Source organism: Corythoichthys intestinalis, chromosome 21 (genome assembly GCF_030265065.1).
Source record: "Corythoichthys intestinalis isolate RoL2023-P3 chromosome 21, ASM3026506v1, whole genome shotgun sequence".
Lineage (NCBI taxonomy): Eukaryota > Metazoa > Chordata > Actinopteri > Syngnathiformes > Syngnathidae > Corythoichthys > Corythoichthys intestinalis.
The window spans coordinates 21,200,524-21,272,612 of NC_080415.1; the positions used below are offsets into that span (position 1 = coordinate 21,200,524).

The following is a 72,089-nucleotide window of genomic DNA, read 5'->3' on the forward strand; positions in this document are numbered from 1 at the left end:
AGTAAAAGCTGTTTCATGTTGGCAATTTAACATAAAAGATTAAACCAACAAAATTGTTGATGACAATTTGCATGAAATGGCTCATCTCAAGCAGGTCCTCGTAACTTTTCTGATTCCGAAGATTTTTCAGCTTATTATAACCACAAACTTAAAAAAAGAAAAAAAAAAAAATGAATTCGATGAAAAGCTTAAGTTTTGTACACAATTGCCACACGTGTAATTCAAAACACCTGCAAAAGGTTCCTGAACCTTTAAAAAGTCAGTCTAATATATAAGATAAAAGTATAGATAGTACCCCAAAAATAAAATGGTAACTTCACACAGAACCCGTGGTTGAGGCCTTGATCTCAGAACTGTCAGCAAACATGCTAACCACTCTTACTCTGTGCCTCCCTTTTTACAAGTTATTTGGGGAAAATTCTTGATTAATTCATCTTTACAAGTGAAAAGTAAAACTCTTTTCTTGTTTCTAATCAGGCTTAATTTTGAATAATGTAAGGTAAGCACGTTGGTCAACTCCTGTGCGAGTAGGTGTATTAGAAAAATAAAATATCTAATTTTAGCATTTAAATAATTGCCACTAATCGCAAGTTTACTATTGACAGCATGCGATTAATCGCGATTTAAAAAATTTAATGGCTTGACTGCACGGTAACATAGGTTTTTCCATTCAAGCATTTACAGTAATTATGACGAGTATTTTTTTTTCCAAATTATAAATTGAGTTGCTTGTTAATTGTAGTCATTTAGGTTACATCAACCACCGTGGGACGTAACGCCACGTCAATCGGGGGTTGCCTATAAATGGAAAGTTATGCGATAAACATTTATGACCACAAGAGAGCAGCATCATACCGGCTACATATATCATTGCTTCAGTGACATGGCATTCGGGTTTTTTGTTGTTGTTGTTGTTTTTTTGGTTGTTTTGTAAGTATTTTTCCTCTCAATTCCTCTTCCATACATGTACGAAGGGGCAAACAAATAATAATCACAAATAAGATTTGCGACCTAATTAGAAAACGTACCGTATTTTTATGCCTATAAGGCGCAGTTTTTTTTCATAGTTTGGCTGGGGGTGCGACTTATACTCAGGAGTGACTTATGTGTGAAATTATTAACACATTATTATATCATTTAACATGTTATTTTGGTGTTTTGGAGTGACACTGATGGTTTGGTAAACTTGTTAACATTTTCTTCACGCTATAGTTATCTGAATAACTCTTAATAGCTATGTTACGTTGACATACCGGCCACGTTCACATTTTGTTGTTCATGCATCATGTAACATTATCATACTGTACACTTATTCAGCATGTTGTTCTATATTGTATTTTTATTTTAAATTGCCTTTCAAGTTGAAATATCTGTTCTATGTGCTGGATTTTATTAAGTACATTTTTTCCCAAAAATGCGACTTATACTCCGGTGCGACTTATATATGTTTTTTTCCTCTTCATTGGGCATTTTATGGCTGGTGCGACTTATACTCAGGTGCGACTTATAGTCCGAAATTAAAATTACAATTACAAACCTTATCAAATAATTCATGACACAAATACTTACATACTGTTTATTTATTTATTTATTTATTTTTTGTTTGTTTAGAAAACATTTTTTTCTTTTCGGTTGTGATGCAAGCATCAACACTACAATACAACATTCATAAATAATAAATAAATAAATAATAATAATGATGGAAGGACAGACTTTAAAACATTTAAAGGTATTACAGAACGTGAGCAAATTAGTGAATAGCAAGTACCTTGGCAAACCCGCATAAATCAAGTCCGAACCATCCTGAAGGAGAAATAAAGTTCCCTATTCTCATTATTTGACCATAGTTCGCAGAAACCATGAGTGTAAAATGCTCTGTCTAATAATATCTGTATATTTGAGTCAAATTCCTGTAACCGAATTTGAATGTTCCTCAGCACAGAACTAAAACCAATATGCTCTCAAAGGTTTGAAAAGCTCCCCCCCAAAAATGCACAAACGCATAACAAACGTCGATAAAAGCTGTGAAAACAAGGTCAAAATATAGACTAGATTATTGTTACTGTGGACAAAACAAAATGCTGCACTTGACTACAAATTATCTCTGTCTGCCTCTTAAATTTGCTATCTGTAAAAGTCCCTGGATATTTATAGTTGTCCTCCAATTCAACATCCTTATCAGATGATGGCACGGATTTGTAAGCAGGCTGTAAAGCAACGCAATTTATTGCACCTTGTCAATAAGGCCCCCAACACCTTGCTTGGTCAAGTCTCCTCATGGAAAACACTGTGAAATCCTGCACGCGCAATAAACTCTGTTTTTACTGTCGACTATGGAACAATAAAATCGCTGGAGGAGCCATGTTAACACAAAAATTCACATTTTAAAAAAGGAAAAACCGTGCTGGTTTTTGTGTATTGTACAGCCAAAAAAAGAACGAAAATTAAAAAACAGTACGCCATGCAGACATGCAGTATAAACAGCGGGGCAAATAAGTATTTAGTCAACCACCAATTGTGCAGGTTTTCCTACTTAAAAAGATTAGAGAGGCCTGTAATTGTCAACATGGGTAAACCTCAACCATGAGAGACAGAATGTGGAAAAAAACAAACAAACTGAAAATCACATTGATTTTTAAATAATTTATTTCCAAATTAGAGTGGAAAATAAGTATTTGGTCACCTACAAAAGATTTCTGGCTGTTAAAGAGGTCTAACTTCTTCTAACGAGGTCTAAACGAGACTCCATTCGTTACCTGTATTAATGGCATCTGTTTTAACTCATTATCGGTATAAAAGATACTTGTCCATAACCTCAGTCAGTCACACTCCAAACTCCACTATGGCCAAGACCAAAGAGCTGTGGAAGGACACCAGAGACAAAATTGTACACCTGCACCAGGCTCGGAAGACTTAATCTGTAACAGGTAAAACGCTAGGTGTAAAGAAATCAACTGTGGGAGCAATTATTAGAAAATGGAAGACAAACAAGGCCACTGATAATCTCCCTCGATTTGGGGCTCCATGCAAGATCTCACCCTGTGGCGTCAAAATGATAACAAGAACGCTGTGCAAAAATCCCAGAACCACACGAGGGGACCTAATGAAAACCTACAGAGAGCTGGGACCACAGTAACAAAGGCTACTATCAGTAACACAATGCGCCACCAGGGACTCAAATCCTGCACTGCCAGACATGTCCCCCTGCTGAAGCCAGTACACGTCCAGGCCCGTCTGCGGTTCGCTAGAGAGCATTTGGATGATCCAGAAGAGGACTGGGAGAATGTGTTATGGTCAGATGAAACCAAAATAGAACTTTTTGGTAGAAACACAGGTTCTCGTGTTTGGAGGAGAAAGTACTGTAATAATATAATACTGAATTGCATCTGAAGAACACCATACCCACTGCGAAGCATGGGGGTGGAAACATCATGCTTTGGGGATGTTTTTCTGCAAAGGGACCAGGACGACTTATCTGTGTAAAGAAAAGAGAGAATGGGGCCATGTATCGAGGGATTTTGAGTGAAAATCTCCTTCCTTCAGCAAGGGCATTGAAGATGAGACGTGGCTGGGTCTTTCAACATGACAATGATTCCAAACACACACCCAGGGCAACAAAGGAGTGGCTTTGTAAGAAGCATTTCAAGGTCTTGGAGTGGCCTAGCCAGTCTCCAGATCTCAACCCCAGAGTAAATCTGTGGAGGGAGTTGAAAGTCCGCGTTGCCCAACGACAGCCCCAAAACATCACTGCTCTAGAGGAGATCTGCATGGAGGAATGGGCCAAAATACCAGCAACAGTGTGTGAAAAGCTTGTGAAGAGTTACAGAAAATGTTTGGCCTCCGTTATTGCCAACAAAGGGTACTTAACAAAGTATTGAGATTAACTTTTGGTATTGGCCAAATACTTATTTTCCACCATAATTTGCAAATAAATTCTTTAAAAATCAAACAATGTGATTTTCTTTTTTTCCCTCACATTCTGTCTCTCATGGTTGATGTTTACCCATGTTGACAATTACAGGCTTCTCTAATATTTTCAAGTGGGAGAACTAGCACAATTAGTGGTTGACTAAATACTTATTTGCCCCACTGTATTAGTGGTTCACTCGTGACAAATTCATGAAGACCATGCACATTTAGAAAGTCGTAACTGTCAAGGTAATAGTTTACGTCAGGGATGTGCTCAGCCAGCATGGTTTGTGAGTGGAAGTTAGGGAGAGTCTTTACCAAACATAGATGTTCATTTCTGGTGCATTATTAGTTTATAAATAATATGCAAGCCATTTAGTTTTTTCATGATAATATGTTTTGAAGAATGCATGGTTTTTATGATAAAAAAAACAATAATAATAATAGTAATAAAACATTGGTCAAAACAAGTTCATTTATATAACTTAAAATCTACATATGATGCCAAACGGCTTCACAGACAGATGACATCAAAATATCAATTGAAATAATAATAATATTAATGTTAAAAAAGTAAATATTTCCTAATTAAAATCAATGACGACACGCCCTGATCTGAGCCTCTGTTAAAAAGTACATAAATAAACATATAAACATAATTTACTCCAAAAAGTTAAAAGAAAAAAAATCAAATCATTGACAATTGTCCAAATAATTGACCAAGTATGTAATACACTATATAATAAAAATGTCAAATAATGAATGTAAAATGTATGGTAACATTTTATTTGACACCATCATCATTAGACTGTCATAAGACCGTCATAATTAATGAATGTTAATGACAGATGTTATTAAGTGTCATGCGGCAAAACTCCATTTATGTCAAGTCCGCATCTTTTACATCCATTCAAAGTACCATAATTTGCCGGATGATACTTAATGACATCTGTCATAAGCATTCCTTAATGCTCATGACAGTGTCATGTCATAATTATGAGAGTCTTATGACATCGGTGTCAATAAGGTGTTACCAAATGTTTTTAGATTTGTTTTTTGATTCATTTTATTACTGCTACAATAACTGACTAGTTAATTGAATTAAAAAATGAGAAAAATAAAATAGAATAAACCTGCAAAATACCTACATAAAGTAGTTTACAATAAATCAATTCCCTGTAGTAATAATTACAAAAAACACAATGGCTAAAATAATGCAGCACATATTACAGGGCTCTCTCCAAATTTGTGTTGTTTTTAGCAGCCCTTTTAATGTTTGTCTTAGTCTAGTCATTTGGACGATAATACTTATTAGTCTTAGTCGTATTTTAGTCATCTAAAGAAAAGTGTTTGTCTTCGTTTGGTTTTTGTTGACGAAAACTCAAGATTAATTTAGTTTTATTCGACGTGTACTCAAAATGTTTTCGTCTGTCAAATTTTTAAAAATTACTCCAATAAATGAATAAATAAATAAAGGTTTCCAGCTATTTCGAATGAGCTTTTGCAGACGAGCGCATATTGTAGTGTCTCCAAGGACAACGCCAATTTGGTGATAATACACACTCGGCAGGAAAACAGTACATTATTTTCAATTAATTTTACCGACCTGGACGCCAGGAACTGTATGTAAAAAAAGTTGTACGACAGTTAAAGAGGATACTTTCCCTTAGCATTAGCCTAATGCTAACGCAAATGTTATGCTAATGCTACGGGTTACATTTAGTGTGTGATGATCACCCAGCACAGACCTTTAAAGGCTAAAGCAACATTGCATATTCTCTCTGGCAAAATAAGAAAACAAATCTTATGGTGTGTGCAAGCCCAGGGACTGGAGAGCAGCAGCACTTCACACGAGTGACACAACTAAATATTGCTACGATCCAAGCTAACTCCACATAAAATGTCACACATTGTAAACGTGTGACGGGAACTGTTGTGCATTTTCGTTTCGTTGTCGTCTCGTCAGACGAAAACTGCATTAGTCCCATTATGTTTTAATCTCGCAAAACACGTTCATAGACATTATCATTATTGATGGGTCAGCTCGGCTATGCACTGCGCAACTCTTTCAAGCAGGGGGCCGCCCACATTAAGAGGAGCTATTCACAAACACATGCACGCAGCGAACTAACAGTGGATTACGGTTCAAAAAGTATGAAAGCTGTACCACATACACACAGGAAAGATTGTCTCAGGAGTGATTTGTTCGAAGATTCAAGGTAATTATTATATTTTTCGTATCATGTGTGCATTTTAAAACTTGTGAAGAAAATGGAGAAATTAGCAACTTAAGGCACTGGCATCATAGTTCGCAATATTTACGTAAAATAAATGCTACCTGCATGTTTTTTTTTTTTTTTTGCTTTCGACAAAGAATCGAGACCCTTTTACATCCATATCTATAAAGAATTCAGGGATTTAAGCATTTATTCACAAGAATTTCAACGTAAAAAGCTCTTTATTGTGGTAAGGTGGCACCACAGTGAACTTAAAGCCGAGCCGCACATTCGACATATTTATGTAAAATAAATGCTAACTGCACGTTTTTATTTTTTTGCTTTTAACCAAAAATCAAGACTGTTTTATGTCCATATATATAAAGAACTTAGGGATTTAAGCATTTATTCACAAGAATTTCAACGTAAAAACTAAAAGCTCTTTGTTGTGGTAAGGTGTCTACATTGTGTACTTAAAGCTGAGCCGCATATTCGACATATTTACGTAAAATAAATGCTACCTGCACGTTTTTTGTTTTGTTTTTTTTGCTTTTGACCAAGAATCGAGACTGTTTTCCGTCCATATCTATAAACCATAAGAATTCAGGGATTTAAGCATTTATTCACAAGAATTTTCAACGAAAAAAGCGCTTTGTCTGTGATTCCACTCTGTCGGCTTTGACGGCCTCGACAACAATGCAGGCCCCCCTATTTATCGGCCCATGCCCCGTGTCCCGTCAATTAAATTATGAAGTCTATGGTATATTCTTTTCAGTACATAATGTTGTCCAAATACAGTACACAAGCAGTATTTCCTTATTCATCTATCTAATGTACTTCACTGTCTTAAGGGAGGCATTTACAAGCTGCACAGTTGTTTAGTAGCACAAAGCAGCCTGTTGGCACACTTGTCGATGTCACCTCATGAACACCAACCTCCGAGTCGCACTCCACCTCCCAAACTCTCTAGACATTGCCGACATTGACAGACTGGAGGTGCGTGTCACAGTGCTGGCTATGCAGTGACCCTTTCACCCCCATTCGCAGGTTCGCGCCCTCACCTCTTGCCCCTGCCAGTGCCAGGCATGACATGTGCAGATTCCTGGCAAGTAAAGAGGAGCTGACTAAAGTTAATGAAGATGGGTATGCTGCCATTGACGGCGATAGACGTCCAATCCATTTGAACTGGGAGACTGGCAAGCCTCTCCCAGTTCAATAAACATGCAAACTTTCTACTATTTTTTTTGGGAGCCCCCCTCATCCTCTCGTTAACCCTCCTCCGCCTCCTTTCACGCACACCTTTCCTGCGCTCCTCAGTCTGAGTGCGTCTCTACTTGAAAGTGCTTTAGGGTGATGCCCGCCTCCTTGCTTCTCACTTACAGCGTGGGTGTGGGTGACTCGAGTGCCGCGAGAGCTTTGAATAACAGCGCGAGGGGGGACAAATAAAAAGGAATAAGCAAAGCGCCTACGACCAGTCTTCCAGCAGCAAGGAGAAGACACAGGAATAAACCATGCCGGTCCCTGAAGGTATGCCAATGTGCAAAATATTTGCTTACATTTTTGGGTGTCTGCGATGTTCTTTGGGAAATGACTTAACTTCATCTTCAAATATTGCAGGATATTGCAGTCAACTTTTGTTTTTTTTAAGTCAGCACAATCATGATATTAAGTTTTGTAAAGTACATTTAAGTGGTTTGGAAGAAAGATGTACTGAGGTAACCTTCTGTCATAAAATGAATTGGGGTTTCCCAAACTTGGGCTTGGGGCCCAAAATGGGTCAATTTTTATGGCTGATTGTCAGGATAAATCATTGTGAGGAATTTTATGGATCAGCAAGCACACAAGCAAGCGCCTTTTGAGTGATGGTTAGTTGTTGTGAAGTCATGTCTGTTGTGTTGCTGTCGTTAGTTCGTATTTATGTTATGATGCTTTTTCGGCCGGTTTGGGAAACCCTGGCATGAAACAAGATGAGGAAGTATCCCAGTCAACTGAACAATTGATTATGAATTGTGTTTTTCTGCCTATATTTTAAATCTATTGTTGTAATATTTTAAATCAAGGCACTAACATATGAATGGTTGCTGTAAGTAGAAGACGATAATATATATTGTCTTAATTGATCATTTGCATTAACTACTTATAGCCGCTCCATGAAAACTATGGCGTTCAAATGTATCCAATGACTTTTATTTTACTTTTTACCAACAAACCGATGTTATACTAAATGTTTAAAAACGTCCGTTTAGCATATACCCTGATGTGGTTAGCGCTTAGGTATGGAAAGAATTTGCCGATATTACACATTAATTTACTGTCTAGCGAACTAATCACAATACCAGATCATTTTACGTTTGGCATAGAGGGAATCTCGCATTTCAGACACACAGGTTGATAATGTAGATATCTTACATCAAGAGTGCCTGCAGTAATACTCAACATCATTTCCTTATCCTTCTTTACCGGAACGCGGAATGATAACTTTTGACAAGCAGCAGCATGTTGCAGAAAAAAAAATGTTCCTGGCTTGAAATAATTTTATTTGTGTTGCTTGGGTCCAAACTAAATGAAAAAGTGCTACTAAAAAGGTAAAAGTTTGGTTTTGCTAAAATAGCGGCAATATTCAAAATTTCCGATTTTACGTCCTAGTTATGCAGAAAATATTTATGTTAAATGCCATTTCTTATGTTTCAGGTCAAACTAAGTCTATAAAATGAGGAGGAAAATGTACATAGTGTATATAAAAGCATTAGAAAGTACAACAGTAAAGAAAAGTGGAAAATAGAATTTCAAACTCATGACCACAAACCCAAACTTTTTGGGAGAATATTATATGTCAATGCGATGAAACAAACTAGGAAATATCACCTAGATTCTGGGAACAAAATATGTGTTACATGGCACAGTCAGCAAAAACCAGATGGCAAACCAGAAAGAAAGAGAAATCTTAATCTTAGGACTAAGGAAGAGACTGTTAAACATTTGAATAGAAAGCTACCAAGTTGCCAGATATATGCATTGCTCAATAACTCAATTTGGTATTAGTGTGTGGTTGAACAATAAACTTTGTTTATATAATGCTTTGTTACATTTTTAGTAGCTCATGCTGCTACAGTGATCCCTCGCTACTTCGTGCTTCAAACTTTGCGCCCTCAGTCCATTGCGGATTTTTTTTCAAATAGAAAAAAAAAATACAGCCAATCCCGAGCCAATCGCATGGTCTCACTCTCCCTCCCTCTCCCTGCTCTTTGTTGGTCAGGCAGTGAGTGCACTGGAGTTGCTTATTATGGTAAACGATGATTAACAGATGTTTAATGTTTGAAGTTCGATTCTCTAGCAAGATCAAAGCGCTGCATGCGTTAATCCTTGTTTAACTTGTTAAACAGCTGCTGCGGCAACTCATCGTGTGTAAGTGAGCAGCTGAGTGGATTTGAATGGAGTCTCTCAATGAAGCTTGTTTAAAAATAATTTGGTAGGACAGTAACATGTTTGAAAGTTATAATTATTACATCTGAAGTGCTTAAAAACAATGTATTAATATATACATATACATAAGTTTTTTTTAGACTCTACTCTGTGGAAAAAAAGTAAAATCATGTCATATATATAATCTTTCCAATGCTAAATCTGAATAAATACTTTAAACACACACACACACACAAAAAACAAAAGAAAATATCTTTTTTTTCTTTTGGGGGGGCGCTACATCCCTGTTTTTCAGTTATCGCGGTATGTTCTGGTCCCCATTAACCGCGAAAAACGAGGGATTACTATATATCTTAAAAAAAGACATATTCCTTGTAGATTTTGGGTCACATTACACTTTATTATTGCGTTATTTCTATCTGAAAGCATCTTAAGATGAACGCTACTTTCTCAAAACTGTCGCCCGGTGTCCTTCACCTTTTGGTGGAGACCAGCAACGCTCAGCTTTGACCCAATGAGGCTCTAAATCATTGACTATGAGAAATTGTCATGGGGAATGACTTCAGTTTTACAGGCCAAGGTTGCATTAACAATGTGGACCCCCACCCGCCTCCCTTCTAACAGCCTCCCACATCTAATCCCTCTACATCCGCTCTGCTCTGATTGGGAACATAATGGGCTTCACACATTATTTCCTCCTAGACTTTTCGGCAATCTTGAAACATTTTTTCTTATGATTATCTCAGTAGTACGTATAACTATGCGCTTATTAACCGTATAGTCAGTGAGTTTGAATTGAGCTCCTTGGACATGTGCAACACCCACCGCTCTATAAGTGAGCCAAGTTCAACTGCCAAGCTCGCAAAGAATGATCATCTAATGTTTGACTCCCACATGACTCACAGGATGTTTTACATGTGGACTTAATGTGGTATTGAACCAAAAGATTAGCTAATTAGCATAAGAATAGCATCAAGTTTCCTTTTTAAAAAAAAAATCATCCATCACTCTTCCTTCCTTTTGCAGGCAGCTCCAGCCCTCTAGGCGCAGCCAAAAATAATCCCAAGTAACCCGTGACCTTTTCGTCTTTTTTTTTTCCCGCGTCCCCATCCTCTTAAGTTGATAGGGTTTCACACACGCCAGCGCATTAGTTACTACGCACTCACGGCTGAAATATAAATCACGATGCACACCATCGTTCTCGGTTTAGAAGTTTCCCCGTCAGGCTCAACAGGCCTTGCGCTCTCTTTATATAATTTCTCAATGGTTAGATTATAATACATACATTTAAAAAAAAAAAAAAAAAATGCGGTTGTACTTAACCAAGTAGGGCACACGTGTGATTTGACACCCTTTCCTGCCGGGCTCACTAAATTTAGTGTTGCCTGTAAATCTATATTTAGATGATTAAGAAGATCATTTTAAGTGAAATTCATTTTCTCACATTAAGCCCCGCAATGTCAAATTGCATTAGCGCCTTCATTTGTTTAGTCCACAAAGCGTCGCCCGCAGCTGAGCCTTAAATTGGCCGTACTTCAAAATCAGGCATAAATAGAAATGCAATTAACTCCTATTTAACAATTTCCGTTGACTATCAGCAGGTCCTGTTAAAGTCAACACACCGTGATGAGATTAATATTAATTCTGGGAATATTACTGTATGTTTTGTGTAGTTTTAGAAAAAGTTCATTTAAAATAAATGGCTGCCGTTAATGGCAGTAGACCAGTGGTTCTTAAACTTGCATACTTGCAAACTTGCAATTTTACATGTGCATACAATATACCCTTCAGAATTAAATAATAAAGCGATTTTTTTTCCAAATTCAAAACCGCTATTAGCTATAGCAAGCTAACGTCTGAGTGGATTCCCATTCAAATTACTTTAAATGTTGAATGTACTCAAAATGATTGTGCCTTTTGCTGTTGATTTTCATGTTGGAAATGACTTTTTTTGTTGTTTTCATATCTACATTCTCATTAAGTGTTGCATCCTTTGCAGCACATACTATTCTCATAGTGTAAAATATGATGTAAATGATTTTTTTGTTTGTTTTTTTGTTATACTTCCTCGCACAATGTATGGGTCAACCTTCCACTGAGCAAACCAGTTTCTCCTCACATTAGATAAGAAATGGAATTACGATAAGCTTGTAAATTGGGGGCAAACCAGTCCAAAACTAAACAACACTTTGCCTTTAGTCAGTGTAAGAAAATAGGGCCCTGTGTGTCTTAACCTTCACCGAACCCCTTAGACCCACTCACCGAACCCCTGAGTTTCGATTGAACCCAGGTTAAGAATCATTGCAATAGATGAATAAGATGCGCTCTCTGCCAAACTATGAAAAAAACTGCGACTTATAGCCAGAAATATACGGTATATACTTTTTGTGATGAAAGATTGTAAAATGCGTTTCTTTTTCGAAAACAGTGATTTTAAAAAATCAGACAAAATAAATAAATACTAGGGCTGTCAAAATTATCGCGTTAACGCGCGGTAATTAATTTTTTAAATTAATCACGTTAAAATATTTGACACAATTAACGCACATGTCCCGCTCAGACAGTATTCTGCCTTTTGGTAAGTTTTACAGCAAGGCTTTTTGTGCTGTCTAAGAGCGAACTCTTGTGGTCGCTTTGCGACATGGTTTATTGTTTACTTGCCAGTTCAATATGGCTGCACGACGTCTCGGGCTGACGCCTGCGTTGTAATGTTGTGCTTATATGATCCTTGGACAAGATTTGTCCGTAAGTATGGTTGTTGTAAAGAATGTACATATTATGTTAGTAAGCGAAATGTTATATTTTTTGTATGAGACGCTTTTTGTTTATGTTTAGTGAACCTGTATAGCATGCTAAGCTAACCTTGTTGCTAATGCAATGCTTGTGTACTTTTTTTTTTGTAGTTTTACGACGGTCTAAAGAGGACAATGGTTTGAGGCTATTTTATTAATAAATCAGATGAAAAAGGAAGAAGTCTGATTATTAAGGCGTCGTTCACTAGCTGTCTAGCTTTGGAAAAAGTAGACGCGTTGGAGTGAGGACAGCATAGACAGATTTAAATGACAGTAGAGTGAAATGCCCACTACAATCCTTATCTACCGTATGTTGAATGTATATATCCATCTTGTGTCTTATCTTTCTATTCCAACAATTTATTTTACAGAATATATATATATATATAATTTACAGAAAAATATGGCATATTTTATAGATGGTTTGAATTGCGATTAATTGCGATTAATTACGATTAATTAATTTTTAAGCTGTAATTAACTCGATTAAAAATTTTAATCGTTTGACAGCCCTAATTAATACATATACCTGTACATACATATTACTGAATAAATACATTGAACACACACAAAGACAAAATCGATTTTTTTGGGGTGGGTGGGCACTACTTCACGGTTTTTCACCTATTGCGGTGGGTTCTGGTCCCCATTAATCGCAAAAAACGAGGGATCACTGTAGTCATCTTTTGCATATGTTGTTTTGTTTAAAAAAAAAAAAAAAAACCTCAAATGTCAAATGTTTCCGCAACAAAATTGTGAAAGTGTCAAGATTGCTTTGTATTTTTGTTGTTGTTGTTGCTTTAGTAGAAATGTTGCTAATTGCTAATTTAATGTGTACATAATATTGTATTAAAGTGAGTAAAGGCTGTTGAATTGAAACCTTGGCAGACTTTGTAGTATCGGTAAACGTTGTATTGTTGGCCATTTTGACAAAAAAATCAATATCGTATTGTCATTAAATTGTTGATTTACACCTCTAGATATAATGTAGTTAGCATAACAATTCCAAATGTTCTAATGTAATGAACTGTGGTTATTGATGTTGTTAAAATCGCATTTGCATTACGTAATCTTTGATAGGCAATGCAGGAAATGGCTGGGCTGTTAAAATATTGTTTGAATACATAGTTATTCATTTTAATTGGCGACCTGAGCCAACTTCATCTGAAACTCGATGGTAGGCAGATGTGCTTATTAGGATTGACTTATACCAATTTGCAACCGCAAAGGCGAAAATTTATGAAGCGTTAGCGAGGTCAAGTTTGTGCAGCTATTTAAGGAAACGGTCCAAAAAATAAGCGAGGCTTGTCTTCAGGGAAGTCATGAGACACCATACTTGGCCTTTACGTGGTTGGACTGACCCCTCCTTTGGGAGTTTGGTATTTAATATGTTTCCATTTCCAGCTTACTTAAGTTTGGACCATAACACCCACTGTGTTCGAATGGACTGTCAGGCTTTTAATGTGTTAAAAGAACAGTGCCCAAATCCTCATGTCATGGGACTCCTGTTGAAGATGAGCCTTTGTATAGATTCATGTCATAGGTTAAGTCACTATAAAAGGTGAGCATTTTATAGATTGTCAACTGGATTTATGAGCATATAGCATGTCAGCGTTCACTTCAAGTCAAGACATGAACATGTGTCACCTTGCGCCGTCGAGGATCAGATGAGTTCTTTTGGATCTAGCAAACAAAATGTAACAAGATTATGTGCTAGGGCAACCAATTACAAGCCAAATGAGAGCTTATAATTGTCATGAATACGAATGAAAGGAAAAAGACGAATTGAAAAACAAACAAAAAAACATTTTATTGACCGAAATGTACCGTATTTTTCGGACTATAAGTCGCACCTGATTATAAGTCGCACCAGCCAAAAAATGCGCAATGAAGTCGAAAATTGGTATACTATACATACATATATATTAGTATATATATTAGTCGCACCGGAGTACGTGTAAGTCACATTTTTGGGGAGAAATGTATTTGATGAAATCAAACACCAAGAACAGACATGTCATCTTGAAAGATAATTTTAAAATAAAAATAGAGTAGAGAACAACAGGCTGAATAAGTGTACGGTATGCTAAAGTTACATGACGCATAAACAACAAATTGAGAACGTGCCCGATATGTTAATATAACATAGCTAATAAGAGTTATTCTGATGAATATAGCATAAAAACATGCTAACAAGTTTACCAAACCATCAGTGTCACTCCAAATCATTAAGTCCAATGAAACCTTGGTGTCACTTTTAAACAACTCGGCCAACTCCGGAAGAAGGTTCGGCGCTTCCTCTTCTATGCTGCTTATGTCAGACTCCCTGTCGGTTGCCGTTCTAATTATTCTAGCCTTCCTGAATCCTGACAGAATGTGGTAATAATTTCACACATAAATCGCACTCCTGGCCAAACTATGAAAAAAAAAAAAAACTTTTGATTTATAGTCCGAAAAATACGACACGGGATAATTAAAAGAAATAACCTATAACTATGTATTGTGTATTCAGAAAAGTAAATAAAGCATCTTGAAATTTTTAAAAATTCACATTTTTGCTATTTATGTTCGCAGGTCAGTATTTAATATACAAATGCCACTTTAGGGCCATATTGTGGCATTACAATTGAATTTTTTTTTTTTTTACTTTTAAACTCAATGACTGCCATGGATGACGATAGAAATCCAATCTTTTTGAACTTGGAGGGCTGTCTGTGAATGATCATGTTTCAGTGCAAAGTACAGTGGTATGAAAAAGTATCTGAACCTTTTGGAATTTCTCACATTTCTGCATTAAACACCATCAAATGTGATCTAATCTTCGTCAAAATCACACAGATGTAAAAGCAGTGTCTACTTTAACTAAAACCATCCAAACATTTATAGGTTTTCATTTTTTTGTGAGGATAGCATGCAAATAATGACAGAAGGGGGAAAATAAGTAAGTGAACCCTCTGCCTAAGGAGACTTAAAGAGCAATTGAAACCCATTTTACCAAACAATTTAGGTCAGATGTGTGCCCAATCAGTGATTAGTGGTTTAAAGCTGCCATGCCCACTATAAAACACTCACCTGGTAAGAATTGTCTTGATGAGAAGCATTGTCTGATGTGCATCATGACTCGGTCAAAAGAACTGTCTGAAGATCTGCGATCAAGGATTGTTGATTTGTATAAAACTGGAAAGGAATACAAAGCCATCTCTAAAAGTCTGGATGTTCATCAATCGACAGTCAGAGAAGTTGTCTACAAATTGAGAGACTTTGGCACTGTTGCTTCTCTCCCAAGGAGTGGCCGTCCATCAAAGATGACGCCAAGAATTCAGAGCAGAATTCGCAGAGAGGTTAAAAAAAGAACACTCGACTGTCTGCTAAAGACTTACAGAAATCATTGGCACAGTCCAATATCTCTGTGCACACATCAACTATATGTAAAACTATGGCCAAGAATGGTGTTCATGGGAGGACTCCACGGAGGAAGCTACTGTTGTCTAAAAAAACATTGTTGCTCGCTTAATGTTTGCAAAAAGGCATTTGGACATTCCACAGAGGTTTTAGCAAAATATTTTGTGTACTGATGAAACCAAAGTGGAATTGTTAGGGAGTAACTCGTCATATGTGGAGGAAAAATGGAACAGCTCACCAACATCAACCCCTCAATCCCACCATGAAGCATGGTAGAGGGAGCATCATGATTTGGGGCTGTTTTGCTGCCTCAGGGCCTGGAGAACTTGCAAACATTAATGAAAGAATGAATTCAAAAGTTTATCAGAATGTCTGCCGTCTGTCAGACAGTTGAAGCTAAAAAGAGGATGGATTCTGCAACAAGACAATGATCCAAAACACAGAAGTATATCAATTTCAGAATGGTTTCAGAAGAACAAAATACACATTCTGGAGTGGCCAAGTCGAAGTCCAGACTTGAACCCCATTTTGATGCTGTGGCATGACCTAAAGACAGTGATTCATGCCAGACATACCAGGAATCTGACTGAACTACAGCAGTTTTGTAGAGAAGAATGGGCCAAAATTATCTTGATCGATGTGCCAGACTGATCTGCAGCTACAGGAAGCGTCTCGTTGAAGTTATTGCTGCCAAGTGGGGGACCACAAAATATTAAATGTAATGGTTCACTTATTTATTTTTTTCCCCCTTCTGTCATTGTTTGCATACTTCCCTCATTAAAATATGAAAGCCTATAAATGTTTGGGTGGTTTTAGTTAAATCAGACACTGTTTTTTAATCTGTGGGATTTTGACAAAGATCAGATCACATTTGATTGTGATTTTATGCAGAAATGTGAGAAATTCCAAAAGGTTCAGATACTTTTTCATACCATTGTATGTGTTGTAGTAGTTAGTAAAGAAGGAAAAAATGTATTATTAAAAACAGCTTTTAAGGCAATAGACATTTAATCCATTTCGACTAGAGAGGCATCATTCGCTACTAGTCAAAATGGATTGGACGTCTATCACCATCAATGTTAGCCCGTGAGGTAGCATAAACAGTGAACCCTAATGCTATGTCTCCTCTGTTTCTCCTGCAGCCAAAGTAGAGGTGGACGGTAAGTCAACTCCACGCCTCCATTTACCTCCTGACCTTTTGCGTGTCTTTCATTATCACATCGTCACCCATTATAGCTGGCACATTTTCACTTTTGCCACATGGAGCCGACCTCGGGTGACCTCTGACTGAGTTAATTGACTGGCGCCAACGGTTTTTATTTGCCAGCTCGTTTGCATGTCATTTTGTGATTTCGTCTAACTATGAATTTAAATAATAATAATCACGTGGCAGTAGCAGTGACAAATGTTGCTAAGCCTCGTGTGGTATTTTGCTAGATGTACTATTTATTCTCACTGATCAGCTGTTGAAGCCTCTTAACTTGTGTTCTCCCCTGGGGGCTCCCATTAAAAAAAAAAAAAAAAAAAGTGTAATTTTAGCCCCACAGGATTCAGCGGAAGAGCGTGAGGGCCTTTTTTTGAGAGGCGTTCATATTTGAGATGCAATGAGTGGCGCAAAATGCATTTCAACTAATCAGTCATTGTGATTATTTGAATAATACAGATGATAAGTTGAGTAAATTAAAGAGTGAAGAGGATAAGGCAAGGGTCAATTACTTGTGTTGTTGAAGGGGATAATACAGCGATGATGACGCATTGGTTTTGCACGTTTGCATTTTTAGCACGTCTTCTGCATGCAATTGTGTTGTTTTATCTTCACTTTACATCTTTTATTATTTTTTTATGTTTGCAAACGACGAGTTTGTTGATTGTTAAGCAGGTGTAATCATACCCATTGTTCCAATTTAACCAATGATTTTTATTTACACAGCCGCTCCAAAGCAGGAAGCAGATGGTAGGCACCTCCAAGGAAAAACTTTTAACGCGCTTTCTTGCAGCTTTTTTCAAATTTTAGCCACATTCAGTACAAGATAACCACATACGCGCTGGCTAATTCTCATTCATTTCCTATAGATGTACCCCCCGCAGATGGAGGTATGTACAGTACGTGGAGCGTGACCATTCCTCTCGCCCGTCTTCATAATCCTGTAAATGTATTCACATAAGTGCATAACATGTGCGTTTCCGTGTGGAAATGACACGATTCTCTCAGCATGGCGTGTGTTCATGATTACTTGTTTGCAGGTGTGCATGATTGATGATGATGATGATGATGATGCAATTTATGATGCAAGATGATTAAAAATATATATATCTTAATGTTTCTCCAGTGTGTTCACTATAATTTTACAGTACACTTACATATTGTACATGTGTGCCTAATGAAATTGTTATACACAATACTTTTTAATTTTTTTTGAAAGATAATAACCTCATTTGCATTTACAGCCATTGACAGCGATAGACGTCCAATCCATTTGAAGTGGGAGGACTAGCAGAGAATGATCACTCCTACTTCAAATGCATTGGATGTCTATCGCTGTCAATGGCTGTAAATGAGGTAAACAAGTTCATAGTATACTAATAAAAAAACAGTTGTGATATTGCATGCGTGTGTGTGTGTGTGTGTGTGTTGAGCAGCAATACGTGCTTTTGCTTCCTTGTCGTTCTGTTTAGTTCTCTCGTGCTTCTCGCTTTGTCTGCAGCTGACTCTGATGCCAGCAGCGATGGTAAGAAATATATTGGTGATTGCTAAAGCTAAAAATGAATGTTTGTGACATTAATTAGGTTTGTGAACGTTTCGTTTTTTAGCCAGAGCCGGCCCACACCCTCATGGGGCCCTGAGAAAAATGGGATTTTTAGAAATTGATATTATTTCTTTTGGGTCCTAGCAACTTTTTTTTATACTCTATTGGAGAGCGATTTTGGGTTAATTTATACAAAAAGCAGTATTTGGAATAGTTAATATTACCTAAATTAACAAAGAATAAATTAGAAAACATCAGGTTAGTTTTTCTGTTGATAGGTAAATTTTGTGTAACTTTTGTAACAGTTTATCAGGTTTGTGAAAAATTTGTCTTGAAATTGACCAGAATTTTTTGTGATTACCCTTCGTTTGCCTCTTAAACAGCCAGATTCCCATGAAAGTGACTGACTGGATTGAATTTGAATATTTAATTGACATTTAAACTCGTTGGTTTGATTGGCTGTTGGCGAGTGGGCGTGTATAAGAAGCACAATGTGGGTAGGTATTTGGATAATAAGGCTCGGTATGAGGTCAGTGATTTCAAATCTCATAGTTTGGTGTTACAAAAGTGATTACAATGAAATCACAAACCACATCAAAGACCCTTATTAAAAAATAAAAAAATAGGACTTTCAGCCAAGGTCATCTTTAACTCATTGGCTGCCATTGTTGGTGATAGACGTCCAATCCAATTTACTGCCATCAATTGCGGTCAAACATGGTCACTCGATGTCAGCTATTCCAGTTCAAATGGAGTTGGATGTCTAGCACTGTCAATGGCAGTGAGTTATTTTTTTTGGGAGTGTGCTAGAATAAAGTATGGCAAAGCAAATGGGGGAAGAAAAAGGCAAATTGAAATTTGAATAATGAAGATTTAAAATGCCAACGATAGTCCAACTTTCAGTCTTCACAGTTCAAATGAAATTGATGCCTTTTAATGGTAGCCTGCAATGAGTTAAAAACCCTGTCTTTGAGGACTCTGCAAAGATATTCAGTTCTCTTATACCTTGGCCCGGCTCTGGTTTTAGTCTCAAGTCTACATAATACATTGGATGACTTATGGGTATTTTCTTTTCATTTGAAATAGTCTTAATACTTCTATTTGGACTGTAATTAAAGCAGTTGCACTACAACATAAACTCCATCCAAGGCACTTTTTTGCTCTACTACAACATAGTGTTTACTAGGAGAACAAGTCTTGGTTGACTTTATGTCAGACTTTATGTCTCCATTGGGGAGTTGTGTAAGGAAAAACAGCAGCTTTTGTCCATTTCTGCCGCTCTGGCAATTTAAACAATAAGAGTGCAAGCACATCTGAGATTCAGTTGGTTCAACAATAACAGCTGCTACTGGTAGGCCCCACGTTATGTGATATCCCAACTTTGCCCTCAATTGAACATTATAGCCTATTAATAAACTTCACAGGAAGCCGAGTCCTGCAGGGAATCGCTCCCAGGACATCAGGCGTGTTGTTTTGTGGCTCGTCCTCCTGTCTGGAGTCCAAAGCCGAGAAGACGTTACATAAAGTAGATTTGCTATTGTGAGTCAAACATCTCAACCATGCTCAGTTCAGGTTTTACAAGTGAAACCCAAGAACAGGCATCCGTCCGAAGGGATCTTCAGTCGAGTGCTAACCTTGTCCGACTACTTTTAATGGTTAGTGCAATGCAGACAGCTTCTGGAAGTGCTTAGGACTGTTTCCGTTTCTGTCTTTTCCATCAGGAAAAGCTCTCAGGGCTGAATGACAACAGCAATTGGAAATAGCAGGCTTGCGAAAACTTTGACAACTGTATATTCCTTCAACTTTACACGGTGCCACAAGTGGATTTGGCACATCTGGGTTAATGTCACAGAGATGTTCTTGCATCACTTTTAATGTAGGAGGATTTCCTCTTCTTATGTTATGTTAGTTTAATCTCCATATAGCAGTAATTGCGGCACCCGTCACTGTGTGTGTCCCTCAGGGTAGACATTTGGAAGTTCGTACATACCAGGGTTTTTTAAAGCCTTTCCCAAAGGGCTTAAGTGTAAGCATGGGGGCTGAGGGGCGGTATTCTTACCCAGTTTGTCTAATGAAGCAGGAACTCACTGCCAACTAAGCAAATTAAAATATATAGGAGACTGTATAATTAATTTACCGATACTTCGGAAACACGGCTTATAAATGTACCAGCTTCAGTCCTATAGAAGTATTGAAGGTCATTTCAAATACATGATTTATCCCAAGTGTGATGATTACAAAGTGTCTTCTGACTCATAACAACTGTTATTGCATCTAAGAACATACAACGGATTGCCTGTCACTGTGTGGTACATTCAGTACTAAAATTTCACACTTACTCTCAGCATTGGGATAACAGCAAATTGTTTCTCTCCCAGCTAACCCGAAAGCCGTAGTGGGGGGTAAGCGTGGATTATGTTGAGTTATCATTGCATGCGGATGTCATTTGATGGAGCGTCTGCATCCATTGTTTTTTGTTGCACAGGTGCCGTCTACATGTGAATTGTATTTTTTACATTCTGTTCATGTTGTCAGATTTGTGAAGTCGCCGGATGCTCATTTGGACATGTTTTACTGTTCATTTTCAAGTGTCATGAGTGAATTTTAATCCTGTCTGCTATCAAGATGTCCTCTTGTGTACATGTTTGGAAAATAATGGAGACATTTACATGAGACTTTTATATGGAGGTAGATTTGTGTCTTTATTATTCAATCAAAAAAAAGTTGCTTCAATCAAATAAAAAGTTGCTTCAATCAAAATATATATTTTCAATCGAAGAAAAAGTCACTTCAATCAAAAAAAGTGTGTTTGAATGCAAAAATACTGGTGCCCTGTATTCGGCTTTGACTCCAGCAGAGTCCGATGGCTGGATGGAGCCCTGGTGGCCATTATTCTTGCTTAATACTTTTATGCCATTGGCGTAGTCACCTGCCACTCAAACACACCGGAAGTAGCGTTGAAGTTGAATCTTTTTGTCAAAATGTTTCAATCGAAAAAAAGTGCCTTCAAAACTTTTTCCACTTCAAAAAAAAAAAAAAAAAAAAAAAAAAAAATTATATATATATATATATATATATATATATATATATATATATATATATATATATATATATATTTATACACATATATTTATATTTCAAATAAATAAATATATTTTCAAATATATATATTTTTGCAAGTGATTTTTTCTTTGATTAAAAATAGTTTTTTTTTTTTTTGGATTAAAGCAACTTTTATTGCGATTGAATGATTTAGACACAGATGTCCCACACCTAAAATGGCTCAAACACAAAAAGGATTGCTTCAATCAGAGAAAACAGATTGAATGACAAATAAAGTGTTCAAATGCAAATCTGAGTCTCAAATATTTTTTCACATTCAAACCTTTTTTTCTACGATTGAATTTTTTTTACATTTTTGATTGAAGTGATTTTTCTTTTGAAAATATGTTTTTTTTGTTTGAAGCAACTTATTTTTTGATTGAATAATAAAGACACGAATGTCCTAGCAAAAATGTGGTCCAAACGCAAAATTACATGACATCAATCAAAAATGTTGTTTCAGTAAAAAAAAAAAAAAACTTGACCTAAATAAAAAAAAAAAAATTTCAATCAAAGAAAAATAGTTTCAAATTTATTTTTGCATTCAAACACATTTTTTTTGGGATTGAAGTGACTTTTTCTTCGATTGAAAATATATATTTTGATTGAAGCAACTTTTTATTTGATTGAAGCAACTTTTTTTTTTTGATTGAATAATAAAGACACAAATCTACCTCCATACTTTTACATCATGTTACTGCTTAAATAGAAGCACCTTGCTATTTCGCAGTGTTTCCATGAACAACCTAAAGAAATAAGACTTCGATTATTACAATAAGGGCTGAATTACGCTTCTGCGTTGCGGTGATGGTGTAGCGATTGCTTAGACGCAACGTCGTCATTGAGCATTCGAAGCTCAGCGTCAAGGGAACGCGTTGCTCTATAATTCACCCCTGAGCCACTGGAGGGGTGTGGCCAAAGCACACTCTTGTATAAGAAAATTAGTTTGGGTTTGTGTTGAAAGGAGACTAAGCTGTTATATTAAATTGATAGTTGTGTGATTTCTTTATAAAAAGAAATGACAAAACTTAACTAACTACAACTCAAATGACAACACTTAACTAACTACAACTCAAGTGCTAATATGCTTCTACAAAACACAATTGAAACGGACACTTAAACACTAATTAAGTTAATCGCTAATAGCTTAGCGCTCTGTGAAAAGTACAAATGTCTCATCAACAAATAATACAAACAATAATATTGGCTTCATATGCTCACCTCTGAGGGAGGCACAGTGGATCTAACCACACAAAAGACAATCAAACTCTCGACACTTAGTAATATTATTGCAGCAGTCAACTCTCTCTCTTGCACATTAAAAACAAACAAGGGCCCAGACGTGGTAAAAATCGCTGATCAAATTAGTTGGCAACTAATATATTAATCAAATTAATCAATTAGTCATTGCAGCCTTACTTTTACGGTTTTGGGGGACTCTTTTCGAATTCCTTTAGTTTTCCTCCGGTCATAAACAGCAATGGCAACGGAGATGGAACGTGTGTATTTTCAGCTGCAGCTAATCGATATTAAACAACAAATGTTGTTAATACAAATGTTGACGGGTAGGCGACACTGAAGACGATTGCGAATGTTTGAACACGGCAGTGTTGTTGTGCTGAACCGGAAACAATGTTCTTAGCGGACCAATCACAGTACTTTGACGTTCACCTCACGACGCATTGACGTGACACATAGTTAGGATTTTTTTGGAGGCGCATGTCAGGCTATGGCGTGGAGTCGTAACTCAGGTTTGAGTTAACGGTGTAGGTCCGCCGTCACCGCAACGCAGAAGCATAAATCAGATTTAATGGGGATATATGATATTTTAGAAATACTGTATTTAATGATTCGATTCAAAGATATTGCACATAAAACCTTGTGAAATATTGTACCCAAGTAATAATTTAAAAACAATTTTCCGAAGGAAACAGTATTGTAGTAAAACAGTAAATAAAACTGAACTGCACAGGGTAGTGATTCCTTTGGGTACCTTTAGAGCAGTGGTGCCCATACCGGTCCTCAAGGGCTGTTGTGGGTCTTGGTTTATGTTCCTTCCGATCGAGCAGTGACCGTTCAACCAATAAAGTTTCTGCTAAACTAAGCAACACTTGACTATAATCAACTGATTACACTTCTAAGACACCAAATTGGTGCAAAGGTGTCATCCTGTTTTGTTGGAATAGTTTGGGGACCACTACTTTAGAGGAACCCAAAGTATCACTCTAAGAATCACAATGGGTTTATGAACAAATTTGTATGAGTACGAAAAAGAGGCCCTGTAACATGTTATCTGTCGTATGAGTTCCTAAAAAGTGAAATGAACATACTGTAAGTTGAACTGCTACGACAGTATAACTATATTTAAATATATGTACTGCACCCATTTCCACTTTATATGTTGTTTGGTATCAAACGTTGAGTTTTTAATGTTTATGTCATGAAGTGTTTTGTTATATTGAGTCAAAATGCTGCACTTTGGCTTCACAGTGTCGTCATCGTCATTGTTAGTGTTGTCTTCTCACCGGTTGCATTTCCACATTCAATGTCTTTTTCTAATCATTTTAAACAAATATATAACTGTAGTCTTCATTTCAGAGGTGACAGAGATCACCGGGCTCTTCGTCGAGAAGCCTCCAGATCATGTAACCGCAATCACAGGTTAGACGTGTGAACATATGAATTGAAACTACTTCAAAGGACATGTTGACGTGACTGATTGATGTTGGCAATGACAGGGACGGATTTGATCCTCATTGCGAAAGTTGACTCAAGCACACTGATAAAGAAACCCACTATGAAATGGCTGAAGGGAAAGTGGCTGGATCTGAGCAGCAAGGCTGGGAAACACATGCAGTTTAAAGAAACCTATGACAGAAACACAAAGGTGCGCCTAATAAACAATAAAGTGTATGGGGACCGTGCATTGACACGAAATCTCCTATCTTTTGCCTAAAGATCTACACTTATGAAATGATGGTCAAGAAAGTGGTCGCAGGAGATGCCGGCGGTTACAGGTGTGAGGTGACGTCCAAAGACAAATGTGACAGCTCCAGCTTTGAGATCACCGTGGAGGGTAAGTGAAAGTCGAGCTGGGAGCACTGCGCATTCCACGTGCGCTGATGTTCTGGTTTGATGCGGACCTAAAGTGCCATCTCGGCAACTTCTCGGGTTTCAGCCTCCCAGCAGGAGGAGCAAGCGGACATTTTGTCTGCCTTCAAGAGAGCGTAAGTGAATTTCATGTGTTCTCACAGAACTACTACTCCCTTTGCGCATGTTACACATTGTGCATAAGGCCCTATGTTGGCCCGTTGTTTTTTTTTTCAGCCTGTGCAAACCCGTGCCATGATATGGTTCGGACCAAAAACTACACTGTTAAAGTAATTATTCTAATATTACAGTTTTTTCCAGCATTTTCTAGGTGATTTTCCGCTACAGTTTAACAACTTCCTATGTTGTTGCTACTTTCACACAATTATAAGTACTGTAGTCATATACTGTGTAAAACATAATAGTTAAAAACATTTCTGTCTTGCCTGTTTCCTTAATATTTCATTATGCCAATGTTTGAAAGTTTTTATAAAACAAGCACATACGCAGAGGTGGGTAGTATTACATTTACCATTACATTTACTTAAAAAACTTTTTGAGGAAAATGTACTTCTAAGAGTAGTTTTACTAAGCCATACTTTTTACTTTTACTCGAGTAGATGTGTGAAGAAGAAATGCTACTCTTCTTCCGCTACTTTAGGCTACACTAGTCGTTACATTTTTCCTCTTTATTCTACACATAGTATTAGATTTACTTCGTTTTTTGCCAAGGACCAACAGAGCCTCAACCAGTTTCACCAATGAGACGTCGCAACAAAAATCACAGGACTCCACTATACCAATCGGACTCAAGCTTGCCATTCTATAATTACGCTGGCCTGTTCAATCACATGGCGTCTTTAAAGCACTGTAAAAAATTATGTATTTGACATAGAGCACCGCCGTCAACATGTCTTAAACCGCTGATTTTGATCTCTCTTATTTTTTTTTTTTTTTTTGCGTGATTAACCACAGAAAACAGAGATATGATCCTATTGGTTTGGTATTGGTATATGTTTTCTCCACTAGAGGGCATTCATGCTCTTTGGGCGAATAATGCTTCATATATAATGGGGCAAATAAGTATGTAGTCAACCACCAATTGTGCAAGTTCTCCTGCTTGAAAATATTAGAGAAGCCTGTAATTGTCAACATGGGTAAACCCAGAGGCGTCGTGTCCCATTAGGCAAACCAGGCAATTGCCTAGGGCCCCCAGCCAGAAGGGGCCCCAACGGATTTAGCACACATAGCTTTACTGCACTGTTGCAGCGACAAGTTTCAGGTGTGTTTCAATACCATGGAATTATTTGGCAGATTCTCGAATGATTCTGTTATCAATCCCAATCAGCACTAACCATGTCACGTAGATTATACATGTTTAAGAAAGTCCAATCAGCTATTAATACCACATGATTGTTAAAGAGTGACTCACCAAGTACTCTCTGGAAAGTCCTTGCCGAGTTGTATTATGTTGAGTTTCACAGGCAACCTCATTACTCATGTGACTACTTTAAAAAATGGTGATTTTTCCCAAAAAGTCTATTAATGGGTCTATCTTATTCCTCGCCGAATACTCTATAAGAAAAATATAACATATGCATCTAAAATAATACTAAACAATTTTATTTGCAAATTTAATACTCATTTCGGTCGGTAGTCCACCAATCAGTGGTTTTTACGGAATAATTTGAATTTGTTGGGTTGTAGGGCCAATCTGACTACTGATTTCACACAAAAGTATATACCTCCGCATCCGATGGCAGTATTTTTGTGTTGCTACTCTTTCTTCTATTGCTCCAAGTCCAACTGACCCTCTTACTTGCACACACTTGAAGGGCCCCATGTTGCTTGTTGCCTTGGGCCCCTGGGGACCCTTGCTACGTGAAAAATAAAAACAGAAAATCACATTGTTTGATTTTGAAAGAATTTATTTCCAAATTAGAGTAGAACATAAGTATTTGGTCACCTACAAACAAGCAAGAGTTCTGGCTGTCAAAGAGGTTTAACTTCTTCTTACGAGGTCTAACGAGGCTCCACTCATTGCCTGTATTAATGGCACCTGTTTTAACTCATTATCGGTATAAAAGACACCTGTCCACAACCTCAGTCAGTCACACTCCAAACTCCACTATGGCCAAGACCAAAGAGCTGTCGAAGGACACCAGAGACAAAATTGTAGACCTGCACCAGGCTGGGAAGACTGAATCTGCAATAGGTAAAACACTTGGTGTAAAGAAATCAACTGTGGGAGCAATTATTAAAAAATGGAAAACATACAAGACCACTGATGATCTCCCTCGATCGGGGGCTCCATGCAAGATCTCATCCCGTGGCGTCAAAATGATAACAAGAACGGTGAGCAAAAATCCCAGAACCACACGGGGGCTGAATGACCTACAGAGAGCTGGGACCACCGTAACAAAGGCTACTATCAGTAACACAATGCGCCACCAGGGACTCTAATTTTGCACTGCCAGATGTGTCCCCCTGCTGAAGCCAGTGCACGTCCAGGCCCATCTGCGGTTCGCTAGAAAGCATTTGGATGATGCAGAAGAGGACTGGGAGAATGTGTTAAGGTCAGATGTAACCAAAATAGAACTTTTTGGTAGAAACACAGGTTCTTGTGTTTGGAGGAGAAAGAATACTGAATTGCATCCTAAGAATACCATACCCACTGTGAAGCATTGGGGTGGAAACATCATGCTTTGGGGCTGGTTTTCTGCAAAGGGACCAGGACAACTGATCTGTGCAGAGGAAAGAATGGCTGGGGCCATGTATCGAGAGATTTTGAGTGAAAATCTCCTTCCATCAGAAGGGGCAGTGAAGATGAGACGTGGCTGGGTCATTCAGCATGACAATGATCCCAAACACACAGCCAAGGCAACAAAGGAGTGGCTTCGTAAGAAGCATTTCTAGGTCCTGGAGTGGCCTAGCCAGTCTCCAGATCTCAACCCCATAGAAAATTTATGGAGGGAGTTGAAAGTCCGTGTTGCCCAACGACAGCCCCAAAACATCACTGCTCTAGAGGAGAGCTGAATGAGGGAATTGGCCAAAATACCAGCAACAGTGTGTGATAAGCTTGTGAAGAGTTATAGAAAACGTTTGGCCTCCGTTATTGCCAACAAAGGGTACATAACAAAGTATTGAGATGAACTTTTGGTATTGACCAAATACCTATTGTCCACCATGATTTTCAAATAAATTCTTTAAAAATCAAACAATGTGATTTTCTGTTTTTTTTTTCTACATTCTGTCTGTCATGGTTGAAGTTTACCCATATTGACAATTACAGGCCTCTCTAATATTTTCAAGTGGGAGAACATGCACAATTAGTGGTTGACTAAATACTTATTTGCTCACTGTATGTAATTTTTTCTCTCTCGTCGGAATCCGATTTTTTACATTTCTTTGGCTTAATGTGGTACTGCAATATGTTTTAGTACATTATAATAATAAAAGTTCATACATATCGCTTTGTGTGAGAAAAAAAATACCGTTGTTTAAAAAAAAAAAAAAAAATCAAACATCTTAAGCAGTTACTCACTGTGTTACTCATTACTTGAGTATTCTTTTCACTAAATACTTTTTTACTTGTACCTGTGTTCATTTTTTGGATGACGACTTGTACTTTTACTTGAGTAATATTATTTTGAAGTAACGCAACTCTTACTTGAGTAAAAATTGTGGCTCCTGTACCCACCTCTGCACATATGTTAGCTACAGTGTTTTTCATGTTTTGTTTTGTTTTTTGTAACTTTGTGATGTAATATCAGAGTAGCAGCCGTCATGTGTTCTCCAATAATAGTCGGTTGCCAAGTTTGCACGCACTACACTAGAAATGTGTTGTTGACATAAGTCGGAATGGAAGTCACATGACTCACTGAAGTTCTACATCTTTGACTTATTGTGAGCACATTTCCTTCCACATAGGGATGCCGGCGAGGATGAGGGTGACCTGGATTTCAGCGCTCTTCTCAAAGCTGCCAAGAAGTGAGAAAATCTTTGCTTACACAAGCAAGCGCATACTCACACTCTATAATTGTTTCATTTAAATGCCTTCTTTTCCCTGTGACTGACAGGAAGAAACCTGAAAAGGTGGAGGAGGAGATAGACGTATGGGAATTGCTGAAATCCGCCCACCCGAGCGAGTATGAGAAAATCGCTTTCAAGTACGGCATCACCGACCTGAGGGGCATGCTGAAACGTCTGAAAAAGATGAAGGTGGAGCCCAAGCACAGCGAGGGTGAGTGAGGTGGAGGGTGAAGACGCGCTACTAGAACATCTTAAGTGTGTGCTATAAGACCAAGGACAGCCAGAGGAGAGACAATACTTTCCAATTCCCATTATCCACTTCTTTCCTCTATTCCCAGCTTTCCTGACAAAGCTGGAATCTTGCTACACTGTCGACAAAGGAAAGAAAATTGTCCTCAAGGTGGAGGTGATGGATCCCAACGCCCAGGTCAAATGGTTGAAGAACGGCCAAGAGATCAAGCCCTCTGCCAAGTATTCACAAAAGCACCATTACGCTCAAATACATCGCATGCCTTATTTTTTAGACTGTGACAGCAAAATTAGGTTAGACATTTGCCACTGAGCTAGTTGATGGGCAGTGTGTTGAATAATGCGCAGCTAAAATTATCGACTCCACAAAGTCATACTTTGGGCCGATGCTGCCATCCACACATTTTATTTTTAGGCTATCATAAGAAGCCTCCCAGAGGGCCCAGTAAGTCACACTGCCAAGACATTTATGCCTTGTGTAAGCTAATGCTGATAAAATGAGACCTATAATTCAACAGTTGGTAAGAAATGCACGCTATAAGAAATAGTAGCATCAGTGCTGTTGAGCTCGCCCTTAAAAGTGCTATGAAATACTACAGTGACTTTGAAATGACAGCAGACCATATTTTGGACTAAAATTCATCCCAAAAAGTGATTGAGGATTAATAATGAAATTAGATCCTAATTACCGTAATTTTCGGACTGTAAACCGCTACTTTTTTCCCTCATTTTGAATCCTGCGGTTTATAGTCCAGTGTGGCTTATTTGCTGATTTATTTTGGTTAATAGGTAACGCTTTATTTGACAGTGGCATTATACGACTGTCATAAAACCGTCATAATTATGACATTACACTATCATGGGCATTACTGAATGTTTATGACAGATGATGATGACACAAGTGTCAACCAACAAATTATGTCACTAACTCCATTTATGTCCAGCTCGGATCTTTTAAATCCATTCAAAAGTAAGATAATATCCCGACAGTAAATGACATCTGTTATAAGCATTCATTAAATGCTTAGGACCATGTCATGTCATAATTATGATTGTCACGTGACAGTCTTATGGCAGCACTGTCAAATAAAGTGCTACCAAATACCATAACTCGCAATTAATGAAACTGAAACAGTAACTGAAGAAATAATTAGCACTGAACATGAATTTTGATTGTTATTTACATCTGTAGCGCTGCAATGCATGCTAGGAGGCATGTTGGACGACGACAGTGTGGACAACAGGGGGCAGCAGAGGTTGACTGCTTCCCCAAGGGAGCAGTGATGGCCAAATGAAGCTTCTTGAAGCAAAGAAGCATTGCAGCCAATTGGTTCAAAGCTTCATAGGGGTTCATTTGGTCTTATGACAGTCGTATGATGCCGCTGTCAAATAAAATGTTATATCTGTTTTATAGATAAAGTTTTATAAATAAAGTAATATTTTTTGGTGTAAATATCCCATACTACAGTGAGAACAGCTGATTCTTATGATAGCCTATAAGCTGCGGCATATAGACCAGTGCAGTTTATCTATGAACAAATGTCGTTTTCATGTCGAATTTGGTGGGTGGCAGCTTATAGTCAGGTCCGCTTATAGACCAAAAATTACGGTAGTCTTTCTTCACAGCTGCCTTGGCCTCGACTATTAAAAATCGACAAATAGAAGATGATGGTAACACTTTATTTGATAGTGGTGTCATAAGACTGTCATAAGATGTTCATAAATTATGTCACTTTTGAACTGATGCAAAAATGTGGACTGGACATAAATAAAGTTAGTGACAAAATTTGCCATATGACACTTAATGACATCTGCCGCAAGCATTCATTAATGCCCATGACAGTGTCATGTCATGATTATGATGGTCATATGACAGTCTTTTGAGGCCACCGTCAAATAAAGTCTTACAGATGATGTCATATACAGAATGAGCTGCAGATTTTTGCAGTCTGCTAGCATGTTATTCATAAGCTTTTTATTTTGTGTTGCTGTGTGACGTTCTGTCTTTCTGTCAGCTAGCTATACTCATAAAAATGCACATGCACGATTTTAACTTTTAAATAGGTGTTTTTCATTGTATATACACAAGTTTTGTGTTTTTACCCACTGAATCCATTGTTGTATTCATCATGTAAAAAAAATTCTATTAAACCATGAAAAAGCGTTGCTTAATATATGTAACGTGATTAAAATTAAGTAAAATTACATTTTAAATGGCCGTTTTTCATTGTATACACACATTAGCTTTGTGTTTTTACAAATTACTAAACCCAGTGTTGTATTTATCATGTAAGAGAGTCAATTAAACAGCATTGCTTAATATATATGTAATGTGATTGCACAAATTGTATGCCTTTTGTACCTCTGAGGTTGCCGCACACAGCAAAATCTGTGATTTTTAGGCGTAAATTATTTTTGAGTTGATTGGTGTTGATTTGGGTGTTGTTTTAACACAGACACCACTGCCGGGGTAAATGTACTAGCAGAGTTAAACAGCCACACCCAGTTTGAATGTTTAAAATGAATGAATACGAATATGATGAATATTTAAAATTACCACTCCTATTGTAAGAAAACAAAGGGTGGTTACACAGTTTGCATGTAAAATGTTTGAATATGAATTGCTTAACCTGTTCAAGTAGTTTATTAAGTCTTACGTAAATCATTTAAGCATTTTTCATTGAACTACATAAGTTAATAGTTACTTAAAGCAGTTGTGTGAAACCACTTGAAATAAGGTTCTTTCATAAATACCATGTTTCATTTTTTTAGTGTAGCGCAGCACTAGAAAGCTAGACATGATCATCAATTCTGGTTGTGACAATCAGAATTGCTGAAAAAAATGGCTGTTCCCTGGTTCATAGTTTTGGGTGGTATAACTATGAAATGGTATAAAACAGCCGGATTTGAGAGCCAAATTCGTTTTGTACATCTATAATCAAAATGATGATTAGAGATCATTCAAACATTTTTATTTTTTGACATGGTCACCAATTCATAGCACCTTTAGCTCGTTCACTATGATAGTTGTCCAATCTATTTGAACTTGGAGGGGCTGGCAGTGAATGATTGCCACCATCCCTCCAATTTCAAATGGATTGGACGTCTATCGCCATCAATGGGTACCATTCAAAAGAAATGAGTAAAATTCCAATTGTTTTAAATTTTATTTTCAGATATGTGATGGAGACAAACGGTAACATCAGGACACTTACCATCAACAAAGCCAGCCTTGCTGATGACGCCGCCTATGAGTGCGTCGTTGGTGAAGACAAGTGTTTCACTGAGGTGTTTGTCAAAGGTATGTCTGCTTTCCAAATATACCGATGTCTTAAAACGGCTGAGTTATAAACTTCACGGTTTGTCGTTTTAACCCAGAACCCCCAATAACCATCGACAAGCTTATGGATGACTACCACGTGGTCGTTGGCGAGAGAGTGGAGTTTGAGATTGAGGTGTCGGAGGAGGGCGCTCATGTGATGTGGTCAGTATTATTCCAGTTTCATTTTGCGTCTTGTTAATCTAATGTTATAACATCCCTCTTTCAATGACAGCCACTTTCAGAAAATACAACATCTAGAGCTGATAGTATAGAGCATTATGACTCATATTTCAAGGCCCACACAACATTGTGTTTCATGATGATGTAAACATGGAGACTATTAAGACTACTATATAAGATTAGACTCTTCTTTTATTGGGAAAAAAAACAAGTTTGTTTCTCTCATTTCATTCATTTGTAATCAACAGTGAAACAGGTTGGTTTCAAATAAATCACATATTTTGGATACAGAAATGGACGAAAACAGCTTTTGGTTACCATATTTGGAAAAAAAAAAAGTGCCTGACACACCCAACCATCTCTGTAAAAACGTTTTATGTCATTGGCACTAAAAGATTTAAATAGTAATTACTGGCTGACAACTGACCAGAAGGCACACTGTACGTGTTTTATTCAGAAGGGTAAAAATTTTGAATTCTATTTGATAAATGTAATTTGCTTCTAGGTTCTTTGAAGACCAGGAAATTTCAAAAGACTCCTCAAAATATCGCTTCAAGAAAGATGGAAAAAAGCACACGCTCATCATCCAGGAAGCGACGCTGGAGGATATCGGAATGTACCATGCTTGGACAAATGGAGGGCATACCAAGGGAGAGTTGGAGGTGGAAGGTATTACTATGAATATTTTCAATTAATTCCGATCATTTTTTTTCTCACATACTTTTATGGAGCTGTCCTGGATTAACTTTCACTATTTGGCTTCTATTGTGTCCAGAAAAACAACTGCAGGTGTTGCAGGACATTGCCGATCTGACAGTGAAAGCAGCTGAGCAGGCTTTATTCAAGTGTGAAGTGTCTGATGACAAAGTGACAGGCAAGTGGTACAAGGATGGAGTAGAAGTTATGCCCAGTGAACGCATCAAAATGACACACGTCGGAAGGTACGGAGTGCAGTAAAGACGTGGGTGGGGGGGCACCTTAATTAATTTTCCAAGCGTCAGATCGTCTCTCCTGCTTGTTTCAGGTTTCATCGTTTGATCATTAACGATGTAAAGCCAGGGGATGCTGGAGACTACACGTTTGTTCCTGATGGATACGCTCTGTCACTTTCGGCCAAACTCAACTTCCTGGGTGAGGGAACAGAAACACTACTGAGGAGATGTGGATACATTCATCACCAACAGACAGCGTTAAACGCTCTTTTTCTTTCTTGACAGAAATCAAGATCGACTACGTGCCTAGACAAGGTAAATAAACTTTGGTTACCTCAACTTCCGAGTCATATGAAGAGCGTATTTGTATTCATTTCCGTTAAACAAATACTTGTAGATCCGCCAAAGATTCACCTGGACACAACTGGAAACATGGTGTCCCAAAACACCATCATTTTGGTGGCTGGCAACAAACTGAGACTGGATGTGGAGATCACTGGAGAACCAGCACCCACAGTAGTCTGGACCAAAGGAGAGCAGGTAAGGCAGTGACTTGTAATACTGGTTAAAAAACATTACTGTTGCATGATCAACAACGATCATGTTTCAGTGCCATTAATGGCGATCGCCGTCCAAATATATTTGGACTGCATCTCCCAGTTCAAATGGATTGTACATCGATTGCTGTCAATAACAGCCAAAGAGTAAGCAACACATACAGTGGGGCAAATAAGTATTGAGTCAACCACTAATTGTGCAAGTTCTCCCACTTGAAAATATTAGAGAGGCCTGTAATTGTCAACATGGGTAAACCTCAACCATGAGAGACAGAAGTGGGAAAAAAAACAGAAAATCACATTGTTTGATTTTTAAAGAATTTATTTGCAAATCATGGTGGAAAACATATACATATATTGTCATAGCCCCGAATGGGGAAGAAGGAGAGGAGTCTGTATTGGCTTACCCACTTTATTGTGGCAACAATAATAAAGAAAAACAACAACAAAATAACAGCGGCAACGCCGCAACATGACCGCTCGCTTTCGCTATCCCGCCCGTTCACCCATTCTCTGTACTCGCTTCCCACTACGTCACAGATCCAAAGTCCGATCGTCTCTTAACGGGGCTGCGCTTAGTTACGGATATTACAATATATTTATTTTTTAAAAATGTTAGCGAGAGAGAAGCCCGGCTCGACCCGACCCGTAAGTAATAATTGACATTTTGGGCCCGACCCGGGTCGGGTTCGGACTCGGGCTTAAGATCTTAAGTCTATTTGGGCTACACAAGAGTCGTTACATTTTTCCTCTTTATTCTTCATATTAGTTGACCAGTGGGGCAAATAAGTATTTAGTCAACCACCAATTGTGCAAGTTCTCCCACTTGAAAAGATTAGACAGGCCTGTAATTGTCAACATGGGTAAACCTCAACCATGAGAGACAGAATGTGGAAAAAAAAAACAGAAAATCACATTGTTTGATTTTTAAAGAATTTATTTCCTAATTAGAGTGGAAAATATCTGGCTGTCAAAGAGGTCTAACTTCTTGTATTAATGGCACCTGTTTTAATTCATTATCAGTATTAAAGACACCTGTCCACAAGCTCAGTCAGTCACAAACTCCACTATGGCCAAGACCAAAGAGCTGTCGAAGGATACCAGAGACAAAATTGTAGACCTGCACCAGGCTGGGAAGACTGCATCTGCAATATGTAAAACGCTTCGTGTAAAGAAATCAACTGTGGGAGCAATTATTAGAAAATGGAAGACATACAAGACAACTGATAATCTCCCTCGATCTGGGGCTTCATGCAAGATCACACCCCGTGGCGTCAAAATCATAACAAGAACGGTGAGCAAAAATCCCAGAACCACACGGGGGGACCTAGTGAATGACCTAGAGAGAGCTGGGAGCACAGTAACAAAGGCTACTATTAGTAACACAATGCGCCGCCAGGGACTCAAATCCTGCACTGCCAGACGTATCCCCCTGCTGAAGAAAGTACACGTCCAGGCCCGTCTGCGGTTCGCTAGAGAGCATTTGGAAGATCCAGAAGAGGACTGGGAGAATGTGTTATGGTCAGATGAAACCAAAATAGAACTTTTTGGTAGAAACACAGGTTCTCGTGTTTGGAGGAGAAAGAATACTGAATTGCATCCGAAGAACACCATACCCACTGTGAAGCATGGGGGTGGAAACATCATGCTTTGGGGCTGTTTTTCTGCAAAGTGACTCGCCCGACTGATCTGTGTAAAGGAAAGAATGAATGGGGCCATGTATCGAGAGATTTTGAGTGAAAATCTCCTTCCATCAGCAGGGGCATTGAAGATGAGACGTGGCTGGGTCTTCCAGAATGACAATGATCCCAAGCACACAGCCAGGGCAACAAAGGAGTGGCTTTGTAAGAAGCATTTCAAGGTCTTGGAGTGGCCTAGCCAGTCTCCAGATCTCAACCCCAGAGAAAATCTGTGGAGGGAGTTGAAAGTCTGTGTTGCCCAACGGCAGCCCCAAAACATCACTGCTCTAGAGGAGATCTGCATGGAGGAATGGGCCAAAATACCAGCAACAGTGTGTGAAAAGCTTGTGAAGAGTTACAGAAAACGGCCTCCGTTGTTGCCAACAAAAGGTACATAACAAAGTATTGAGATGAACTTTTGGTATTGACCAAATACTTATTTTCCACCATGATTTGCAAATAAATTCTTTAAAATCAAACAGTGGGATTTTCTGTTTTTTTTTTTCCACATTCTGTCTCCCATGGTTGAGGTTTACTCATGTTGACAATTACAGGCCTTTCTAATATTTTCAAGTGAGAGAACTTGCACAATTAGGGGTTGACTAAATACTTATTTGCCCCACTGTATTTACTTTTTTTTGCTAGTGATGCCAAGAGTAGCTCTACCAATTTCACCAATGAGACGTCGCAACAACTCTAATCACATGACTCCATTATACCAATCAGACTTAAGCTTGCTGTTCTATGATCACGCCAGCCTTTTCAATCACATGGCGTCATTAAAGCGCTGAAAAATAAAGTATTTGACATAGAGCGCTCCTCTCTACTGGATTTTAACCTCTCTCCCAGTCTTTCGTTGGCACTGATTGACCAGGAAAAACCGAAAATATGATCCTTTAAATTTCATAATTGTAACTATGAAGGAACTGTTCACTATTCAAACACTAGAGGGCACTCATGCTCCTTGGACAAATAATGCTTCTGTCATTTTTTTTCTCTGGCCGGAATTCAATATATTTTTAAATTTGTATTTCTTTGACTTGGTGTGGTTATGTAATGGGTTATTGTACAGTATCATTGTAAATACAGTTCATATATGTAACTTTGTGCTGAGACAAAAAAATAAAAAATAAAACCAATTTGTAAGCAGTTATTCACAATGTTACTCATTACTTGAGTATTCTTTTCACCAAATACTTTTTTTACATGTACTTGAGTACATTTTTTGGATGACTACTTTGACTTGAGTAATATTATTTTTGAAGTAATGCTACTCTTACTTGAGTACAAATTTTGGCTACTCTACCCACCTCTGATAATTACTGACTCAAATCTTTTTTACAATGAGGCGACAATACAGTAGCTCGCCTTTATAGTATGCACTGCAACAACATAAGCCATACGTCTGATTCTTTCACTGCTTACATGGTCTGAATCTGTAACCAAAGCTGCCAGCGGTCAGGGCAAGTGAATTCACTTCTCATAAACGTAAAAGTTGAGCTGCCCTCCAGCTTCTCTAGTTGGCTGCTCTGAAATAGCTTAAGGACAAACATGAGCCCTGCTTCTAACCTTACAAATGGTATTTTCACTCGGCTCACTCCAGAGACTAGCAGCAAGCCGGTAGTGATAATATCTGCACTGTGTTATACTGAATGTTCAATCCCACACTCATATCGATCAAATAAAGTACAAGTGGATGGGAGTACGACATACCTGTGAAAAGGCGCAATTTCTTGTCTGCTAGCCAATTACAGAAACTTCAGGCCGTGTAAGGGTGGAGAGCAGGAAGGACTTGAGTTGCTTCGTCATTGAGGGTGCAGAGCGCGAAGATGAGGGCAACTACACGATTGTTGTTACCAACCCGGCTGGAGAAGACAAAGCGGTGCTGTTTGTGAAGATCATAGGTAAGTAAAGTCAGTATGGTGATTATAAGGCAGGAGTCATTTTTACTTGTGAATAATGAACAGCATTCCCATGTTTTACCTGACCAAAATTATTCTGTTCAGCTAATTTAGAGAATTTGGAAATTGTTTTCGACCTTCACAAAATTCCACTATTTTCACTACATTTACCAAATGATTATAAATTCCCACATTAAAGAAATATTTTACATCTAGTGTTAAACTCCACATAAACACATTCAACTGTTGCAACGAATGTATTCCAAATTGCTAAAATTCTAGGATTTTCAAAGTAAAACTCCCCTATTTAAAGCAACCCAAGGTAACTTTGGAACCTTTAATATATATTTAATATTTTCATAACATCTGTGATGATATGTCGACTGACAACTAGTTGAATGACATGTCTTTTATATCTTAAGGGGGTTTATCTTTTTTACCAACACTAATTACAGTGTATCACAAAAGTGAGTACACCCCTGGCATTTCTGCAGATATTTAAGTAAATGTTTTCATGGGACAACACTGACAAAATGACACTTTGACACAATGAAAAGTAGTCTGTGTGCAGCTTATATAATAGAGTTAATTTATTTTCCCCTCATAATAACTCAAAATATAGCCATTAATATCTAAACCCGTGGCAACAAAAGTGAGTACACCCCATACAAACTACATACATCCATAAATGTCCAAATTGAGTACTGCTTGTCATTTTCCCTCCAAAATGTCATGTGACTCGTTACCGGAGTACTCTCTGCATTGCTGCAGAGATTGAAAAGGTGGGGGGGTCAGCCTTTTAGTGCTCAGACCATACACCGCACTCTACATCAAATTGGTCTGCATGGCTGTCACCCCTGGAGGAAGCCTCTTTTGAAGACGGTACACAAGAAAGCCCGCAAACAGTTTGCTGAAGACATGTCAACAAAGCACATGGATTACTGGAACCATGTCCTATGGTCTGATGAGACAGGCGGGGTTTCTTGTGTACCGTTTCATAGGGGTGTACTCACTTTTGTTGCAAGGGGTTTAGATATGAATGGCTATATATTAGGGTGACCAAACGTTCTCTTTTGCCCGGACAAGTCCTACTTTCACGTAGTATCCTCGTTGTCCGGGCGGGTTTTATAAATTCATAAAAATGTCCGGTTTTTATGATTTTTCACGGGACCAATTTGAAGAGAATTCCTCCGGCCGCTGGGTGGCAGCGCCTGCATGCGATGACATGGCTCCTAGTAGTAGAGAGGGAAGAAGAAGTTCTTCTTGTTTTTGTTGGCAGTTTACCCGTATCATTAAGCATTATCGCCATCTACTGGACTGACGATTTGGCCACAATGCCTGCCCAGTTGTTAAGTTTTTTACGATAAATACGTATGTAATGGTAACTGTTGACTTCTGTCGAAGCTTTGACTGTAAAATCCCGTTTGGTTTGCGCTGCCGATGATTGTAAACCTTTATAGCAAAGTTTGATTTTTGCCTCAGCTAGCTATTAGTAAGCTAAACCACGCTAGGCATTATGGGAAACGTAGTTTTGAACTGCTACGTTTGGAAACATGCTGGTTGAATAGTTTGTCAGTTTATTTCGGTTATTGTTTGTGTGTAATCTAGAACATTGAATAAGAATATCCATTGAATGGGAATAATAATTTGTCAAGGGCAATTGTCGTGATTGTAATTTATAAGCCTAATGTATGTATGTGTATTGACTGGACTACTTTTCCATGGGTCTGCATTATACTATATTATATATATATATATATATATATATATATAAAAATTTTTATATATATATATGTATTATTTTTTTGTCATTATTTTATTTTATTTTTTTCAAACTGCATTTTTCCATCCAGAGTGAGGGGGCACACTTTAAATATATTAAAGTGATATAGGCATCTTTGAGTGAACTTAGAGTAAAATTCAAGTATCTTGAGGCCGGGCTGAGTGTCCTCTTTTTTGGAAATCAAAATATGGTCACCCTACTATATATTGAATTATTTTGAGGGGAAAATAAATTAACTCTATTATATAAGCTGCACACTGACTACTTTTCATTGTGTCAAAGTGTCATTTTGTTAGTGTCGTCCCATGAAAAGATATACTTAAATATCTGCAGAAATGCGAGGGGTGTACTCATTTTTGTGATACACTGTAACTTTGAAGAGGGTGGCAGGAACTCTGCCACACAAAAAACTACAAATGTGCTGACTGCTTTACGACATACGCCACTTCTCCCTTTCCCCATTTGTTATAAAGACGGAAGTCGACGCGAACACTGGTGTGCAAATTCTGCAAAAACGGCATTGCAAAAAGGGACATAGTTTTGTCTAAGGAGATAAAAAAAAGAAAAAGGGAGGCTACCATGATAAAATGACACTCAAGAATAAACATTGGCCAGGTTTTCCCATCTAAACCGATCTCGTTAGCCCTGACAACTTCTTCGGAGGGTGTGGGGGTAGGAGGGCCGGTGGGGAATACGGTACAAAATAAAACATTTTCTCATTGTCGACATCATCATATGCTATTGTTTAGCCTAACTGGATTCATTGCCTTATTACTAAATCATCCTTCACACTGCTGCTGGAAACAGAAATGTTGTTTAATCCAACTGCAGGCGACCGGGAAATCGGGATTTTACGACACTGTGTGCAGGGCCTCATGGGAAACGCAGTCTTTCTTATGGCAAAACACTACTGCTTTTGTCCACCTGCGTCGCTAAAAACTGACCGAAATTGAAAAGTTACCTTTAAAAGATATTTTTACATTTAAACAATTCATTTCACCGCATTTCAGTTTAGCATTAGTCACCAGTCAGATACAATTTCTAAGGAAATGGCATGTTTGACTTTCAGATGTGCCTGACGCCCCTGAACATGTCAAGTGCACATCTGTGGGAGAAGACTGTGCCACCATCACCTGGGAGCCCCCCAAATTTGATGGTGGTGCACCAATCAAGGGTAAAGAAAGTTTATAAATACGCACACATGCTTGGTTTTTTGTCCTAATACTTTGAGTCTATCAGGTTATCTGATGGAGAGAAAGAAGAAAGGCTCTAGCAGATGGACAAAACTTAACTTCGACGTGTATGAATCAACCACGTACGAGGCCAAGAGGATGATTGAAGGAGTCCTGTACGAGATGAGGGTGTTTGCCGTCAACAGCATTGGTCTCTCTCAGCCAAGTCTCAGTTCCAAACCCTTCATGCCAATCGGTAGGTGTCATGCCTACCGCTCTTCCATTTCCTCCAAGATTTTTCTCTGCAACTCACTGACTCTTTCTTCTCATCTGCGATCCTCAGCGCCGACGAGTGAGCCAACACGTCTTACAGTGAATGATGTGACAGACGGCACGTGTAGCCTGAAGTGGCTGGCCCCGGAGAGAATAGGAGCCGGAGGATTGGATGGCTACGTTATTGAATACTGCAAAGATGGAGGTCTTGTTACACACATAAAGTTTGAGCTTTTGAGTGAAATTTCAGGACCAAATAGTGTCACTTGTCGTTTGAACGCCTGTACACTTTAGGATGTGATTGTTTTACAAAGTAAACAGTACATTTTATGCGACTAGCTGTCTTCTCAGAGCGGGTTTTTACTCACTTAAACCAAAGAATGTCAAAGAACAATTATCTTCTCTATATCTAACCTGTTGATAACATTATGACACTCGGGTCAAAATAAATTATTATCACGTCAGTGTCTTTTTTGGCAGCCCTTTCAATTTTTGTCTTGGTCTTAGTCTTTTGGACGAAAATACTTGTCAGTCTTAGTCATATTTTAGTCATTTAAAAATGTTTTCGGGTCCGTCAAGTTTTAGTCGACGAAATCTCATACAAATTTCCTCTAGTTTTAGTCGACAGTTACTCAAAATGTTTTCGTCTGTAAAATTCAAAGCTATAGTCCCCAAAAAAAGAAAAGGTTTCCAACAAGTTCAAATGAACACAGATAACCGAGCACATATTGTAGCATCTACAAGGACAACGCCAACTTTGTGATGATAATACACACTCAGTAGGAATAGCAGTACAGTAAAAAAAAGTTGTCCAAGCGTAACATTCTCTAGAGCCAGGGGTCCTTAAATACAAATCTTGAAGGACCACAGTTATTTTTTTCATACAACTATGGGTCCATTTATTAATGTCGGTCAAGTACAAGGCACGTCGAAGGTGGTAAAGGTGGTTTTCTTTTGACCAAACAAAAATACAATGTACTTTCTGATTAAATATAAATAAATCAACAAAACATTTTTTTTTACTTAAAAATCAAAAACAAAAAAACAAAACAAAAAAAGAAACATGCAAGTACAATGTTTACACATGTACACTAAATAATTGACAAGTTCTGTCCTTAAGGTGCAAACAATAACTATTGACAGTACATTTTGTAACCGTAAAACACTGCTGGACAATGTTCACTTGTTCAAAACGTAAATGACAAGCTCTGTCATTACAACATAATGATAACATAACAACATAACAATTATTGACAGTAACTTTACCTGTAAAACACTGCTCAACAAGAGAAATGGCATTTGGGGGTCACAGAACTGTTTACTCACACCATCAGCACTGACTGCTTCAACCTGTTAATTTCTTGCTTTCTCAATTCTGATTTAGGAGGAAACATCTTCAAAAGAGCTGTGCTCTTTAACATACAGTGCCTTGCAAAAGTATTCGGCCCCCTTGAATCTTGCAACCTTTCGCCACATTTCAGGCTTCAAACATAAAGATATGAAATTTAATTTTTTTGTCAAGAATCAACAACAAGTGGGACACAATCGTGAAGTGGAACAACATTTATTGGATAATTTAAACTTTTTTAACAAATAAAAAACTGAAAAGTGGGGCGTGCAATATTATTCGGCCCCTTTACTTTCAGTGCAGCAAACTCACTCCAGAAGTTCAGTGAGGATCTCTGAATGATCCAATGTTGTCCTAAATGACCGATGATGATAAATAGAATCCACCTGTGTGTAATCAAGTCTCCGTATAAATGCACCTGCTCTGTGATAGTCTCAGGGTTCTGTTTAAAGTGCAGAGAGCATTATGAAAACCAAGGAACACACCAGGCAGGTCCAAGATACTGTTGTGGAGAAGTTTAAAGCCGGATTTGGATACAAAAAGATTTCTCAAGCTTTAAACATCTCAAGGAGCACTGTGCAAGCCATCATATTGAAATGGAAGGAGCATCAGACCACTGCAAATCTACCAAGACCCGGCCGTCCTTCCAAACTTTCTTCTCAAACAAGGAGAAAACTGATCAGAGATGCAGCCAAGAGGCCCATGATCACTATGGATGAACTGCAGAAATCTACAGCTGAGGTGGGAGAGTCTGTCCATAGGACAACAATCAGTCGTACACTGCACAAATCTGGCCTTTATGGAAGAGTGGCAAGAAGAAAGCCATTTCTCAAAGATATCCATAAAAAGTCTCGTTTAAAGTTTGCCACAAGCCACCTGGGAGACACACCAAACATGTGGAAGAAGGTGCTCTGGTCAGATGAAACCAAAATTGAACTTTTTGGCCACAATGCAAAACGATATGTTTGGTGTAAAAGCAACACAGCTCATCACCCTGAACACACCATCCCCACTGTCAAACATGGTGGTGGCAGCATCATGGTTTGGGCCTGCTTTTCTTCAGCAGGCACAGGGAAGATGGTTAAAATTGACGGGAAGATGGATGCAGCCAAATACAGGAACATTCTGGAAGAAAACCTGTTGGTATCTGCACGAGACCTGAGACTGGGACGGAGATTTATCTTCCAACAGGACAATGATCCAAAACATAAAGCCAAATCTACAATGGAATGGTTCAAAAAATAAACGTATCCAGGTGTTAGAATGGCCAAGTCAAAGTCCAGACCTGAATCCAATGGAGAATCTGTGGAAAGAGCTGAAAACTGCTGTTCACAAACACTCTCCATCCAACCTCACTGAGCTCGAGCTGTTTTGCAAGGAAGAATGGGCAAGAATGTCAGTCTCTCGATGTGCAAAACTGATAGAAACATACCCCAAGCGACTTGCAGCTGTAATTGGAGCAAAAGGTGGCGCTACAAAGTATTAACGCAAGGGGGCCGAATAATATTGCACGCCCCACTTTTCAGTTTTTTATTTGTTAAAAAAGTTTAAATTAGCCAATAAATTTTGTTCCACTTCACGATTGTGTCCCACTTGTTTTTGATTCTTGACAAAAAATTAAAATTTTACATCTTTATGTTTGAAGCCTGAAATGTGGCGAAAGGTTGCAAGGTTCAAGGGGGCCGAATACTTTTGCAAGGCACTGTAATGGTGTTTCACCTTTTCACTTTTTATCAGAGCAACGTCTTTAAGCATATTAAGCACATGGTTATGGCAGTTGGTAAAATGGACGCATATTTGTCATTCCATTCCTCATTGAAACGGCGATTTTTGTTGTCGACTTTTCTTCTCTTGGCCAACTTTGAGCATGCCATTTTGTTAGATTCGGTCTTCTACTGGTGGCACGTGTGGTGTTAGTGAACGTTGATTAACGTTCTGATCTTGAACGTTGCCCACATGCAGCGAGAGTGCCAGGGTAAAACGGGGAAATAAATAAATCACGTTTGCTCACAGTATGACTCACGTTCTTGAATATAAAATAAAGTACACGACAGCATTTACAAACAGATTGCAAAGTGTCGGGTGCGACTCGTATTTGAGGTTGCTGACACTGCTGCGGTTCATCCACGCTAGCTAGTAGCATGCAGGTGCTCTCAGCCAATCAGCACATCCATGCACGCTCTCTCAGCCAATCAGTGCATCCACACAGGCTCTCTCAGCCAATCAGTGCATCTTTGTCATAGAGATGACAACAGAAGTGAGAACATAGGAGATATTAGGCTAAAAATGAAACAGAATTTAGCTATAGAATAGTAGCGCATTTTCATACAAATGATATATGTTGAAAAAAGTTTGGGGGTTTTTTCTCGCTTTTTCGTTCGTCCATGGGTCCGCAGAGAGGTATGCCGTGGTCCGGTCGTGGACCGTGGTCCACTAATTGAGGTCCCCGGCTCTAGACTTACTGACCAGAAAAGCCAAGTGACTTTGCTTCAGACTGGCCAGTGTTTTAAGAGGACTCACTATTCTGAAGCTAATGCTAATGCTAACGCGAATGCTACGCTAATGCTAGGATATCATTTAGCGTCTGACGATCATTCAGCACAGACCTTTAAAGGCTAAGGCAACACTTCATATTCTCTCATGCCAAGATAAGAAAACAAATCTCACTGTGTTTCCAAACAAGCAAGATGGAGCGCAGCCTAGCTTGAGACACATCCTAAACTCTGGTGAGGAGGGTGAGGTGCAGCACATCTCACATGAGTGACACGACCCAAACACTGCCACGATTCAAGCTGACGTACTCCATGCACAATATGAAAATGTAACGCATTGCGAATAAATGACAGAAACGATATCGCATTTTTGTCTAGCCGGCTTCTCGTCAGACGAAAACCGGCTTTCGCCTCGTTATGTTCAAGTCCCCCAAGCCACATTTTAGTTTGTCATCGTCGACGAAATATTTTCGTTATCATCATTGTTGACAAAAACAACACTTTTTCAGGATCATCCTGAGATTTCACTTATAAGGCAAAGAGCTCAAAAATTCAAATTTTTCCAACAAATATTTCACCTTGTTTCCAGATACCGAATGGGTGGTGGCCAACACGGATCTGTGCGAAAAGCAGAGCTATGTAGTCCGTGGCCTACCTGTTGGGGAGAAGATCAACTTCAGGGTGGTGGCCGTAAACATCGCAGGGCGCAGTCCTCCTGCCATCATGTCACAGCCTGTCACAATCCGGGAGATCTTGGGCGAGTCATCATTTTTCATCTCTGTGTGGAAATGTGTACATATAATGACAACACCCTAGACGACAAAAGCAGTTTATCTATATGGTCATTTTATACCACTGATTTTGTTGTAATTTTTTAAAAATAATCTTCAAACAAGATAAACTTTTCAACTTCCTTACCAACTGTAGAGCATCCTAAGATCCGCCTCCCTCGCCACCTGAGGACAAAGTACATCAGGAAAGTGGGAGAAAAGATCAACCTGACCATCCCCTTCCAGGTTTGAAAAGAATCTCTCATATTGTGAATTTCAAAATATATCAATCATCATCACATTTTGTCTCGCAGGGTAAACCACGTCCTGTTGCAGAATGGTTGAAGGACGGAAAACCCATTGACCCAAAAACCATCAACGTCCGTACGTCCAATGTGGACAGCATTCTTTTCATCCGCTCAGCAGAACGAGAGCACTCCGGAACATATGAGCTGGTTCTAAAGATTGAAAACCTGGAGGACAGAGCCAGTTTCCAACTGAGAGTTGTTGGCAAGTACCTTTTAATTTTATCTCACCGTTACATGTGTAAGGGCACTGAATTATATTGTAATTGAACGCAACCAGAAAAGCCAGGGCCACCTTTAAATTTGAGGGTGACAGATGTGTGGGGCTTTAACGCCGCACTGGAGTGGGACCCCCCAACCGATGATGGCAACTGTGAGATCACCGGATACACCATCCAGAAAGCCGACATGAAAACTAAGGTGAGGCATTGACAAAAGACGATGGGTCGGACCAATCTTTATCCTAAGTCGATATCGCTTTTATCTAGGAATGGTTCACTCTTTATGAACACAACAGACGGACGCACTGCACAGCGTCCGACCTCATCATGGGCAATGAGTACATGTTCCGCGTCTACAGCGAGAACCTGTGCGGCCTGAGCGAGGATCCTCGCCACAGCAAGAACACTGCCACCATCGCCAAGACAGGTTGACCACCTTTGCACTTCTGAATTATTCCGCAAACTTCATGAAGTTTTGCAGAAGTCTTTATTTTTATTATTGCTTTAATGATTTACACATTGCTCAGAAGTGTTAGCACCTCTTTGTTAAACCCACTGTGGTCAAAGATACAGTGGTATGAAAAAGTATCTGAACTTTTTGGTGTTTCTCACATTTCTGCATAAAATCACCATCAAATGTGATCTGATCTTTGTCAAAATCACACAGATAAAAAAAAAAACAGTGGCTGCTTTAACTCAAACCACCCAAACATTTAAAGGTTTTCATATTTTAATGAGGATAGCATGCAAACAACAGAAGGGGAAAAAAAACAGTAAGTTAACCCTCTGCCTAAGGAGACTTAAAGAGCTTTGAAACAAATTTTTACCCAACATTTTAAGTCAGGTGTGTGCCCAATCACTGATGAGTGGTTTAAAGCTGCCGTGCCCACTATAAAACACACACATGGTAATAAATCTCTTGATGAGAAGCATTGTCTGATGTGCATCATGGCTTGGTCGAAAGAGCTGTCTGAAGACCTGCGATCAAGGATTGTTGATTTGTATAAAGCTGGGAAAGGATACAAAACCCTCTCTAAATGTCTGGATGTTCATCAATCAATAGTCAGAGAAGTTGTCTACAAATGGAGAGAGTTTGGCACTGTTGCGTCTCTTCCAAGGAGTGGCCGTGCACCAAAGATGACGCTAAGAGTTCAGCGCAGAATACTCAGAGAGGTAAAAAAGGACCCTAGAGTGTCTGCTACAGACTTACTGAAATCACTGGCATAGTCCAATATATCTGTGCACACATCAACGATATGTAAAACTATGGCCAAGAATGGTGTTCATGGGAGGACTCCACGGAGGAAGCCACTGTTGTCGAAAAAAACAAAAAACATTGTTGCTCGTTTGATATTCGCAAAAAGGCACTTGGACACTCCACAGATGTTTTGGCAAAATATTTTGTGGACTGTTGAAACCAAAGTTGAATTGTAAGGGAGTAACACACCAACGTCATGTGTGGAGGAAAAATGGAACAGCTCACCAACATCAACACCTCATCCCCACCCTGAAGCATGGTGGAGGGAGCATCATAGTTTGGGGCTGTTTTGCTAACTCAGGGCTTGGACAACTGGCAAACATTAATGGAAGAATGAATTCAAAAGTTTTTCAGGATGTTTTGCAAAAAAAGGTAATCGATGTACCAGACTGATCTGCAGCTACACGAAGCGTCTGGTTGAAGTTATTACTGCCAGGTGGGGTGGGAGCACAAAATATTAAATTTGATGGTTCACATACTTATTTTTCCCCCTTCTGTCATTGTGTGCATACTATCCTCATTAAAATATGAAAACCTATAAATGTTTGGGTGGTTTTAGTTAAAGCAGACACTGTTTCTTCATCTGTGTGATTTTGACAAAGATCAGATCACATTTGATTGTGATTTTATGCAGAAATGTGAGAAATTCCAAAAGGTTCATATACTTTTTCATACCACTGTATATACACTGTCCCCACTGTGAAACAAGCTTGAAAACCCTTAAATACTGAAAGAAATTTTGATTTTTACTACTTATGTCTCCAACCGCTGTCGGTTATTCTTTCATTAACACTTTTAGGCACATGTGTAAGTACAGACAGTGAGAACTTTTGTCACCTCTGCCGCCAAGTAACAGGATATAATAACATTTGGATCCCATCCTGAATGTCACTCTTCCCCACATAGGACTGCAATTGAAACAAACCTCCTTCCAAGAGAAGGACATGTCCTGTGTGCCCAAGTTCACTCAACCACTTGTGGACAGAACTGTGGTGGCCGGGTACAGCATGGCCATCAGCTGTGCCGTCAGAGGCTTCCCGAAGGTATATATGATCATCTTAAAATGGTTCTTAGCGTCACCGCCATTTTTCACATGCAAACTGAAGTATCTGTCTGAAGATGTGGATATCTCACCACGCTTACCTTTCTTATGAAATGCTAACAGCTATTCTGAAATGTTTCATTCAGCAAAGTTATCTATTCTTATGGCTTCTCAGCCCAAGATCGTGTGGATGAAGAACAAGATGATTATCGGTGACGACCCGAAGTACTTGATGCAGAACAACCAAGGTGTAGTGACCCTCAACATTCGCAAGCCGAGCACCTTCGATGGAGGCAAATACACTTGCGTGGCCACCAACGAGCTGGGCAAGGACGAGGTGGAATGCAAGCTGGACATTCGAGGTTTGTAGATTCCACAAAATGCCAGTTTAGTATTATTTCGACCAGAAATGACTCTGGCCACATAAACATAAAATGCTAATAATAATCACGTAGGGTTGCAAAAGTTACAGTGGGTCAAATAAGTATTTAGTCAACCACCAATTGTGCAAGTTCTCCTACTTGAAAAAATTAGAGAGGCCTGTAATTGTCAACATGGGTAAACCCCAACCATGAGAGACAGAATGTGAAACCCCCCCCCCAGAAAATCACAATGTTTGATTTTTAAAGAATTTATTTCCAAATTAGAGTGCAAAAAAAGTATTTGGTCACCTAAAAACAAGCAAGATTTCTGGCTGTCAAAGAGGTCTAACTTCTAACGAGGTCTAACGAGGTCTAACAAGGTCTAAAGAGGCTCCACTCGTTACCTGTATTAATGGCACCTGTTTTAACCCATTATCGGTATAAAAGAAACCTGTCAACAACCTCAGTCAGTCACACTCCAAACTCCACTATGGCCAAGACCAAAGAGCTGTCGAGGGACACCAGAGACAAAATTGTAGAGCTGCCCCAGGCTGGGAAGACTGAATCTGTAATAGATAAAACGCTTGGTGTAAAGAAATCAACTGTGGGAGCAATTATTAGAAAATACAAGACCACTGATAATCTCCCTCGATCTGGGGCTCCATGCAAGATCTCACCCCGTGGCATCAAAATGATAACAAGAACGGTGAGCAAAAATCCCAGAACCACACGAGGGGACCTAGTGAATGACCTACAGAGAGCTGGGACCACAGTAACAAAGGCTATTATCAGTAACACAATGCGCCGCCAGGGACTCAAATCCTGCACTGCCAGACGTGTCCCCCTGCTGAAGCCAGTACACGTCCAGGCCCATCTGCGGTTCGCTAGAGAGCATTTGGATGATCCAGAAGAGGACTGGGAGAATGTGTTATGGTCAGATGAAACCAAAATAGAACTTTTTGGTAGAAACACAGGTTCCCGTGTTTGGAGGAAAAAGAATACTGAATTGCATCTGAAGAACACGATACCCACTGTGAAGCATGGGGGTGGAAGCATCATGCTTTGGGGCTCTTTTTCTGCAAAGGGACCAGGACAACTGATCTGTGTAAAGGAAAGAATGAATGGGGCCATGTATCGAGAGATTTTGAGTGAAAATCTCCTTCCTTCAGCAGGGGCATTGAAGATGAGACGTGGCTGAGTCTTTCAGCATGACAGTGATCCCAAACACACAGCCAGGGCAACAAAGGAGTGGCTTTGTAAAAAGCATTTCAAGGTCCTGGAGTGGACTAGCCAGTCTTTAGATCGCAACCCCATAGAAAATCTGTGGAGGGAGTTCAAAGTCCTTGTTGCCCAACAACAGCCCCAAAACATCATTGCTCTAGAGTAGATCTGCATGGAGGAATGGGCCATAATACCAGCAACAGTGTGTGAAAAGCATGTGAAGAGTTACAGAAAACATTTGGCCTCCGTTATTGCCAACAAAGGGTACATAACAAAGTATTGAGATGAACTTTTGGTATTGACCAAATACTTACTTTCCACCATGATTTGCAAATAAATTCTTTAAAAATCAAGCACTGTGATTTTCTGTTTTTTTTTCCACATTCAGTCTCTCATGGTTGAGGTTTACCCATGTTGACAATTACAGGCCTCTCTAATATTTTCAAGTGGGGGAACTTACACAATTAGTGGTTGACTAAATACTTATTTGCCCCACTGTATTTTAACACACACGGTTAAGCGAAACATATAAACAGACTAAATAAAACTCTTGGGCTTATATTTAAGCTCCACTGAAAGACACACAAACTGCTCAATTTTTAAGATCGTACTTAACTCATTAGCTGCCATTGACAGTATTCGACGTTCGAATGATCACTGACAGCCTTCCCAGTCAAAATGGATTGGATGTCTATGACGTTCAGAGGCAGCAAATTGATTACTGGCATTTCTACTAATTTAAATAAGCAAATAGAACATATCCAGCATGGATGCTCTCCAAAAACATGCTAAAGTGAAGACATATCCGTTAAGTCAGTTATAATCTGTTTACATGCCACCTGTAGTCACATCCCCGTAATGATTTCCGAGCATGGTGGGGGAGCATATCAATAACACCTGGCTTCATCTTGTTAGTTTGCCAATGCTCTGGCTAATACAGATACACTGAAAAACACAAAGAGAGGAGTAGGCTATAAAGATGTTTTAGGCAGATGGCTTTTATAATCGCTTGGAAGTATACCAGAAAATAATGCATTTCTGATTGACACATCTTTGTTTCCACCTTTATTTTGATTGACACTGAGAAATATATATTCTACGTTATTTGAATTATAGTTTTTCTAATATGCGTTGTTGGCTAGATGAAACCAAAGTCATAAAAAGTCGCTTGTACACTAATACATTGGTCAAGTTCATTCTTCATAAATGCCCATATTCTTTTCTGGCTTCCAACAGCTCCTGTGGACCCAAACAAGGAGTAAGAAAAGGAAGAATGAGACACCAACTTGTTCGAGTGGGCTGTGATCATCAAAATCCCATGATTGAACTGAATAAAAAAAATGCGGCATGTTGGAGTTCGTCGTATTCATTTGCAAACATAAAGAAATCATTATCATGTTGTTATGAAGAAACTTTTTTTTTTCGCATCTGGAATGGAATTTGAAAGGCCTTATTTTTTCATTTCAAGTCAAGGTCACAACCAACCAAAACTGAAAAATTCAAAACACTACATTTTGCTATGATAAAAACACTAGTCAAAAAACAATAATTATGAGACTTTTAATGAATAAATATAGAAATACTATCGATTGGTTAAGCAAAATCACAAAATTGCTTTGGATTGACTAACTGACTGTGTTTAATCTGTAGATCAAGAGCGTAGGTTTGCATAGGGACAGTAGGGACATAACACCACCGACTTTTAGGGATGCTCAAATTGTCCCCACCAACCTTTAAGCACCCTTAATTGCATTATATAATGAGTTCAGTTATATAGGTAATTTAGATTTTCTTCCCATAAATTGTAAGGATAGAATTGACCCTACATTATGTTCAGACTTACATTTACCCCCTTTCACTTGCTGAATGTGCTGGTCCATTTTTTCCCCTTCAAACGCACGTTTGATTGGCTGATGACTAGAACCCCCACATTCACACAATCCCAACAGAAATACATGTCGACATACCGCCTCCTCCACCCCCTTGGAAGAGGAGGGATATTAGAAGTTTTTTTTTGGCCAGCAGCAGCCACTTTAAGTGATGTAAAAATACGTCAATATGGTGAACGTGGGGAACACATCACTAACTTTGCAACCGAAAGTCCGACCTGCATCAGAGTTAGCATAACATTAAACTGTGTGAACTTGCTAACCTGTAAAACTCGAGTAGAAAGATGTTTAGTGACGTGTGTTCCTGTACTTTTTCTTCTGTTAACGCTAATCCAACTGTGCATTTTGTGCATTTATTCCCTAATTAAAATGTTAAAATGTATTTTCTATCTCTTATCATTAAGAAAATATTTTTATTTGCAGCCGATGCACATTTCTAACCCCCCCACCCCCCCCCAAAAAAAAAAAACACAACCACTGTAAATTTCCTTTATATGAAGCAAGCATTTTGAAAAATGACTTTCTTCCATGAAAATAATTTTATTGTAACCTTTTTTCATTTTTACGTCGGAACCAGCTATACTTCAGCTATATTTGAGAAATGTACCCAATCTGTTTGGTCTTATTAATGGCCCGTTTCCAGCAAAAAGTGTACATGCAGGTTATGCTGTTATAGCATACCTACAAATGTTTAGACCAAGCCTACGCCCTTGGTGTAGATAATATTGTATCAAATCCATTGGAGGGCCTTTAATAGAATCGTGGAAGGTAATATCGGCAAAGTTCGTATTGTTGTCCAAAGAATGTTTCATCATACAATATCACTGAAGGCCCTTTCAGACTTACTGTATATTCCGCAAAATTCCCGTGTAATGCTACGCGGTATTCACCCATGTCATGACCTTCAGACATGGCGAGATGTACTGGGAATTACCCAGGTAGGACATTTTCAGTCTTGTTCCGTGCTGGCAACTTGTGCTCTCTGTGTAGGGAGGGCGTGTGTGTGTGTGGGGGGGGCATTTTATAACCCGGACATTACGTCATATTTGGTCGGCATCGGCAACAAAATAAACCACACATTTGCAAAGATGGACGGTGGACTGTCTCTTCCTCGGCTTTAAGATCCAGTCGCAATTTAATTTCTTCATGTTTCCAGTTTGCCATGTGAATAATTGTTCCATTGTTGATGTTTGTTTATCTCGTTTCGTCTTACTGCGAAGAAAGAGGAAATGACGATTGACCATCCATGATACCGTATTGGCCCGAATATGACGGCCCTGATTATAAGACGACCCCCTCTTTTTCAAGACTCAAGTTTGAAAAAAAGACTTTTTGAACACGAAAGTAATTTTTATACAGAAAATAATTACAGTACATCCGAAACAAAGGATTATAGCAATATATTTGAGAGAAAAAGCATGTTATTTTGCTTCATTCAAATCTTAATATCTGATCATTTAAATATCTAAACTAAAGTGCAATCACATTCGTAAATAAATGGCTTCTGGTTTTTGAAATGTAAATAAACCAATCTATTGTGATAAAACAACAAAATTGCAATAACTGCATTAACCATAAAGGGTCGCTTTGGCCTGGGGAGTCAAGTTCAGCATTCGCTTCGATGATACCTGGCGCCATCTAGCGTCGTGAATGGGTATAATGTCTAGGCCCCGAATATAAGACGACCTCCACTTTTTCAGTCTTATTTCAATGCAAAAAAACACTGTCTTATATTCGGGCCAATACGGTATTTATGTCATCAGCCTTCGTGCTGTGACCCGGGAATCAAACGGCTGCTTTCACACATGCTGCGTCCCGGGTAAGTCCCGGGCAATATACTAGGACGCGACGTGGAGAATGTTCGTGTCATCTCCCTGTCAATCGACCCGCGAAATTGCTTTCAGACATAAGGGCTACTCCTTTAAATCCCGGGATTTAACTGGAGTTCAGCGTATATGTCTGAAAGGGGCTTAAGAAGTGCCCCTTGGTGTTCTCATCATAATCACTCAGTCATCATGAAAAAGAAGCAGATGAATTAAATTCTGACCAAACTATAAGTGGCCAAAGATGGGAACCACAAACCCAAGTACTGTACTGAACAACAGTCCCACAGCAAGGAGACTTACTGCCACTACAAGAGCTGTCTTTGGTGGAGATACATTTTTTCAAGATCCACATAACTCATTGACATCATTTGACGATGAAAGACATCTAAGCCATTTGAACTGGGGGGGCTGGCAGCGAATGAGCAATTAATTCACTGCTGGACGTCTGCTATTGATAAACTCATTGAAACTCACATCACAGCAGAAGGTTGAAAAGATCAGTGATTGGATATTTGTTATCGTCAATGGAACCGAAAGAGTTAAGGTCAAATGTAAACCAGCAGTTCTCAACAGTTTTCTTCCCAGGACCGTATTTTTTGTATGCTGCCTGATTGATTCCATTCCTTTATTTCTTGTGTAAAATCCATTAAAAGTCCGATCAAATCTTGAGGTAGAACAGTCGCCCGTAATGGATTGTTTTCTAAGGGTCCACTGTATTTAATCGCTGTCGCTCAAGTCTAACACAATTACTCAAATTGCATTGGGGCTCATTAGTGCCACATGGCGTGCTGTAATTAAACACGCAAGGAGACAAGAGCATGACGCCAGGCTGTGGATGCAAGTCATCACCCGTCAGACTCCCGGTACGAGTCAGAGGGTTGACAGACAGCGTACGGAGAGAGCGGACCGGCCAACACGTCCGGCGCTGCCTGCGGGAGAGGCCAGTCATCAAAACAGACCACAAGGAGGAGGTGAGTGGACACGTGTATGTGGAAGTAAACCGTGGTCAATGTCTTTGAGATGGCGCCCAGGATGACGCCTGGTGGATTAGTCACGTCAACATTGCAAATGCATTTCGGGTGTAGTTTTACAGGAGATAAAAGGCACACATAAATATCAGAGGCGATTGCTCTAAGACTGCAGGGGACACTCAGCTTTGCCCAAAATGTTAAAAAATAGTGATCAAATATATGCTGTTGGGGCACATGTCATTGACTAAATAAGCACTACAACCATACCCGGTGGCCAAAAACGTCATTGCATGTAATTGACTTTACAATATATGAATCTAAAATGAAGACTTTGCCGGTAAAATGTTGTCTTTAAAAGTTGAAAAGCAAGAAAATAAACAACAAAACTGAATGAAATGAACAAAACAATATTTTTATCATGAGTCAAAATTATTTTTCAAACAGACCATGTGGCTAGCACCTTAGACACGGTCATTTGCTTTGCATACCCCCCCAAAAAAACCAACAACTCAGGAAAGAAGAGGCAAGATGGATATCCGTATTTTTTTTTCAAACCTAAGCTTTCAAAAGCGACAACAACTACTAAGTGACAACCAAGGATTGAAGATGTGGACCATGAAACACCGGAGAGCACTGCCAAAATGGTGCGCGGAGTTTCAGTTTGCCCCACAAAAGATGGTAGTTGTACAACAGAGCCACCACTTGGCATATCATATTCAATGGACGACGATCTTGGCCAAAAGCATGGCTGTCCTAAGCAGCCTGATTTAGAATCCCCTTCAAAAATGATGGGAAACAACAACAACAACAAAAAACTCATTTTCAACGTATTATTATTCCTGGCTGGAATATTCAGTCAAAAAGGATACAGTAAAGTTGTAACATGTTAAAAGACTATAACAGAAGAGAGTAGGCATTTTAGACACTGCTACACGTGGAATTCGTCAAGTAGCTTTAATAGCACTCCTCTGTGAAACTCTTCAACTTGCTGTTCATCGGTCTGATGCCTTGTAAATTAATAAAGTGTCAACAGTGCAAATTAATTTTCACGCACACTAATATAATCCATTTGACCTCACTGAGCGTCTTGTCTTGTGATTGCACTCTAGTGCTAATGTGCTTTGGGGAGGACTTGACCTTAAATCTAAACTAAACAAAGCCTCCACAGCAGCCATGCGATGATTTGATGACTCCATAAAAGACTATTTTCCATGTGAAAATGTCACAAATCTTCATCACTTGTCAGTATCAAAGCAGCGACTGCATATTTATCAAGTTTTCATATTCGGTGAGTGTATAATATATTTCTAATTGAAGTTATAAACACATCCTTTTGAAGATATTGATGTTATCAAGGTGAAAACAAAAATCAGTGTTCAACAAACCACTTTTAAATGTTGCATTAATTTTAACACTGCAAAGGCCAAAATCTAATCTTTTACAACATATATCAACTAGTACCTCATATTTAAATGTGATGAGAGCTTTCCGGATCTGTACTTATGTTGTCAGTATGTCTTCAGAAAGTGATGCAATGACGCAAAACATGATGACAAGGAGCGCCAAGTTACTTATATCTACAGTAAATTCCTCACCACCAGTGACCCTGATTTTCTCTTTTGGCTTGTGACTCAGGCTGCCATGCATGACCTGAAATCCATTTTTTTCCCTTTCTTTCTTAAGGGTATCCACAACGTCTTCGGTGGCCCAGCGTGGGAGGGTCAAGTTGTGGATCCTCTGCACACAAGCGCATTAACATACGCCGTTCCGCTAGTAATCACATTACACGACATGATTCGTAGCGAAAGAGGGGAAGCTCTCATGTGGGTTGGAGGGTTATAAATGGCTGCAATTCTTTGTTTCGAGCATCCCGGCTATTTTTAGACATGCTCTGAAGATAACAGATGCTCATTTTGCAAGTGTGAATGAGAGCATTCAACTTGGCCTGGAATCCACCCATTTCATAATTATTTAATCATGAGTTCAATATCTTGTCCTATTCATGCCACCCTGGATGCCAACTGCAAGAAGAATTGAAAGTATTTTATTTAGTTACACTTTTCATTTTTAAAGTACTTGAAAAGGGATATAAAGCTGCACCGAAAAGTAAAAAAAACTAAGTAACGTGAAAAATCATTAAAAATGATAAAGTATTGCAATACAGGTAGTCCCCGTGTTACGATATACCTGACTTACGTATGTGATTTAAACTTCACGACACTGCAGTCTTGGTTTTTAAATCATGTTGACTTTTGGTTTGTGATACATGCTTTTTTGTTGGCGGAGGAAGCGTAAAGAAGGTAGTACTAACGACACGTAAGTAACAGCGCATGTAGAAGAAGAACGTAATTGCTCACACGAAGAAAAGTGCATTTGCTCCCACGAAGAATTGACACAGCCGAGTGAGAGAGAGGGGACAGATTTGTTTCTTGTGAAGCATCCACAGAGATAACACTTGTATATAACACCATTTGTACTGTTTATTGTGCATTTCCAATAGTGGTCGAATACTCGGGGCGAGTTTATGTGATTGTTTTTGATGGTGTGATAACTGATAAATGCTAATACAGTGGGGCAAATAAGTATTTAGCCAACCACCAATTGTTATAGTTCTCCAACTTGAAAAGATTAGAGAGGCCTGTAATTGTCAACATGGGAAAACCTCAACCATGAGAGACAGAATGTGAAAAAAAACAACAACTGAAAATCATATTGTTTGATTTTTAAAGAATTTATTTCCAAATTAGAGTGGAACATAAGTGTTTAGTCACCTACAAACAAGCAAGATTTCTGGCTGTCTAAGAGGTCTAACTTCTTCTAACGAGGTCTAACAAGGTCTAACGAGGCTCCACTCGTTACCTGTATTAATGGCACCTGTTTTAACTCATTATCGGTATAAAAGACACCTGTCCACAACCTCAGTCAGTCACACTCCAAACTCCACTATGGCCAAGACCAAAGAGTTGTCGAAGGACACCAGAGACAAAATTGTAGACCTGCACCAGGCTGGGAAGACTGAATCTGCAATAGGTAAAACGCTTGGTGTAAAGAAATTAACTGTGGGAGCAATTATCAGAAAATGGAAGACATACAAGACCACTGATAATCTCCCTCGATCGGGGGCTCCATGCAATATCTCACCCCGTGGCGTCAAAATGATAACAAGAACGGTGAGCAAAAATCCCAGAACCACACGGGGGGACCTAGTGAATGACCTACAGAGAGCTGGGAGCACAGTAACAAAGGCTACTATCAGTAACACAATGCGCCGCCAGGGACTCAAATTCTGCAATGCCAGACGTGTCCCCCTGCTGAAGCCAGTACACATCCAGGCCTGTCTGCGGTTCGCTAGAGAGCATTTGGATGATCCAGAAGAGGACTGGGAGAATGTGCTATGGTCAGATGAAACCAAAATAGAACTTTTTGGTAGAAACACAGGTTCTCGTGCTTGGAGGAAAAAGAATACTGAATTGCACCATACCCAATGTGAAGCATGGGGGTGGAAACATCATGCTTTGGGGCTGTTTTTCTGCAAAGGGACCAGGACGACTGATGTGTGTAAAGAAAAGAATGAATGGGGCCATGTATCGAGAGATTTTGAATGAAAATGTCCTTCCATCAGCAAGGGCATTGAAGATGAGACGTGGCTGGGTCTTTCAGCATGACAATGATCCCAAACACACAGCCAGGGCAACAAAGGAGTGGCTTCGTAAAAAGCATTTCCAGGTCCTGGAGTGGACTAGCCAGTTCTCAACCCCATAGAAAATCTGTGGAGGGAGTTGTAAGTCTGTGTTGCCCAACGACAGCCCCAAAGCATCACTGCTCTAGAGGAGATCTGCATGGAGGAATGGGCCAAAATACCAGCAACGGTGTGTGAAAAGCTTGTGAAGACCTCCGTTATTGCCAACAAAGTGTACATAACAAAGTATTGAGATGAAATTTTGGTATTGACCAAATACTTATTTTCCACCATGATTTGCAAATAAATTCTTTAAAAATCAAACAATGTGATTTTCTGTTTTTTTTCCACATTCTGTCTCTCATGGTTAAGGTTTGCCCATGTTGACAATTACAGGCCTCTCTAATATTTTCAAGTGGGAGAACTTGCACAATTAGTGTTTGACTAAATATTTATTTGCCCCACTGTAGTTTGTGTAGATTGTTATTCCTGTATCAGTAACTTGTTATGAACGCAAATCTGAACTGCTGTTATTCAAGATGACATTGATTTAAAATTCATTTTTATTTTACTTTCATTCTGCAAGTGTTGATGTCATGAGCAGCTGAATAAAGTCAGCAAACCACACGGAAGTCTGTCATCGCCATTTCGGAGCTTAGCTCGCTGTCTAGCTAGGACTGAGCTCCAACATCTTGGTGAGGACAGTACAATGACGTATAATACATGTTTTTGGATAGTTATTTTGAGATTTATGAGGTATTTAGGGTTACTTAAAGGGTAAATTCTGACTTACACGGAAATTCGAGTTACGTTGCCAGCGTAACCTTCAAGAGTATGATTCAGGCTTCGAGAGTATGACTCTAGCGACATACACATTATCTATTCCACCCTTTCAATTTGAACCTGAGAAGAATATTAATGAGCATGACAGCAATCTCGATATTTTACAAAACGAGCAGCAAAAGCAAAATTAACTGGAAAGACAGGATGAGACGAGACGAGAGTAGAAGAAAAAACTGCCCAAATGTGCTACACAGGCGAATTTGACAGCCTAAGTACTATTGTGCGGTTTCAGCTTGTTTTATTTAGATGCGAACAGACAGAACATACTAAAGATGCCTTAAGAAAATGCTTAAACGTGGTAATATCAAATAAGGCTGGTTTAAATATGCTGCATGACTAATGTGGTCAACAGATCAACAATCTGCTTTAGAGCTACCACAAGAAAACGCAATGCTTTAAAAGTATGAGAGGGAAACACATGCAAAATGTATTTTGAGGCAATGAAAAGGTAATAAAACACTCAATAAAAACACAAATAGTACATATTCGCCACTGAGCGGATGAATTGGACGTCTTGCCGCGCATGAGGAATTGCAGTAACAACGTAGTATTCGTCGAGTGACAGTGACAATCTACGTCATCACCCCGAGTGTCCATTGCTGGTAGAAAAAGATGGCGCGCTCCGTAGGTCAAAACATCTACTAAAATATGATAAATTTTTAAAACAATGGCAATATTTTATGTGTTTGTCATAGCATATTTTTGTAAAAGAAAACAATTGTGGCTTATAAGAGCCTTCAAGTCTTTAAGTCCGAGGTTCCCTTTAATACAACAACAACAAAAATACCGGTAGTTAAATTACCATGACAATTAAGACAAAATATGACGGAACAGAGTCTTGATTAGGCTATAATAACTCTGGTATTTTCTGGTAAAGTATGTAGTAATGTTATGTTACTAAAGTTAATAAATACACTATTACAAATAACTATAGTTGTCCCATATTATAGGGTAGCCAATAATATTGTTGGATGAAACCATTTTAAAATGATAAAATGATATCGATTTTTCATTATCAGTTTTTGGGCCAATATGCATGTTGCTTTCAAAGTGAATGTAGAAGCCGACTGTCTTTGTTCAAGGGATAGTCACAGCTTAACACAGCAGTTGTGCTTCTTGACCATTAGATGTTTCCAAAGTAAAATGCTTACGATTTGTTATGTGAGCATTGGTAAAGCATACGGTGGGGCATTTCAATACAATTAGCCATTATATATTAAATCCACAACTGCATATATCGGTATCGGATTTTTGGAGTTGGATAATAGCAGGAAGTGGGTTAAAAGGTCATTATGGGACTTTACAAATAACAACAGGCTTTTAAAGAGAATACAGAGTCTTAACCCTTTAACGCCTGCAACATGAAGCGACTATCAGAGACTCCCAAAATTTGAAAAAATAAGGTCCGAATGAAACTTTTTTTCAAATTTGTAAAATACGTAAAAATACATAAAAAGCGCTCTAATATCTTTAACCCTAGCTAAATCCTGTTTTTTTTCCCCTCATGTAACCTGCAGATGCATGCCTTGACTTGCAGCCATCATTTTTATTTTCAAAAAGAAATGTCAAAATTCTGAATTACTCTCAAAATCATGAAATTTTAGGTGCATCAAATGTGTTTCATTTGGCAATAAAGGATTAATATTGCATGATAAACATTAAAATACTTTACTGATAAAATCGGTTTCTGTTTGAAGTAAAAATTTGGGGTAAAACATTTGTAATGTTAAAAAAGCAGCTTTTGAGGGGTCAAAAAATTCATAATCATACAATCACACACCAATAAAATTGAAAAGTAACAAATACAAATTCATGTTTTGCCAGTTGGAATATAAAGACGGAATACAGTATTTTGAGAAAAGAAAGCTAAATCTTATTACCAAAGTCATAAGACAGGAGCAAAGTTGTAATTGTTAAATTGATAATGGGATGAGTTTTCAAGACTATGTCTAAGTTTTTATGATATGTGAATAAATTCATAAAGTTACAAGAATAAAGCGTATAAAGTCAAAGTCACAAGCGAGCTTTAAAATTCTAAGCAAGCAAGAGGGGAAAACTAATATTAAGAACATAAAGGTACTGCATATTTATAGCTACCGTAAAGAACTGTTAATTTGTTTTTATCTCTATGAGTACCACTTCAAATACTTCTCTTCATAACTGGTTATATGACACATGTGTGCGTGCATGTGTGTGCGCACCTGGCAGTGTCACAGACCCACTTGATTTTCTTCCCAGTTTGCTTAGGGAGTTTGGGAGCAATCGCTCCTCCCCCGCAAAGTGCTGCATGAAAAGAAGCTTGATTAAACACTTAAACACTTTGAAATGCTTTAATTAACTTCTTTTTTTTCTTGGCGGGGGGAGCTATATGGGCGATTTTAAATTGTTGTTAGTTTAACCTTGCGCTTCCTGTAACTAACATCCAGATATTGTGCTTGCAGCAGAGAGTGTTAAGTATTCAACGCAGGAAGATGGTCAGGTTCCTTAATAGGCAGCGCATGGGAGTCGGTTTAATTAAAAGCTTTTCATAGTAATTCTGAATCTAATACAATCCTATCGTTAATTAGCATCTCTGAGCATGTGCGAGAAATTGCAGCAGTGGAGTCGTCGTGCCTGAGAAAAATCACAGAGAGGACACAATGTCTGGAAAAGAACTAACACGTTCGCTGGAGGTGCTGATCATTTTGCTACCGATAAGAGCAGCGGTGCCTTGGCTTACACGCTTAACCAACTCATTGGCTGTCATTAACAGTGCTAAGTGTCCAAAACTTTAAAGCCAACATAATTTTATGTATTATGACCAGGAGCGGGAACCTCTGGGTAACTCACAATACGATACCATTTGCGATACAAGGCTCAAAATAACATGGGTCAGGGAATCATTCTACAATATTCTACAATAAACAGTAAAACAAGCGCTTTGCATTAGGGTTGTTCCGATCATGTTTTTTTGCTCCCGATCCGATCGTTTTAGTTTGAGTATCTGCCGATCCCGATATTCCCGATCCGATTGCTTTTTTTTTTTTGCTCCCGATTCAATTCCAATCATTCCCGATAATTTTTCCCATTCATATACATTTTGGCAATGCATTAAGAAAAAAATGAATAAAACTCGGACGAATATATACATTCAACATACAGTATATAAGTACTGTATTTGTTGATTATGACAATAAATCCTCAAGATGGCATTTACATTATTAACATTCCTTCTGTGAGAGGGATCCACGGATAGAAGGAGTTGTAATTCTTAAAGGATAAATGTAACTTTGTATATTGTGACTAAATATTGCCATCTAGTGTATTTGTTGAGCTTTCAGTAAATGATTCTGTAGCCATTTAACTGTTCTGCCCAAATGCATGATGGGAAGTGCAACCATTACTGTGCTTAGTGACACCAATTGAGATATCTTCTCTGCGTTGACAAATAACATATGGTATTAAGAAAAAGATCAACTACTACCTTTGTTCCCCACATTGCTTCCCACGATATTTTTAAATGTTGAGAGGGGGATTTTAAGGCTTTAGCCAATTAAATAAAGGCTCCAAAAACTGCCTAAATTCACTCTACTCATTTTACAATGCCTTCTAGCTCTATATATAGGTAAAACGGCGCCTTTATAGATTGAACGCGACAATGCATGAGTGGGTCGTGCAGCGCATGCGTTAATTGCATTAAATATTTTAATGTGATAAATTTTTTAAAAAATAATTACCGCCGTTAACGCGATAAATTTGACAGTCCTACTTTAAGCCAAAACTAAAGACTCTGGATGAGTGTAAGACATTTTGTCTGTAACGTGAAATACAATTAGAAAACGATCTAATTAAAAAATATATATATATATTTAAAAAAGGCATGTCCGATATTTTTTTGCCAATTCCGATACCTTGAAAATGACGTGATCGGACCCGATCGATCGGCAACTTTACTTTGCATGCCTGTGTTGTGCGTTTATCACCAGTAGACATCCATTTCATATGAACTTCAATCAGATTGGACGTTTACGTCCGTCAGTGGCAGCCAACGCCAGCCTTTCCTGTTGGTTTTTGCTCACTTCCTTTTCATTTTGGGGCATTTACGGTGTTGTCATGCTGTAATCTGATGACTTTCTTTCAGAAACGAGCTATCTAACGCGTTCATTTTTCCAAACCAGTAATCTGATTAAAGTTAGTTTCCTTAGTGCCTGAAATTACTACCGTAATTTCTAGAATATAAGGCGCACCCATGTATAATGCGCACCCCAAATTTACTTGTAAAATCTAGGGAAAATTATTGTACCCGTTTATAACGCGCACCCTAATTTTAGCACCAATAAATAGAAGAATACAAGAAAACAGAGCTCGTGTACAGATACAGAAATGTCATTTGACTGACTCAATGTTGATGAGCTGATGATCCACATTCAAGCATTCCATCTTGTATTGTTTATTTTTTTCTCCGTTAAACTAGACAAGAGGAAGTCAACAAGCATGCCGCAAAACCGTACAAACATAACGCCACAACCCTCTAGTGGCTTGGCGGTGAATTACAGAGCAACGCGTCACCTGGCCGGAAAACCATCGAATGTCGAATGACGCCGTAGTCGCTGCACCGTCACTGCAACGCGGGAGCATAACTCTTCGGCTTTAGTCTGGTACGAAGAGCATTTCGAATAGAAAATGTTGCTCTTGAGTTTAGGCGTGACATCACGTGATGTCACGTTTACTTATAGGTAAAAAAAAAAAGGGCCACGTGTATTACCATGCTGTGTGAGCGCTGTTTGCGGCAGCGGCCAAAAACATAGCCTAGCTACCTCATCAGGACGCGAACAGTAAGAGGCAGGAGAGATGCCGCAAACAAACGGCTGCATTTGCTCACTGGAAATACAGCCATTACTTCACATTTTTGTCCAGTAAAGATGACAAAAATATCTCTGTGCGTTGCAAACTTTGCGCTGGCTCAAAAACACTGTCGACCCATAGACTTCATAATGATATTGACGGGTCACAACCGTCGTACACTGCTCCACGCCTTTAAGTAGGGGGCCTGCGCACATCAAGCGGAGTTATTCTCAAACACACACACGCAGCGATCTAATGCCGAATTTAGGTTGAAAAAGTACGAAAGCTGTACCGCATACAAACAGGAAGGATTGTCCCAGGAGTGATTTGTTCGAAGATTCAAGGTAATTATATTTTTCGTACCATGCATGCATTTTGAAACGTTTTGAAAAAAATCAATGGGAGAAATTAGCCGCTACGGCATTGGCGTCATAGTTTGCAGTAATTACATAAAATAAATGCTAACAGCACGTTTTTTTGTTGTTGTTGCTTTTAACCAAGAATCGAGACTGTTTTACGTCCATATCTATAAAAAAATTCAGTGATTTAAGCATTTTATTTTTCTTTAGCGACACCGCAATTGTAATTGACGACACAAGACGTCAGCGTCACACAACTTGCAGTTGATGTCTCAAGCCATTGGCTTCGCTGAATCAACTTTGACTCACTTTAAACATAATTTTGTCAAAACTAAGGTTTGTCAAAAACTATTTTTCTCAATGTTTTTACGTGATTTAAAAAAAGTTTCATGTTTTGTTTTTATTCCCACCACTCTTTCCTCGCTTTCAGCAGCAGTGAAGTCTTTTCAAGGACAGACGTACGCGGCTTGAATTATTTTAACGCCCTTTGCTGTCGATATAACCTTTATTGAGTCCTTCAACTTTTATATAGTACTTATCATAGAAGTTACAGCTTTGCCAAATCGTGTACGTGCACACCTACAGTAGCTCGTGGTTTTCAAACATATCAAGCTTTAATTCAATAGAAATCATCTGATTCTTCTTCTGGAAACGTAATTTTCTTAGCTCATTTGTCACATTTGTACAAAAAAAAAAAAAAAAACTATATGCAAAGCGGCATAAAAAGAAGCAAGTTCCATGTTTTAAATAAACGTCAGTTTCATTTCCAAATCAGGAGGAAGCAGAGAGGGTTGCGAGGAGAGGCCTCCTCGATGATATAATTCAAAACGGATAAAAGCAAGCTTAGAAAAGAACGTTTTCACTAGCTGACAGGCCCATGACTCACAGTAAATGATGTGGCAAATTAAACACAAATTGAGCTAAAAAGTTCAGGTCCCTGGGAGGACTTATGATAAATTCTATTAAGGAGGAGCTTTACCTGATGGCATGACTCACTCTCGAAGGTCTAGCTCATTGGCAATCAAAATCTTGGAAGGTCTGCAGTCTTGAGACGCTTCCAACTCATTGGCTGCCATTAATGGCGATAGGCATCCAAGCCTTTTGAAATTCATGTACACATCTGAAAAGGATATAATTATACAAATGTAAATGTTATCAGAAACTGTAAGTGACATAAGCGACAAGGAGAGGCTTACCGTTGAGATACTTTCCAAGGTTGAAGTGGTTATAAGAAGAGATGCACACAGAAATCTTGGGAACAGATTCTCAGTTTTCCATCATGACAAGTGATGAAAAACGACATCTGGTTCGCTGCAGAGCTGACACGAGAGGTGCTCACTTCGAATGCATGGAGATGCTTATCCTTGAAATTTTTTCTGAGGTTGAAGTAGGAATATGTATGGATGTACAACATACATTTTGATGACGTTTGAGCACAGTTTCGGGCATTACCTGTAGTGGTACAGTGCTGGCCAAAAGTATTGGCATCCCTGCAATTCTGTCAGATAATTCTCAATTTCTCCTAGAAAATGATTGCAATTACAAATGCTTTGGTGGTAATATCTTCATTTATTTTACTTGCAATGATAAAACACAAAAGAGAATGAAAAACATTTTTTTAATCATTATCATTTTACACACAAAGAAACTGCAACGCTGTCATAAATCGTCGTATCATGAACATGTCGTCGAATGTAGAAACAAATGGCAAGTCAAATTTTACGTCGGATGTCGAAAAGATCATGTGTCGAAGTGGTCGTATGTCGAGGTACCACTGTATTTATTAGAGATGTCCCGTGCCGATCGATCGGGTCCGATCACGTCATTTTCAAAGTATCGGAATCGGCAAAAAAATATCGGCCATGCCTTTTTTTAATATATATATATTTTAAAATTAAATCGTTTTCTAATTGTATTTAACGTTACAGACATAATATCCAGAGTCTTTAGTCTAGGCTTAAGGTAGGGTTATCAAATTTATCACGATAACAGCGGTAATAAGTTTTTTTTTTAAAAATGTATCTCGTTAAAATTTGTAACGCAATTAATGCATGCGTTGCACAACCCACTCACGCATTGTCGTGCTCAATCTGTATAGGCGCCGTTTTACCTATATAGAGAGATAAAAGTAGCGTAAAATGAGTAGAGTGAATATTGGCAGCCTTTGGAGGCTTATTTTAGTTGGCTAAAGCCTTACAGTCCCCCTCCCTATGATTAGAAATATCATGGGAAGCAATGTGGGGAAGCAAGGTAGCAATTGATCTTTTCTTAACACCTTATTTTATTTCCCAACGCAAAGAAGATATATCAATTGGTAGCACTACGCACAGTCAAGGTTCCACTTCTCATCATGCACTGGGGCATGGCTACAATATCATTTACTGAAAGCTCAACAAATACACTAGATGGCAATATTTAGTCACAATATACAAAGTCACAAGTCTTTCTATCCGTGGATCCCTCTCACAGAAAGAATGTTAATAATGTAAATGCCATCTTGAGGATTTATTGTCATAATAAACAAATACAGTACTTATGTACTGTATGTTGAATGTACAGTATATATTCGTCCGAGTTTTATTCATTTTTTTCTTAATGCATTGCCAAAATGTATACGATCGGGAAAAATTATCGGGAATGATTGGAATTGAATCGGGAGCACAAAAAAAAGCAATCGGATCGGGAAATATCGGGATCGGCAGATACTCAAACTAAAACGATCGGGATCGGATCGGGAGCAAAAAAACATGATCGGAACAACCCTAGTATTTACATTTAATAGAACTTTGTGTGTGTCTGTCGGTATGTTCCCTATGGACACCAAAACAGCCATGCAGATTTTGACGAAATTTTACACAGTTGTACTTTGTGCTTCTGGGGGTGTTTTTAGATGGGTTTGATCTCTGTAGGCCTCCATTTAGTTTGGAAAGTTAATTCGAAACTCAAAAAATTAGCTAGAAAATCCCTGATTATGGACGTGTAAGACTCGTCTCTTGCAATTGCAATGTCGCAGTTGGCTTTTAAACTCTAAGGTTTCATGTACACATTTAAATGTGCTGTGATGTGACGTTGTGGCTTTGAGTACTCCACAACAAGAGGCTGGATTTTTTTTTTTAAATCTAAAATTTTGGGGATATTACTACGGGATTCATTTTGGCTGGATAGTCATACTACAGGTAGTCCCTGGGTTATGAGTGAGTTCCGTTCCTACACTGGCGACGTAACCCAAATATCCAGACGGAAGACGGAATTAACTATTTAACTACCCCTAAATGCCCCCCAAATCTCAAAATAACCATCCTAACACATGTATTTCATTGTACCATCCTAAAGTCCTAGCTAGACAGTGAGCTCAGCTCTGAAATGTCGATGATAGACATCCGTGTGGTTTGCTGACTTTATTCAGATGCTCATGACATCAACACTTGCAGAATGAAACTAAAATAAAAATGAAATAAAATCTGTTTCATCTTCAATAAGAACAATTCAAATCTGGCATTTATAATTAACTGCTGATAGAGCGATAACAATTAACACAAACTATTATCAGGTATCAGTTAGCATCCGCACATAATAGTAAACAATCACATAAACTCACCCAAAGTATTAGAATACAACTTAAACCGCACAATAAACAGTACAAAAGGTGTTTTATGCAAGCGTGGGAGCTTCACAAGCAAGAAATGTGCGTGCAGGCTTGCAGGCTTGTAGGCATTCCTCTCTCTCTCACTCGGCTGCTCGACTTCTTCATTGGAATAAATGCACTCTTCCTCGTACAGTGGGGAGAACAAGTATTTGATACACTGCCAATGGGAAAACCCATTGATAGTGTATCAAATACTTGTTCTCCCCACTGTATGTGCAAATACGTTTTTCGTTGTGTATGCATGCGCTCTCACTTGCGTGCCATTAGTACTATCTGCTCTATGCTTCCTGCGCCAAGATGAGAGCATTCATCAAAAAACAAAGGTCAACATTATAAAAAAAATTAAATAAGAAATGATTCTTCGTAAACCCTTCATAAAGTTGAAATCACGTAAGTCGAGTACGCCGTAACCCGGGACTATCTGTATACTATTTTGGGAAACACTTTACAATAATATTTATAATATTATAATAATATATATATATAATATTTATATTTTTAACTTATTTTTTTAGCGTAACGTTGTGCCGTACTGCTTCTGTCTGACAATGAATGACCTGAAAAGAATTACAATGGTATCTGACTGCCACTGTTACCGTTTCTGTTATACATATATAAAAAAACAACTTTAGTAAGGGGGAAGTGTAAATAAATTATAGAATTAAGATGTGTTATCAATGAAAAAATTAAAAGTGTTCGTTGGCTGTCGCTGAGTAGCATTTGCGATCGCTACACAAAGCTAACTAAATTACCCCCAAGAACGGTAAGAGACGTAGGACAACCAGACGATATACTGTATAAGAAAGACAGGGCTGATGGTAAAAGATAGCTTGTTGACACAGGAGAATGTCATTGTCAGTCGCGTCGATAAAAAAGCTAAAGCTATGCTTAGGTCGGCTCGTTTTTTTCATCTTTTTCAGCCTTCGACACTAAAGCCATCTCTTTAACTGAACATGTTTATGTTCTTCCACATCTTTGCCAGTCAATTTGGCACCAGGCACATCATTTTCAGAGAGAATTTGTAGGTTTAGCTCTGTAAACATCTCCTTTGTACACGATTTCCATTCATTTCCTATTAGGGACAAACGGCGGCTTGTCCCTACTTAGCAACAGTAGCTAATGTCATGAATATTAATGAGCGGAAGTGACGTGTTGCTTGCGGTACGCCATTGGAAGGATAATTTTTATTTTTTGCACTGTCGCAGACAATCTGTCTAAATCTATTGTCTCCCTCACAGACCGTGAGAATATTTCAGTGCCACATTTCTGTGTCTTTCTTCACATAAACACTTCTGTAGTGAACATTTTCAGTAGAAACCTACTGGTGCCTTGATTAAACAGTGACACCTTTTAAAAACTATCGATTCTTGGCGGGAGCATATCAGTAACCAACTGGGATACAAGGTATCGTGATATACATTATCGCTTTAGCAATATACTGTCGCACCCCTAATAAGTGACGTAAATAACAATGTTTTCTGATGTAAAAATTGTCATCAGCTACTGGACCACAATACCAGTGATGATTTAATCGATGAAAAGTAAGTGCTTACTAATTTTTCCAAAATGGATTTTTGATAATGATAATGAAAACCATTTTCATTTTAGTGGTAAAAAATACCCATACGCTAAGTTTGTTGGTAAAAAAATCGCCCTCTTGGCTGCAGTGTTAGTGTTAATATACTGCCATTCGCTTTCAAATCTTAAAATGGCCTAAACTTATGACTTTCTGCTATCTTGCTACTAAATTGGCTCTATTTTCCTCTTCCAAATGGGACACCCAGTTTGTCTTTGCCTTTTTATAGAAAATGTAAATAGACCGAGAGAGCCAGCAGGGCTTCATTTGCATTAATGCACATTATTCACTTTCCTATTTATTCCACAAAGACGGCAAATAAATGCACAGCAAAGCAACCCAATTGTTCTCTCGCCACCATGACAAGAGGAGGGAAAATGTGTCTTGTTGTGATCTCCTGTGACATCAGTCTTCACTCGTCTATAGAGCGCTCTGTCACACGTTGTCACTTTTTTTAGGCGTGCTGAATCCCTCTGATAAGATTTGATGTTTCTGTGATGCTGAGAAGGCTTCTATTTCCTTCTCCCCCTTCCACTTTGTCAAATTAAAAGAGAACGCTACCGCACAAGTTGACTGAGAGCCGGGAGACAAATCGGCTGTGACAGGTGCTAAGGAGAGTTGTTATTTTGGGTGGTAATTGCGTATTATTCAACGCGGCTAGAGGAGGACAACGGAAAAAAAACGAGAGAGAAAATGACAATGAGAGGGAAAAAGAGAGAGAAGGGCAGGGAGGAAAGAAGAAGAAATCATATCCTAATGAGTTAGCGTGCGGCCTCGCGGGCACACTGAAGCAACATGCATGCTGCCAAGTGTACTCTGCATCGAGCCCGGGGGCCCCATTTTCTTCCATGTTGTGGCTCATTACAAGGCCAAGGCAGCAGCAAGTCGTGTTCATTAACTTAGCGGGGTCACTAAGAGGCCTTCAGCGTGTTCTCCAGACTATTTAGCAGTATTACAGTACATATCAAGAAACAATGCGCAACAATATAAAGGATCTTACATTTTGGTGAATATTTTGATGATGTTATAACTAGGGTTGTTCCGATCATGTTTTTTTGTTCCCGATCCGATCCCGATCATTTTAGTATGAGTATCTGCCGATCCCGATATTTCCCGATCCGATTGCTTTTTTTTTTTTTTTTGCTCCCGATTCAATTCCAATCATTCCCGATAATTTTTCACGATCATATACATTTTGGCAATGCATTAAGAAAAAAATGAATAAAACTCGGACGAATATATACATTCAACATACAGTACACAAGTACTGTATTTGTTTATTATGACAATAAATCCTCAAGATGGCATTTACATTATTAACATTCTTTCTGTGAGAGGGATCCACGGATAGAAAGACTTGTAATTCTTAAAGGATAAATTTGACTTTGTATATTGTGACTACATATTGCCATCAAGTGTATTTGTTGAGCTTTCGGTAAATGATACTGTAGCCATGCCCAAATGCATGATGGGAAGTGGAACCATGACTGTCCGTAGTGCAACAAATTTATATATCTTCTCTGCGATGGGAAATAACATGGGGTGTTAAGAAAAAGATCAATTACTACCTTGCTTCCCCACATTGCTTCTCACGATATTTCTAATTGTAGGCAGAGGGATTGTGAGGCTTAAGCTAATTTAAAAAATGCTCCATAGGCTTCCAAATTTCACTCTACTCATTTTACGCTGCCTTTTAGCTCTCTATATAGGTAAAACGGCGCCATTACACATTGAGCGTGACAATGCGTGAGTGGGTCGTGCAGCGCATGCATTAATTGCGTTAAATATTTTAACGTGATACATTTTTTAAAAAATTAATTACCGCCATTATCGGGATAAATTTGATAACCCTACCTTAAGCCAAAACTAAAGACTCTGGATGAGTGTAACATATTATGTCTGTAACGTTAAATACAATTAGAAAACGTTTTAATTAAAAAATATGTACAGTATATATTAAAAAAAAAAAAAAAAAAAAAGGCATGTCCGATATTGTTTTGCCGATTCCGATACTTTGAAAATGACTTGATCGGACCCGATCGATCGATCGATCAGGACATCTCTAGTTATAACTGAAGAAGAAAAAAATTGATTTTCTCTTTTTACAGGTTCTTTTATTTTCTTAATGAACAGGAAATGACGACACACAATTCAGGAACAAAAAGAAAGCAACAATCACCTAAGATAAATACATTTATTAAAGGGATTCACGGATGGAAAGGCTTGTAGTTCTTAAAAGGTAAACGTTATTATGAGTTAAAATCATTTCAATCAATCAATCAATCAACAGGAAAGACGGGCGGAGACGAGACAAGACTTGGAAAAAAAAGGTGTTCTGCCAAAATGTGCTACACCGGCGAAACGTCTACAAGAGGCGAATTTGACACCCAAAGTACTATCGTGCGCTTTCAGCTATTTTTGTTCAGATGCATACAGACAGAACATACTAAAGATGCCCTAAGAAAATACTTAAACATAGTAATATAAAATAAGAGTGGTTTAAATATACTACGTCACTAATGTGGTTAACAGATCAACAATCTGCTTTAAAAGACAAGAAAAGACAATGCTTAAAAGTATGAGAGGGAAACACATGCAAAAAGAATTTTGAGGCAATGAAAAGGTAATAAAAGACTCAATAAAAACACAAATAGTAAGTAATCGGTACTTTTAACCGATGTGCGCTTGTGTTTGAT

General features: G+C 38.6%; 1 protein-coding gene across 4 annotated transcripts; it reads left to right on the forward strand.

Moving 5' to 3' along the window:
• The first annotated feature begins 7,459 nt into the window (after positions 1 to 7,459).
• Positions 7,460 to 52,120, forward strand: mybpc2b (myosin binding protein Cb). 4 transcript variants are annotated; one of them, XM_057826720.1, is made up of 32 exons: positions 7,460 to 7,652; positions 16,885 to 16,902; positions 17,673 to 17,696; positions 17,816 to 17,836; positions 18,448 to 18,471; positions 20,868 to 20,891; positions 24,190 to 24,252; positions 24,330 to 24,478; positions 24,550 to 24,667; positions 24,770 to 24,818; positions 28,612 to 28,671; positions 28,761 to 28,924; positions 29,052 to 29,184; positions 32,139 to 32,263; positions 32,341 to 32,446; positions 32,970 to 33,133; positions 33,240 to 33,405; positions 33,489 to 33,595; positions 33,682 to 33,711; positions 33,794 to 33,936; positions 37,377 to 37,536; positions 40,386 to 40,490; positions 40,556 to 40,744; positions 40,832 to 40,966; positions 45,191 to 45,358; positions 45,529 to 45,617; positions 45,686 to 45,881; positions 45,957 to 46,096; positions 46,165 to 46,324; positions 48,062 to 48,198; positions 48,373 to 48,559; positions 51,017 to 52,120. In XM_057826720.1, the coding sequence occupies exons 1-32, from the start codon at positions 7,637 to 7,639 to the stop codon at positions 51,040 to 51,042; spliced, it is 3,396 nt and encodes a 1,131-aa protein (XP_057682703.1). In that variant the 5' UTR covers positions 7,460 to 7,636; the 3' UTR covers positions 51,043 to 52,120. The 4 variants fall into 4 exon arrangements, with proteins under 4 accessions (XP_057682703.1, XP_057682704.1, XP_057682705.1 ...); XM_057826721.1 differs by lacking the exon at positions 20,868 to 20,891; XM_057826722.1 differs by lacking the exons at positions 18,448 to 18,471; positions 20,868 to 20,891.
• Positions 52,121 to 72,089: the final 19,969 nt, after the last annotated feature.

Excerpts from the sequence above, each read along its gene's own strand:
- mybpc2b (XM_057826720.1), top strand. Across the intron at positions 40,491-40,555 it reads TGGTGGTGCACCAATCAAGG|GTTATCTGATGGAGAGAAAG; the intron begins GTAAAGAAAGTT and ends TGAGTCTATCAG. Across the intron at positions 45,359-45,528 it reads CACAATCCGGGAGATCTTGG|AGCATCCTAAGATCCGCCTC; the intron begins GCGAGTCATCAT and ends TACCAACTGTAG.